Consider the following 70976-nt stretch of genomic DNA (forward strand, 5'->3'; position numbering starts at 1 on the left):
TTTAGCACTTATGACGAATTGCTGCCGTGAGCCCCACTAAAGATGACAAGGAGGGAGATGCTGAATACTAACTCTGTTCTAAAATATGAGAGATTTTGGGTGGGTGTAACACGTTTTATTGTTATGAATCTGAACACTATGTCTAGATTTATAGTGCTAGAATATGTCACATCCACTTAAAATCTCTTATATTTTAGGATGAAGAGAGTACATATAGTGGAGATCAGAATTTTTCTTGTTTATTATTGTTATAGATGCAGAGGATCACCTGAAAGAACCCTGCAGCCGAATGATGCTCAAACCTGATGATGATCTCGTATTCACATCGAGCATCGGCAACAGGGCACAACGCATATGGATTGCTAGGAGAATTCAGTTTAGCGCACTGCTGCGCCTGAATCGAACACGTTGCATATGGGATCACTCCATAAGATACTGACAGAACAATGTAAATAACATTTCGCGAAAACAATCAAGCGCGAGACTGAAGCTGGAAGGAATTCAGGGGAGGCCCTGCACAAGCAGGAGTGGAGCATGGTTTAATTCAATTCTATAAAACACGCAAACTCTACCAATCCTCGACATATACCAAGAACTTTCGCTTTATTCCTCAAACTAGTAGAAGCACAGCTCAGAATAAAGTGAAAGTTCACGGGTCACTGTTCACCGGTCACTGCTCCAAAACCAGCACCCAGTTTACACAGCTTGGCATGACTAGAAACTGAAAGGCAAAGCCCATGAAAAAACGAGGATAATTTCCTGGCATCGGAACACATCCGGCATCATTCTGTTTGTAAGTTTGTAACAGGCCTGTAGAGTACTTGTTAGCTGTTACATGTTTGGATCAACCAAAATGAAGCACCCTCTTTTGCTTCAGTTACCTTTGTACAATTAGCTACCGGCAGAAGCAAATAAGACAGCGTTACACATGATCCAAATTTCAATCAGCTTAGTTAGAAAGATCAGAGAATGCTGCACAGTTTAGACATGACGGTCGATGGCTACTAATGGTAAAAGGGTTCAACACCAAGATTGCTACATTACCCGGACTCGCTTGCTGTTTGAATTCACAGCATCTCTCACCCCTTTAACTGTCACTGCATATGGTGCTGATGCTACTGGTAGTGAAGGGGACTTGTCCAGGAATCCATACCGCTCATTGCCGTTCCAATACAGAATTAGTCGATTGGTGCATGAGTGGGACCAACTGTCACCTGCATAGCAGCATTTTCATTATTACCATTCCTTACAAACGACGGTCCAATACAAGAAATAGTCGGCAAGTAACATGCTGCACAAAAGGAACATATCAAGGTTGTACGTGCATCTTATATATTTTTGTAGTCATTTTATTTACATTCCAGCGGGGGAATCTGTTTCGATTTTGTGACAAAATAAAAATGGCATGAAATTAGTAACATAATATTAATTCACCTGCATTATCATGGTTTTCAAAGTGAACTACAACCAGAAGGACCCCACAGCTTTGCTTGCTACAAGCAATAACTGGAATTGATATCCCAGGATAATAATTCATTAACTCTAAATAACAGAGTATCCCAAAACATGCCATCTACCCCATAAATTAAACTATCTTAGGTATAGTAGCCAAAACTTAGTAAGTGTTACAAACCAAGGTATAGCAGCCAAGCATAGTTTTACTCTCTTAGTAAGTATTACAAACCACATAACAGGGTAAGCATCCATCAGAGGCATAGCTATTAAGACCGGACCGGTGATCGAACCGCTAAGTGCTCGGTTCATTGGTTTATTGGTCTAACCGGTTAGACCACCGGTTTGATCCGGGTTAAATAGATAAATGACGCATCATAAAGACCAACAAATGTCATAGACCAACGGTGGAGTATTTGGGTGTTGCACGCGTGATCACGGGTTCGATTCCCAGCCTTCACTCTTTTTACCTCAATTTTCTCTTATATTATATACTCGAGCAATGGCTGACAAGCCCACGTGGGCAATCACCGGCTTATAACCGGCCAAAATCTAGAGAACTGGCCAGTTTACCAAAAAACCGCCCGGTTTGACCGGGTATTTACCAGTCCGATTGCGCAACGGTCTTTTAATCGAACCTGACTGCTAAGAGCGCTGGTTCCGGTTTATTCCGGTCGGACCGCCGGTCTGGTCCGGTTCTAATAACTATGATCAGAGGAAGATCACACACGGACAATTTGAGGTAAACCCATTAGTTGAAAGAGTAGGCTTGGCAGAGAGGAGACAGAAATCATTAGGAGCAACTGAATGTCTGGATATATGTGAGACAGAGAGACTTGGAGATTTGTTTATTCGATGCTAAATTCTTCTTAAACTGTCCGATAGCGTTTATAGGGCAGGTCCCCACCCATAACAACCTTAAATTAGTAGACAGTTACCAAATTTCCAACACAAATTGTACAGAGCTAGGTTACAATTGATTCAAAAGTAGAAATGTATTTGATAACTCTCGATTCTATTTCAATAATAAAATAGTATATTGTATACTGTATAGGTGATATCACATAGTCATAATTTGGGCTCTGCCATGATCAATGACATAGATATTTTGCTTTCTCTTGATTAAGGTGGTGATTTCCAGTCCTTGAGAGTTGAGAGTGAACATAGTGGCTCTTTTTCACCATCTCTTAATAATATAATGAGCAAATATCATCATAGGTAGATGGTAATTGTATTTCTAATACTCACCTAAAAAGGTCTGTAATATAAATTCCTAGTACTTATCTCTAATGCAACTCGATATAATTACTCCCTAATGAAGGCCAACCTAGCCACAGCCCATCAAATCAAAGCCCACAGCAGTAAGAACATCAAGTCAGGTTCTTTAATTTTAGTCACTAGTGATTATTAGGGAACAAAGAGAAAATGTAGGCATTTGATGGTGATTGCGAACTAAAAAGAGGGGTTATAATTTATGAATAGAAACTGACCTAGAGCAAGAGTTAACTGAAATGATCCTTCTGTGAATTTAGTAGTAACTTGGTTCAACAAGACAACCTGCTCAAACAAAATAAGATGATAAGTATGTTAACCTCATTGCGCAGGGTATCTCTACCTAAGGCAAAACCGTAATTAAGTCATTCCTGATTTATAGAGGAATGAGCAAAATGGGATAAAGAAATATGAATGGGGAGGATAGTGGAAGAAAGGATAGCATAAAGTAATTGTGTGGTTAGCAAATTATGAAATGGCCATGAGGGTAACTATTGTGGTTCCGAGCAGACCATGCCCCTAGTGGTCAATAGTTTATCTTCACCCATAAAGGCATTTGTTCCTTCTAATCTTTGATCTCCACTGATAAAATCCCATTTGAATCTCAATACAATGAAGAACAAGTCTTAGCACATTCCATTAACAAAATAAAATCGTGTTTGCTGCTGCTGAACAGAACTAATTTGATTTGTCTGAAGTTGAAATGTTACGTGCTTATAAAGCTACCTCAAATCTCGCTTTAGCAACTAGAATATCACTCTGGTTGAGTCTAGTAATCAATCAAGAAAAATGAAACCTAGTGTTTTTGTAGAAGTATAATGGCTTTGTGTTACCATATGAGTATATCCAAAATTACATCAATCAAGACGGATGACATAATGACAGCACATATATTGCAGATGTTGAATGAATATGCACAGATCTCCATTTTACGAAACTAACACCAACAGTGGTAGCTCCTGCTTCACTTGATCTAATAGGGTAGGCAGCTTACCGCCAAGTTATATGCCTTTGAAAGTTTCATCAACTTCAATGATAATCCACTAAGCACTCTAGTCCTTAGTGCCATATCATCAAAATCTTGCCGAAAGTGGAAAGTAACGCTGTCAATAATAACTATTCTTACCTGTCAAGGAGGAAGAAAAAATTATTGGCTTCAATTTCATAAATTGTGGTAGATTGTAAAAGCAATGGCATGGCATGAAACTACTGTGGGACAAAATTGCGTTAATGCAAAACATATTTATTTTGAAGAAATTAAGGTACAAACTTAAGGTGGTTATAAACTAATAATTCAAGACTAAATTGTTCAAGAAAATTACATCTTTATGCTCCCCAAGAAACTTTTCCAGATAGTTTATGACTGCAATTTGTTCAGTATAGCTGCATATTCGAAAGTAGTAGATGTCAGCCAGGAAACTCTCAGGCTTCAGTTTTTCTTGTCCGGCTGGAGCCTTGTCATGGCAGTGTGGAAAGTACTCCAGTATATCACTGATGCACCCTTCAGCAATTTGGTAGACACGTTCAACCATGAAACTTCCCTCTGTATCTGTTAAAATAAGCAGATACTCTTAAGACTTTATTGCTAAGACAAAAGATGATAAGTGCCTTAGTGTGAAACTATGTACCTATATAAACAGCTTTCCCACCAAGTCCACCATACTCCACTGGAATTTGAACATTGATTGCTAGTTGAATCCTGACAAAAGTTAGGTCTTTAGTAGTGAAATCTTCATCTGAATTTGCATTTAATATTGTGTACAACATACCCCAGTTGAGTTTTACCGACTCCTGGGACACCACCTGAATCAAACTAGATGTGTTGATTAGGCCAATCACTTCAGATTAAAAAAAGATGGGCATAACAATCAATGTCTACAAGAAAATAGGGGAAAACCAAAGGCTTATCAGATATTCAGTATCCACATAGGACATGGATCGTTATAATCAATACAATTCGTCGGAGGAATGGAAAATTAATGGCTTTATCAGGAGATAGTGAATCTCATCCCTTTGTTAGTAGAGACGTTAAAAGTAACTCACCAATCTCAGTAACCTCTTTACAGTGAATCCCTCCACCAAGGATGTTGTTGAGGTCAGCAGATCCAGTATTGATGTGCCTCCGTGATTGCTCATCAGATAGCATATCCCATGCATTTTGCACACCTGTAAATATCCGCACGAGTCAAAAGCAGTACAAATTATGGTCCATTGTTATGTCAAGGATCTCCGTGACATCAAACAAATTAGGACCTCACAGAATCAAACATGGGTTATTGATGATTGGGAAACAATAAAATGTTCCCACGGAGGCAAAGTATATGTGCACACCATATCGTCCTAGGGCATCATTTTACCTTACACAATAAGAAAGCATGGCACAGGGAAACCAAAGCACAGATAAATCTACCAAGAAAATTGCATCGGAGCGGACCGAGAGTAATTGTACCTTTGAGAACACTGCTGGTGCTAGGCCCATCTGCTCCCTTGGACTTGTTGGCGCCCACGGCAACCTTGAGGATTTCTTCAGCCTCATGTACCTCAATGCTCAAATCTGCAAAAACAACATGCCAAGAACAGTGGCTCATCCTCCAATAGACACACACGCACACGAGATGACCAAGCAATGTCTTAATAAGAGACATAAATATCACAGCTACGCGGCACGAGACTAGGAGCAAAGACACTGGTACCAATTCGAGCAAAAAAAGGGGGATCATCCATCGGAGCACGAACGCACTAGCTAATCATCCCTAAACCCTAACCCCCCGCAGGTGGGGGGTGATGGGTGGGGGGGCGTACCTCGGGCGAGGCGGGGAGGGGAGGCGGCGGAGAGCGCGGCGAGGGAGGAGTAGCCGGCGGCGAGGAGGTTGGCGCGGTGGGAGGTGGCGATGGGGAGGTCGGCGATCTCCATCGCCGGGATTGGGCGCCGAACTTGGGAGGTTGAGGATGGATGCTCCGCGCGGGCGGCGACTGGCGATGGTTTTTTTTTTTGAGAGAATGGCGAATCAGGACCGTTGGATAAGGGCAGAGTGATGAGGCACGTTGGATTTGTCCAATGATGATGATGAGCAAGGCTGTGTTCTTTTTGGAGTGGTCCCTCCCCTCCATTCGGAAAATGGAGCGATAGGTTAACACGTGATTAATTAAGTATTTACTATAAAAAATTTTAAAAATAGATTAATATGATTTTTTAAAGCAACTTTTCTATATAAACTATTTGCAAAACGTGTACTGTTTAGTAGTTTGAAAAACGTGCACATGGAAAACGAGGGGTGGGTTGGAACCCATGGAAAAGAACACAGTCTAAGATGTGTTGTGAATTATAGGGTAGATAGATAGATTGGTGAATTAAAGCAAGGTTAATAATACAGCCAACATGTTGGCTATAAAGTTCTTTGTAGTCTTCTCTTAGCTTACTCATATACTCCCTCCATTCCAAATTAATCTACATATAGTTTTTTTAGGTTATTTCTAAATGATCTATATATTTGTGTTCATTTATTAAGTCTATTCGTTATCTGTGCATTGGAGTAAATGGGCGTTGATGCATGCATCAATGCACACAAGTATTTATAACTCACATGCAATATCTTTATTTACTATTAGCTAGGGAATAGTGGGGATGGTGCATGCATCGAGTTTGTTACTAGATTAAATATAGTATGAGAGAGTCATTAGTTTTTTTTGGTCTTGGTGTCCCTATGAAATATGTAGATCAATTTAGAATGGAGGGAGTAATAGTTAGCTCTTTATAATTAATATAGGGCCCATTTATCTCTCTCACAGAGTTTCTTGGTTCTTGCGTTCAAGCCGGCTATAAGTTTACACACAGCTTATCCCCCTCTCCTCTCTTTTCTCCTCTACCTCAGCATTTAGCTAGCTTATAATATACTATTATAATTGCTCTTATAAGGTAGATAAAAAGCTAGCTTGGTGTTTTGCAAAATAAATAAACAAATAAAGAGCTAGGTTGGCGTGCGAGCTAGCCGGCCGGGTCGATCAGTGACGATATCCTTTTCCTTTGGGATACACACTACATGTAGATGTCTTTGGTTGATATCTCGTTCATTTCACATTGACTTTTGGTTTTAGCTAAATGCGTTTGTCCACTGACTCAATTATTTTCATGATATATGTTGCTAAGAACAGAGTTTATAGCCACAAGAGGAACTATAACATGGCTCCTTGTCTGTGCACATCCAAGAGAATGTAGAGGCCGTTTTTTCAATCTATTATGTAAAAAAAATATGGCTCCGGGATTCCGAGGGTCTTAGCTATTACTGTTGTCGAACAGCAACCACGTCACATCGAAGAACGTGGATATTGGTTAGGTGTATTTGGACAGTAAAGTAGTATATTAACTGGTAAAAAATTTTGGATCCCCCATTATATGGCCCTAGGGGGCTATTTATAATGCTAGTATAGGCTCATACCTCTAGGGTTAGGTTGTTATATGGGAATTTACATGGTTATCTTTATTATAGGGATATTACAGTGGGTATACATTGTCTTTTGTACCCATGGACCCTAGGGCGGCCTTTCTGGGCCGGCCCATTAGGTGGCGAAGGGCCTCCACGGTCCGCCAGGCCTCCCTGGCCCTCAGCCGAAGGCATTCTCTACTTAGGGCGACGGCTTCATGCTTTGCTTGAAGGCCTTCGCCCTTGGTAAGCTTTCGGTCGATCATCGAGCTTGGTGGTGAACCCGTTGACCTTCGTCGCTAGGCTTCGCCCGCGGCCCCATGACAAACCCCTTAGTCTTCACCCTTCTGGCTTCGCCCAAGGTCTTCGCCTGATGGACTTAGACGATTCTTGATAGCCCAGGTGGTTTCAGCGGGTTGGCCGAAGGTCCTCATGACATACCTTCAACAAGCCCCTCACGGGCAAGGGTGAGTAGGGAGCTTTGGCCAAGACCATGGACCATATAAGGTATGGCATGAGGCGCCCCCTTTCGGCCAATGTTCCTGCCGAAACTTACTTTTCACCTGCAAAAATTTAGCACTTGTAATCTGCCCCTTTCGCTTTGGGCGAAATATTTTTCTCTCTTTTTTTTTGTTTTGAACAGTTTTGGGCCATGGGTATCGTGTATATTCGGCCTTGTACTGTGCGGCCCGATCCGACAGGAATTTACTGTTTCGTATACCCCTGGTGACACTTGGTGAGTTTTGATTGGTTGTTAGTCGAACCGTCGTTTTGCCGGGCTATATATTCCCCCGGGTCACTTTCACTTTTTCACCGCTCGTTAGTTTTCACTGTGACTGTTTCCTTAGATTTCCTAAGCTATTACGCCCTTGTGCTTTTCGCTCTCGTAGCAGTCTCTTTCGCCACACTGAGCTTTCGCCTCTTTCCCTTCTTCTCAGCCTCTCGCCTTTCGCCACGGCTGTCGTGGCGCCTCGCAAACCTGCTCGTGCTAGGGCAACAGGCGAAGACCCTAGGAGCATCACCGACAACTGAACTTGCTACTTGGGCAAGTCATTGGTCGAAGATGCCGACTTGGCCGGGGATGGTCCTTGCCGGGGTAACTACTGAAGGTCAAGCTTCTTGGCCCGTTGATGACGAGGTCCAGAGACCAGGCGATGGGCGTACTGTGGTCTTCGCCGCTTTCTTCGACGCGGGTCTCCGACTACTGTGCGACGACTTCTTGGCCTCTGTTTTGGAGATCTATGAGGCGAGGCTGCCGCAATTAAGTCCTTCGGCCATTGCAAAGCTTTCCGTCTTCACGTGGATGTGCCGAACAAGCGGCTTCGCCCCCTCCGCAGAGCTTTTCGCTTTGCTTTTTACTGCCAGCGCTTCGACGAAGGACGTACACACGCCTGCCGGACCAAAGAAATCGGTGTTCGGCAGCGTGAATTTCAACCTCCGACCGGAGCGTTCGGATTCTTGGCCGGTTCCTGCATCCATGCCAAAATAGGATCAGTGTTGGATGCAGAAATGGGGCTCTACATCGACAACCCTTATACCGCCAAGTACTCCGACAACGCGGGCCGGCTCCGCTTTCGCTGTCTTCCCATCTCCATCAACTCCAAGCCGAGCATGGAGATCACTGGTCTCCTGGAGTCAAGACTCATCCTCCTTCGCAACGTCGTGTGCCGTCTCAGCACTCACGACTGTTGTGAGGAGTATTGCATGCTCCAGGTTTCTCCCCTTGCTCGAGACTGGGGGATCACCTTGAAGGAAGACGAAAAGCAGCATGGTCTCCCATGACTCGTTATCCACGATGGGGCAAACTGTGAGCTTTTCGCCACTAGCTTCGACTCTCCCCCTTCGTCAAACTGCGATCTCAAGTTTTCTTCTCGGTTTTGCAGTGCTTTCGCTGGAGGAGGCGGAGGCCGGTGCCAATAAGATAATTGGGATGGACGAGATGGAGGCTTTTTTGCGGCATTGAAGAAGACGAGATCATGGTGGGTAAGCTCGGGAAAGAACTCCGCGTGCCAGACACCGAGCTCCGTGTTGCGCACACTCTAGAGGACATGTCGAGCCGGGGAACACCCTTGCCAACTCAACAACATCCACCTCTTTAGCGCTGGCGACGACCGGCTAGCTACGCTGGACATGACCGAAGAGTCGTGCCTCATGTGCGTGCTCGACCTGCAGCTGGAGAAGATGGTCCTATTTGGCAAGCTTGACCTCGCGGTGCCATCTTTTTTTGTCTAGGAACAAGTTCTTCGGCGGCAGACGGTGGAGGATTAAGGAGAGGGAGGCACGATGGATGGGGACGAAGGAGGTCATCGGCGAGGGAGGAGCCTGGGGCTGACCAACAGGGAGGCAACAGTGGAGAGACGGGGATGGGGACAGAGATGACGGAAATCATGGAGTGGCACAATTCTAATTTAGAAGATTGCAGTGGCATCTACCCAGTTTCACTAATGAGGACATATCCAGTGAAAACGAGTTAAGTGTTGGAAACTCGTGAAAATCATACCTAAAAGTTTCGTAATTCATGAGAAAAATACTAGAGATAGCTGTAGATATGAAATACATTCTCACCAAATCTCAACTCAAAATTCAACTTCGTTTAAAAGAAACAAAAAAAGATTAATTTCGGGTGAATAGTGTCATGTTATTATTTACCTGAAATTTGTCAATGAAGTTGAGTTTAAACTTGAGATTTAGTGAGAATGTATTTCATATCTACACCTATCTATAGTATTTTTTTCATGAATTTACAAAATTTTTATATATGATTTTCACGAGTTTCCAACACTTAGCTTGTTTTCACCGGATATGTCCCCTTCACTAATAGTAATAATATTTTTTCAATATGGTATATTTGCAAAGACATGGATCAAATTAACCCAATTTTCCCCCGCACTCCTTCGTCTTGGTTTTTCCCGCCCACACGCACACCTCTCGCCAGGTAAAAAAAGAGCACGAAGGACCCCTTTTGAATGGAGGATTGAGTAGATAAAAAGGGCTACTTCGAAACTCTGGATTTTATATATATATATATATATATATATATATATATATATATATATATATATATATATATATATATATATATATATATATATATATATATATATATATATATATATATATATATATATATATATATATATATATATATATATATATATATATATATATATATATATATACACGATTTTAATAGAAATTTAAATGCTAACTAGAGGATTATAAAACACAGAAAAATACAAAAATAATTCTTTGACTGGACCGCAGGAAAAACATATGCTAGATGAGATAGATAGACTCATAGGAAATTTTCTAGATCTCATATTAAAAATCCTTCAAAACTTGTATAAATTAAGGCATTTCTTAGGAATTTCATAAGATTCAATAGTTTTGAACCCTTTATTCCAAAAGGCCATATAGAAAAAAAAATCTTATAAACTTACAATTCTATAAAATTCCTATGTTTTTGGTTCAAAACAAAATGGGACCTAATTTTTGGAGGATATTGGTACTTTCTAAATACTGCATATTTTAGTTCACATGAAAGAAAACAAAATGTTAGTGTAAACATGTGTACGGCTCGATTTCATAAGAAAATAAGCTAGGGATCAAACCTCTTGAAAACTATCCTTTTATTTGGTTTTTTTGCAAACTTTCCTTTTGTTTTTGATCCTATAGTACTACTGCCTACTAGGGTTGGCGCTAAAATAGGGATGAAAACACTAACATCCCTTCAGAAATAATTCCCCGTTGGTAGAGAATTGATCATATTTATTAATTTAAATATATAATGTCAATAACGATGCTAAAAGAGATTAAAAAAATATATATGTCAAGAATCGAAAATGATATAATTTATATGTAAACGATGCTCGGTCAGTTGGAAATTCATGTGACCATTTTCATCCCTAGGCCAAAAGGCAAACAATTGTTGGCGTGCATAAGTTAACAATAATATATAGATTTTATTTGAGATCATAATACTTTCTATATAGAAGAGGATTTGAAATCAAATAAACCTCTAAAGACTTTCCGTACAAAAAATCATAAAAACCTTCTGTAGAAATATTAAATGAGTTCAATGTAAACTACAAGTCACCAAGACTTCTTAGATAAACTTCCTAGTTTTTCTCTTCCCAATAATCAATTCTAAAAACCTGATACAATAAAACCCAAAACCTCTGCTAAAAATCCTACCAGAGCTAGCTTTCTAAAAACTACTCCCTCCATTCCAAATTGATCTACATATATATTTCATAGGTACACCAAAACCAAGAAAAGCAAATAACTCTCTCATCCTATATTTATTCTAGCAACAAACTCAATGCAGGCACCATTCCTACTATTTCCTAGCCAATAGCAAATCAAGATATTGCATGTGGGTTATAAATACTTGTGTGCATAGCTGCATGCATCAACGTACATTTACTCCAATGCATAAATAACGAATAGACTTAATAAATTAACACAAATATGTATATCATTTAGGAATAATTTCAGAAAAAACTATATGTAGATCAATTTGGAACGAAGGGAGAATTACATAATGGATATATGTAGATCAATTTGGAACGAAGGGAGAATTACATAATGGATGCCTTCAGAGCACCAATAAAAGCAAAACAGCACCATGAAGTTTTGAGTTTCCCGAGTAATAAGCCTTGTAACTCCATTAGGGATATGAAATTTCTACCGAAAGTAGAACCATTTGCTGTAAATTCTTTGTTTTGGGTATTGAACTGCTAGCGCGGAATGGATTTGTGAGAATAGCAGACAAAAAAACACAACTTGCTGTGTCCATCCAGACAACCGCCTTCCGACAATGCAATAGAAGTAGCAACACCATCAGAACTCAAAATTAGACTTGATAGATTTCACTATGATAATCATGATAAACCCTCATGCATCTATAGCTCCGACTGCTCCGAGCGAATAACCCTTCGAAGGTTTTCAGTGGTTAAGGGAGTCGGTTACCTGCAAGTCAGAACTACGTTTGTAAACTCTCAGAAAGAAACATCTGTAAGGTTTCATGAACAATAATAATGTAAATAGCATGCTTGCAGTATAAATGCATGACTGTGTTTTCTTGGACAAAACATATGTGCAGATTTTGCTGGAAGTGTTGTAACACCATTTTTACATTTTTTTATAAAACGGACGGGTTCAGGGGCACAATGTGATCTCCAATTCTCCATATATTCTTTTGAACTAAATGCCAGCATGCTGCAATGGAATTCAATAACCTACACCATAATTTGTAAACTTGAACAAAATCTTAAAACTCGAATACATGATTTGCATCAGACCAACCAGCCACTTGCATATAAACATGTGTAGTGTACAATCATCTGCAGAAGATCATACGATTAACGCGCCTAATAAATCTTCCAAACAGAAAGCTAGCGTGAGCACATTTCATTGACAGCTAAAGGCAATACTAGTTTTGCCAACCACCCAGGTAACACAACAGCAGCAGAAACGCATTATTGTGAAGTTACATTTACTGCTACCACAGATCTTTGGGAGAAAAAAAAAGGCAACAGTTCTTTACACATAATGTAAAATTGTTCACGACCTATTAATTTGGAAAAGCAGATGAAGCACACAGAAATATGTATCAAGAAAGTTACAAATAAGTGGGCCAACACCAGCAAAAATGAATTTTGGAGAAGCCACATTTACTACCATTGCATATATTTGAGAAAGATAGAAAACAACGGTTCTTTTAGAATTGATCGCAAGTTATTAATATGGAAAATTGGATTAATCACACAGAAATATGTATTGAAGAGAAGTTACAAGCCAGCAGGGGGGCAAGTACTTTGGTTGGTTCTAGTTGTTGCTGGAGATAACTGAACCCAAACAAATTCTTCCATGTAGCTGACATTTTGATCACAGGACCCTTTACATGTGTAAACAATTATTGTTGCCCAATCAAGTGAGTCTGGTTCATTTTCAACATGGAAGTAATGGAGCAGTTGTGGCATTATCTGCATACAAAAGGAAATAGCGATGAAACCATGGAAGGATGTAACCAACAACACAAACTGTATGAGAGTATGCCAATCAGTGAAATCTATTTAAAACAGTCCATTCGGCTACAAGGTTGCCTTTCCTAAGACTTAATATGGTCAGTAATTAGCTGAAACACGACCACGCTAGAATGTCCACATGGTATAGAAACGATGTTGTAACTTGCTGATATAATTGCATTATGGTAGTGTTCACAATTATGTGATTAATTCATTTACTAGTGGCATGTACGATGTGCTTAAATCACAGTATATGTTAAGAGCTCCTTAGCGTTATCTTATGTAAATTGATTTCAAACATACATGCATACAGCTAAATACCTGATAACATTTGTAATTGAAACACGCATCAGTAAATAACAGAAATTTGCCAGTTTGCAATGGAGAGGCCTCTGCAAATCAGCAACTTAACAATACCAATGAGAATATGCGATAAATGGTGGGACAATGATATCATAGGTTTGCAAATTCAATATTCTCTTGGTGGCTAAAAGTAAACTGTAATCTTAACTCTATGAATTACATAGAAGATAACACTGTTCTAACCAAAAGTTGTGAATACCATTTACTCTGGTTACTATAGAGACCAGACCACACAAGACTAGGTTCGCAAGGTTTGCTGTGACCCATCAAATATGACCTAACCCTGCAGCTGGATACAGGTTGGGTGGCTAGGAGCAACAAGCTAACAGAAGTATTTCAGAGTATGCAGTTTTCATGACAGGATGGATGCAAATGCTCTTCCTAAAATGTAGGTCCATAAAAACATGCATCTACAAGTCTTTTCTGTTTTTTTAGAGAGAGAAGTCTTTTATATTTTTTCCTGTTGGTCAACTAGTAAAATCAATAGCCTAAGATATGAAACCTGTCCAACCTGAAATTCATAGCAAAGTGGACCATTACAGTATATACAAGATGGCTTAGCTGCATTGGTTAGAGACCCAGAATATACTACCCAAAGTGGTTTTGCAGTTGATTCCCTGCAGTATCTGCATAACGAAGTAATCAAAATTATGCTTAAGATAAGTTGTCTGCGAAGTACAGACATGCAAGAGAGGTGGGGAACTGAATATGATTATTTCAAGTTTACCATATGCTACTGATGGCACATTTCACTGCATAAAGACACAAACTACAACTGGAGTTACAAATGTGCTGAAGTGCAAACATGCTAGGTTCCAGGCTTCCAGCTAATTGGTTATTAAACACAGAAGTTTCCCACAGTACAATAAAACATCGCTAGTTGATTTTGTTTTCCAAGTTGATATACCTTCCCGTCAACTGACCTCCCAAACCACATTAAACGGTCCCAGTGGAACTGACAACTTAAGCCTTTAAAATTTCAAGAAACATAATGCTGAACTCAGAAACCCATATAGTATTGAAGCCCATGCAACCACAAAATTAAACAAAGCATCTATTCAACTTTAAAAGGTAAATGAAGTTCCAATAAGAGTTGTGGCAAGGCACTACCGCACTAGGACTTTGCTGTAGTTTCTTAATTCAGAATTGAAAACACTGACAAAGTAAAGACACTATTCCAAAAAGTGATAACAATTAACAACCCAAAGTAAGGCATCCAAAATCACCTCAAAACTTGATCCTGTTCTCTTGAGATGCGTTCTAGAAAAGATGCCCAGCATCTATTGTCATCATCAACCTGCAACACAAAAAAAAAAAGTAATAAATAACACTCTAGAAGTGCATTAGCAAACATATGGCAAAGCATAACAGGAAAACAAAAACCTCAAACTGATCCATCAATGATGCCGTCATGTCATCCTCTTCACTTTGGCCTTGTTCCATCAACAATTCTGATCTATTCTCACAACTAGCAAAACAAGAAACCTTTTCGGTTTCATCAACCACCATGTATTCAGGCCATATATTGCCAGCAAATACTGCAAATAGTTAGAACAACAAATTAGATGGAGAAATGTTTATTTTATGAAACATGGAGGAACAATTAAGAGATAAATGGGCAATTACCTTTTCCTGCATCTGGCATAATAGCAGAAGCATTATGTGAGCCAGATATTTGATGGCACTCATTCTTGTGCTTTGCACGCCAATGCAATTCCTGAGGAAGGATATTACCGAGTGATTAATCCAAAACAGTGATATCTGAAAACTCTAGCAGCGCAAACAAACTGATTAAACTGAAAATACAATATAATTGCCTGGTTAGTTGATACCTGATGCTTCTTTGAACAGTAACTGGATTTCCTACAACGACTACAAACTTTTTCCCCTTTCCATGTGCCACACCAACAACAAAACCAAGTTTGGGATCCTAATAGAAACATTTGAAGACAAAAAGCATAAGTTTGTGTTCATGATTTATACACAGCATGCATAATGGATTATTTAAGCAATATATCATATCAAAGCAAAGTGTTTCCTGGACGTAAAGCTGTCCATAAAATTATCAAAAGCATAGTGTTTTCAAGAGGAAATGTGAGAATAAAAAGTGCATTTTCTACACAACTTTAAAAGATTGTTTCAACAAGCTTGTGAAAGTTTCACAAAATAGACGGTGATAATTCCTGGAATTCAGCTTATGATTAACGCACAAAATTCATCTGACCTTCCTTTATCGAACAACCATTTATGCAATAACAAATACTACCTCCATACATATATGTATGACGTTGGCTAGTATAAATTTGAACTAGTTTCCTCTAAAAATTTGAACTAGCCAACGTCATATAAAAAAAACTGGAGGGAGTAATATAGAACAGTGACAAGGGGTATTCTTGTGAGCATGTCCCAAAATTGCCATACAGAGGACACCACACTGCAAGCACCAAACAAGCAGAAAGTATATCAAACAAGACTACCTTCTGCACATTGTGATCCGATGGATCCAATACAACCCTCAGGCTCTTTCAATGAATAATATGAATTAATTTGGGGAAGTTGGCACCGGAAAACTCTAACACTGCAACAGCTCACCAGAAGAGGTTAACAGAATATACCCAAAAAGAATTGGGTGAGAACACTGTGTAGAAGAACAACAAAAATATTATGCCAGCTTCACCTTCTTCTAGGATTACCTGCCCTATCCTTCCCCTGCTCATGCTGATCTAGTAGTAAGCATGCCATGGATGGGCACATGAACACAAATAATGTGCGGTGATAGGCTGTCTCCTTGCACTGAATTGGTGCATAAACCTGCATATAAATGATTGTTAACAAATTGATGGCTTATATGCATAAACCTGCATATAAACCTGCAGTTTGTCATATAAATGAAAGACAACCTGGAGAACAAAACGTAGTGGTTCGCCACAGAAGTCACAGCACCTGGACTTGCCAGATGGCAAATTAACAGGATCAAGCCAGGCCTGAAGAAAGCAATAGATTTTTCACTTAAGAAAGTTCAAAATGGCGTTCTAAGAACACATATAACGCAGACTGTACCGTTGTACGTACCGGAACACCGCCAGCTTTATTGGGGAAGTGTTGAGGGAGAAGAAGATGCCAGTCCTCTGGTCCCTCTGGCTCCTCTATGAACCCTAAGGTTACTTGAGGATCCATGTCCTCATCATCCTCGTCATCTACGTAGTCATTCTTGAATACAGCGACAAGGTTTGTTTCCTTATTGGGGTTGATCTGAAGGCTCTGAAGCTTGTCAGTGTCAGGTTCCATATTTCACAGCAATTGCCTGCAAGGAAATGGATGCAGGAGGGGATGAGTGTCACCAATCCAGCTGAATAGAAAAGGCAAAACATTTCGCTCCAACAGGTGCAAAAGGGTGCGAACACAGAGCATGAGGGTTTAGTTCAGCAACCAAAAAAAAGAAGGGAAATTAGGATATGAGCATTTCATGTTGGAGTGAGGTATAATTCTTCCTAACTATCTTTACTATTTCCTCCTTTTCACAATGTAAGTCATTCTATCTATCTAGATTCATTAACATCAATATGAATGTGGGAAATGCTAAAATGACTTACATTGTGAAACGGAGGGAGTAATTATTAAAGTGAAGTCGGAAGTTCAGATTTCAGCATTTTACATACAGCATGCATCCGTATCAATCAATCAAACAATATATCTAATGCTGGCCGTGATGGGCAGTATTGATTAGACCACGTGTCACACTGTCACCTCTCACTTTTCCGCGTTCAACTTTGACCGTCCATCTTATTTAAACATTTTTTGAAAAAATTTTAAAAATATAAGTCACAAGTAAAAACATCCTTCGGAAATAGATTAGATAATATTTGGTAGATGACAAATATTAAAAAGAAATAATATTTCATTGAAAAAAGGGAAGCTTATATGATTTTGGACTGATGAGATGGCGCTGACATCAGCGATGACATCATCGCCGGCGACGACTTCGAAGGGCGGTGCTCCGGTGAGAGGCGACAGCATCGGGAGAGAGAGAGAGAGAGAGGAGGCGACGGCGAACTCACCAATGGCGGCGGAGACGAGAAACGGCGACGGGAAACGGCCGGCGCGAGGTACTGTCCACGGTGGAACGACTTTCCGGCGACGAGCGGCGACAACGGAGGGGTGGCCGGGCTTCGTCTTGATGCTGCAATGCCGAAGGAGGAAACAGTGACGACCAGTGAAGACGACAACGGCGGCGCGACGGCGCACAGCGGCTGGAGATCAAAACACATTGGCAACCCACTGGTTCACGGCGAGGACGGCTTCCGGCGATCTTCGGCGAATGAAACGTGGAGGCCGGTCTTCCTCTCTTTGCTGCGGTCCTGTTGGTGGCGACAGCGCTGACAGAAGATGGCGGAGCCGACGGCTACAGCTGGCTGGAGCGGCGGCCGGAGGTGGAGAGAGAAGGCGGCTACGGGGAGAGGCGGCTAGGGCATGGGAGCTCGAGCTACGGGTTGGAAACGAGAGAGGAGGGCTTGGGAAGAGGGAGAGATCGGCTCGGGAACGGATGGATTCGGTGAAGGAAAATTAGGCCGAAATCCGCGGGATTGAGCTTAGATTTGATGGGCTTTATTGGGAAACGTAGAGGAGATCAAGGGAAATCCGTTCCCGGAGGCCGGATTTGGTGGGAAGGTGGCGGCGGCACAGTGCACGGGCACGGGAGCTCGGGTCCTGGCTGGAGGTTGAAGATGAACTAGAGGTGGCCAAACGGGCGGCACGGCCCGGCCCGGCACGGGCATGGTTCCGGCACGGCCCGTTTCGGCACGGCCCGTTAGGCACGGCTGATGAAACGGGCCGTGCCGTGCCGACCCACGTGCCGAGCCGCCGGCCCAAGCACGGCCCGTGGATGGCCGGGCCGTGCCCGTGCCGGCACGGCACGCCCGCGGCCCACGGGCCGTTCGGGCCACGGGCCGTGCACAGTGTTTTTTTTTTTTAAAAAAAAGGAAAGGAAATGTATAAGGAAAAAAAAATTAAAAATGGAAATAAAATGTTTAAAAAAAAGTAATGATTTACTAATGTTAAAAAATGAAAAAATGGTATTTAAAAAATGGAAATAAAAGTTTTTTAAAAAAGTAATGATTTGGTAATGTTAAAAAAAAAGAAAAAATGGTATTTTTTTGTTGTGTTGAAAAATTTAAAAATATAGATTGTGATTCATTATTTTGAAATAATTTAAAGGTAAATCCACACTTGCGAAAATATTGCAAAAGAATTTGTTAAAAATAGTAATGACCTTTATTAATGTTTATATCATTACAGGATACAATGATACATGCTGCCTCGTTAAAAACTTTGTCATGTAAAAACTCATAGGGGAAAATGAGAAAACCATGACAAAGAAAAGAGTACAGCTCAAAGGTCAGAACTTACTTCTAACAAAATTCTACTGGGGTTGGTCTGGATCCAGGTAGAGTTGCTCGAAGTGGGCGGCCAATTCTTGGTTGTCCGCAGTGTATTGGGCATGTTGTCGAGCAAGCTCCCAGTCTTTAACGCTTAGTAGCATTTCGACGTGGTCGCTGCGCAGAGTCGTCCTCCGGTCTTCGATGATTCGGCCGCATAGACTGAAGGCCGATTCGGAGGACACCGTCGACACGGGCACCGTCAACACATCCCGTGCTAGTTTTGAAAGCACAGGATATGTTATCTTGTGGTCATTCCACCACCCGAGGACGTTGAAATCTTGTGCTTCGTGGTGGATGGCGTCGCTGTCCAAATAACCGGACAACTCTTCGGCCACAACATGCGAAGAGGCGTCTCCACTTGTAGCCGACGAACTGCCACCACCTTGGATTGAACTTGAAGACGATCCACCCCAAATCCTACCCCACTGTATCTTCTTCTTACCTGTAGTGGGGATAGGAGGGGGTCTCCGCTGGCGAACTTCCTGAAACTTTACTTCATATCTTCCAAAAACCTCATATAATTTACGTCTAACCTCAGTATAAAAAGAACTATAATCTACACCTATAGTATCTCCAACAAGTGATAAAATAGCAGACAATCCCCTTAATTTACACCTAGGATCTAAAATAAAAGCAAGAGCATACAACATAGGTATATTTTTCCAATATTTCAAATATTTTTGTTTCATGTGAAAGACAGGTTCAGTTAGAACGTCATCATTTTCGTATTCTTTAAATAAAGTAGCAATTTCAAGAAGGTTGTGCAAAATTATATTAGCAGTTGGATAATAAACATGTGACAAAGTTAGAGTACAATCATAAAAAGTTTCTAGAAATTGGTAAAATTTTTGTACAATTGCCCAAACATGCTCGTTCAGTACTGAAGACCCGTCACTGTTTCTTGGGCCACCACGTGACTGAACAAAATCAGAAAGTAAACTACTATAAGGTAAAACAACTTTTAACATTAAATACGTTGCATTCCACCGATGCTCTGCATCGGTGGCAAACTTACGAGCTTCCACACCGGCCGCATTGCAAAACCTCTTCCATGCAGCAATCCGCGGGTTAGAAGCAGTTAACCACGCGATTGCTTGACGAACAGCATCGATGTGGTCACCTACCCTCTTCATGCCAGTCTTAACAATCAAATTAATTATATGACATGCACAACGCTGATGGAGTAGAAAAGATTGAGCATACACACAAAATAAAGGTTGCAATATTTCAATAGCTCTAGAATTAGCAGATGCATTATCTAGGGTGACAGCAAATATTTTATCAGCAAGATTAAATTCATTAATTACTTCCCTAATTCTTTCAGCTATGTTTTCTCCTGTATGTGAGACATCTATTAACCTAAGCCCTAAAACTCTCTTTTGTAATTGCCAATCATCATCAACAAAATGAACAACTACGCTAAGATAATCCTCTCTAGCTCTACTACTCCATATATCTGAAGTAACACAAACAGAGAAAGTACATGTACTAAACAGTTCCTTAAGTGCAGTTGCTTCCTTGTGATAAACATTCTCTAAATCTCTAGTTGATGTTTGCCTACTCACAGCTTTAAACCTAGGGTTATGAGATTGCTGAATGTAATGTTCAAAAGCAGGGGACTCCCCAAAGTTCAGGGGTAAATCTTGCCTGGCGATTAACCGGACAAGAGATTCCCGAGCAACCATGGGATCGTACTCCCAACTGCGTACCGTACCGTCTGGGTTTACCATAAGTTGCTGCTGCCGGAGTTGTATTCCTTGCTTCTTGGCACACGACTCCGCATGGCGCTTGAGGTGACCTGTACCACCAGAAGAACGAGCAGATAAAATTTGCCTACATATTCTACAACGGGCTTTCGATACCTCCCTTCCGTCGGGGCATGTTTCCTTTATCTCGTCGAAGCTTTGCCACACACCGGAGGTTCTCGATCTCTTCGAGCCGGTGTGTGTCGAAACACTTCCGCTCGCGGTTCCGGAAAATCCTTCCGAAGCTGTCTCCGCCTGAACCGGTACCTCCTCAACGACAGCCGTATGAACCGGTACCTCCTCCACAGATGGTGGAGTTGGAGCCGATCCGGAGGTACCGTCAAACCCCGACATGTAGTTGGGGTCGAAATCACCCAAGGTGAACGACGGCGACTGGTATGGAAAGTTCGGATCCATTCTGAAAATTTAAACCGACATAAACAAATTTTCGAATATTTATTGAATTCACAAACACAATACAAATAATACACAAATTTGAATATTACTTACATCTTTCCAACCGCGAGCTCTTCAAACCTCTGCGATCAAACTGTTGAACTACGAAACTAATTTTGATTTTTGACAAAATTTGAGCAAATTTTGTCAAAATAAAAAAAAATGCACACTTGAGAACAAAGAGAGCACTTAAAACACTTGAGAGCACAAGATGAGGAGTGTGGGATGAGGAGAAATGGCTGGGGTTCATGCCCTATTTATAGGGCGAAATTTGAGATTTTTTGGAATTTTTTCGAATTTTTTATGAATTTTTTAGCCTCCCAACGGTTATTTTCAAATTTGAACGGTCAAATAGCCGTTAGTGCCACGTGTCGCCTTCCCGTTGGACCGCCGCCCGCCCTGTCACGCGCCGCCGGCGCTTTCGGCCTGACGGGCCGCCCGGGCCGTGCCGTGCCGCGGGCCGTGCCGTGCCGGCCTGCTACAGGAGCCATGCCGTGCCGTGCCGGCCCGCGGGCTCGGCCAGCGGCCCAAGCACGGCACGGCTACACGGGCCGTGCCGGCACGGCCCGTTACTGTAGCAGGCCGTGCCGGGCCGTGCCTGCTACAGGAACGGCCGTGCCGCGGGCCGCCCGTTTGGCCCGGCCCATTTGGCCACCTCTAAGATGAACAGGCGCGGGTGAAGCAAACTAGACCTTTTTTTCTGGGCCAAAAAGGGCCCAAGCTGAGGAGAGGATTTTTATTACTTTTCCAATTAACCAATGAAATGAACTACTTCCAATGCTCACATAATTTCATGAAAAAAATCCTGAAAATACTTGGACACTTAAAGTATTTAACAAATTAAAATCAGATCATTTAATGATTAATTTATTATTTAAATATTATTGAAATGTTCTTTTATTATTAAAATTAGTAATTGAGCTCTGAAAAATCTGAAAAAAATTCCACAGAGTATAATTAATCATGGAGAGTTTAATAAAAATTAAATCCAACCATACTTTATATTTAGAAAATTTTATTTCCCACATTTAACTTCACTTGTAAATTAATAAATATTTAATATAAATTCTAAGAATAATTTATTAAATAATTTATAAATCCTGAAACGAAAATCATGATGTGACAATGGTTTCTGCCAGTGCTCCTAGCTCCCGCAATACCCCCGTGCCCCTGGCCATTGCACATCACTCGGTGGCTCGGTGCCATTGACGACATCGGCAAGATGGAGACAAATCGGTTTAAGAGTAGTAAAAAAAAATACTCCCTCCGTCCAATAATATAGTAACCTAGTACCGGACGAGACACTTCATAGTACAACGAATCTGGACAGTAAGCCTGTCCAGATTCGTTGTACTATGAAGTGTCATATCCGGTCCTAAGTTGCTATATTATGGGATGGAGGGAGTACTCGCTAACATATAGGTCCCATGGATGTTTCTTTAGCTCTTTCTATATAACAGCCACATATATGCTATGTTAGTACAGGTGGACCAAATCAGCGTGCCAAGCCATCGAAAACTGCCCTTAAAACCACAGAGGGAGTCATTTTGTGTTGTTTTAATAGTTAGAGGGGTCGATATACCCTAGTTTTAGGGTCGAGGGAGATGAATAAGATTGGGCCACTAGCTGAGGGACTCAGATTGGACTTTCTTTCCCCTATTTTCACAGTTGGTTTTGTGCTGGGCCCAAAATAAGGAGGGCCTCTCAGTCGCCCACAACCTCAGACCAAAAGGCTTGTGCACTCGTCTCTCATCTCGTCCTCCTCGTGCTCCTCCGCCAAAACCCCAATCCAATCGGGCTCCGACTCCGACTCCGACCACCGCGCCGGCATGGAGGCGGTCATCGCGGAGTGCCGCCCCAAGCCTCTCTTCACCACCGGGCCCTTCCTCTCCGCCGTCGGCGGCGGCGGCGGCGGCGTCGACCGCATCTCCGGGCTCCCCGACGACCTCCTCTTTGTCATCCTCTCCAAGCTCCCCGTCAGGGATGCCGTGGCGACGTCCGCCCTCTCCCCCCGCTGGAAGAGCCTCTGGTCCAGCGTCCCGCTCCGCCTCGACGACGCCGGCCTCCTCCACCGCCGCGACGGCACGCGCCTCGGCCGGGAAGGCGTCGCCGCCACCGTCTCCGCCGTCCTCGCCGCCCACCCAGGCCCCGTGCCCGCGGCCTCCGTTGGGTGCTGCCTCTCCTCCGACGACCAGGGCTACCAGCTGGGAGGCTGGCTCCGAGCCCTCGCCGCCAAGGGCGTTCGGCAACTGTGCCTGATGGGCGCGCCATGGTCGCCGCGCGCTGCTCTCCCCTCCGCTGTGTTCTCCTGCTCATCCCTGCGGCGCCTCTTCCTTGGTTCCGTGCAATGCAACTGGGACCTCATACCAGACCATGCCTGCTTCCCTGAGCTACGAGAGATCCAGATATGCAACGCCCTAATGAAGAGCCAGGATCTGTCCCTTGTTTTGGCTGTCTGCCCAGCGCTTGAGACAGTGGAGATTCTTGCGAGCCGTAACAAAATCCCCACCGTGCGAATGAGTAGCCATACTATCCGCAATACTTTGCTATGGAAGTCGGTGGCCAAGGAAGTGAACGTTTTGGACACCCCTTGCCTCAGCAGGGTTGTTTTGTGGCAGGATCTTCTGCTGCCCCACTCAAGATATAATTCTAAGGTCACAATCAGCCGTGCCACCAAAATGCGCATTTCCGGTTACCTGGACACCGGCATCAACACTTTGGTGATCAACGAAACCACAGTTAAGGTATTTGTCCCTTTGTTGGATATATATCTCTAATCATATCGAATCTGTGAAACTGTGTTAACGCGTTTTAATCGTTGAATTTGAAGGTAAACACAAATATAAGCTTCAAGACACTTATCCCCAGCGTGAAGGTTTTGGGTCTCTCTGTTCATTTCGGAGTACGAAAGGAGGCTTTGATGTCCATCAGCTTCCTTAGGTGTTTTCCAGAGGTTGAGACACTACATATAACTGTGAGATTTCTTTCCTTCTTTCATTCCCGACATATATATACATAAATGTGAGATTGCGAGATAGCTGTCTTTCTTCTTTCATTCCTGACATATGCATCATTTTACACACTCACTGCAGCCATTCTTTCATTCCCGACATATGCATCATTTTACACACTCACTGCAGCCATATGTTCCTTTGATAGCTGGAGGTGATCAATTTTTCTTCTTGTGCAGAGCAAAACGGACAAGGCTTCAGAAGCCGAACAATTCAGTTTCTGGGGAAAGGTTGATCCTGTTGAGTGTGTGACCTCTCATCTCAAGAAGTTAGTGTTCCATGGGATGCCATGGTGTCCTGGAAACCTTGAGTTTCTCAAATTCATCGTGGAAGGGGCATACTTGCTAGAGAAGGTGTTGATTGTTCTTCCTAAAGGAACTTACACTAGCATGCATAGCGTTATCACCAAACTCAAGTTAGCACCTTTGACCTCTGCAAGTTGGGCTAGTCACATCTGTAAAATGGAGGTTGTCCAATCCAGTCAAGGAACTTTGAGCTACCAAAGGGCATCTGATCATTCCGTCGATGATCCTTTAGATTATTCCCTGTAGGCTGTTCTATCTGTTTGTTGTGATTATAACATATTGTCGATATGGTTATCCTTTAGGTCCTTCATGTCTGTATGCCATTTTCATGTGTTTTGGCTTGTTATCTAGAGAAAAATGTATGGTTTGTTGGATATGCTTAGTACTATACTTGATGGGGTGCAAGTAATAGAATGCAGAGCATCCGATGTGTCAGTAGTTCCTCTCCATTACTTCTTGTGGCAAGACAGCAAGATACTCTACTCTCGATTTTGTTGCCTCTGCTTCTGTTTCTTGTGGATTAATTCATCATGCGTCATATTGGGCGGCATCGGTCTCTCATGTCTGAGAATTGTAGTAAGAGCAGGTACAATAGCAGGCTATAAGCCAGCTGCAAATATATTTTAAGGAGATAAATGAGGAGAGAGAAGAGCAGCGGGCTACAGATTTGTAGCCAGCTGTATTACAGACTCCAAGACGCAGTGTGTGTATGACAGGTGTGACCAGGTATTAATAGTGTAGTATGTAACTATTGTATGAATGAGACATTAGATTGGCTATAGATGAATTGGAGCTAGTAGTTGGCTATACTATTAAACTTGCGAGCAACAGATGTGGAGGAAGTCCCAACAAAATTTAGAGACAGCATAAAACAGCTGTAATTCCATTCGAGCCAATATATCTTTTTTCCTTCTTCTTCCAGATGTTAACTGGTTACTATAGAATTTGTTCAATTAGATGGAAAAGACAATCTGATTTAGCGAACAATAATGTTGTGGTCGTAATTAAGCACATCAGTTTTGGGCTACCAGAACTGGTGTCACTTGGTAAGGCCTTTCGAATATAAGTTATTTTTCTCTTTTTTTTTAATCAACTATTAAGTTGTTCTGGCAAAAATCTTTGTAAATTCTAAACAAGGCTTGGTTACCCAACATTTTGATATGTGCTTGGTCCATCTCCAATGCAGCTTGTACATGTTCGTGTGCGCTAACATAATTGTTAGAAACATATGTACGGTGTGATTGTGGTGTTATCTACCAAGATTTAAATAGACTTAAATGTTGGTGTCCATAAATGTTAAGGTTAGTGATTTTCGGTTAGTCCCGTCTTTTTCCAATGTGTGTTAAGACGGCGAACCTTTAAATACTTATTTAATAGAGTTCAAATTTCATCGCAGTAATAGTAATACTATCGTTTATCACAAATTATCCATACTATCTTTTGATTTGATTATAATTTCAATTTAGATGGGACCTATACCCCCACACATTTCAAGGAGACGATAAAGTACTTTTATCAAATGCTCGTGATGAAGATTAAGGACCTGTTTAGATTGGTGTCATTTTAAATCATTCTATTTTTTTAATGAATAAACATGTGGATGTAGTTTGTTATCAAACATTAGTTAGTTTGTTATCAAACATTAGTAATACATAGAGAATTTTGGCAATAACACATTTAGCCAATTCTAAAAAAAAACTTACTTTAGGCTGTGTTTAGATCCAAAGTTTGGATCCAAACTTCAGTCATTTTCCATCACATCAACCTGTCATACACACACAACTTTTTAGTCACATCATCTCCAATTTTAACCAAAATCCAAACTTTGCGCTGAACTAAACACAGCCTTAGCATTGCTAAATTTTGAAAATATTCATTTTGGCATTAATATGAAAATATTCACATACTTAATTTCGTTGTAAAGATGGATGAGGGTTAGAGCTAGAGGTTGATTAGTAAGTACTAGTAATACTCGTAGTAGTTTTGCGCTAAACCCAGTCCCTGCCCATTTCGCCCTCCCCGGCCGTCCCCGTCGATATCACCCGAGCCCTAACTCCCGACTCCTTCCTCGCCGCGCCGCCATGGCGCCCCCTCGGCCCGCTTCACCACAGAGCTTGCCGCCCGTGGCTGCCACCCGATCCCGCGGTCGCCCGTACGAGGGCTGGACTCTCAAGGAGCTGATTGGGGAGGTGCGCCGTCTACGACGAGCCGCCTCCTCGGCGCCGCCCCGGCCGGCGGGCGTCCTCGACCTCGACCAGGGGGACGCGCGCGCCTCGGACACGGTCGCCCCCTCGCCGCCCTCACCGTGTGAATCCCAGGAGCAACCCCACCATCTTGGCAAGGTTTTGAGTACTCATCCTCTCATCCACGTCCTTTTCCAAGCTCAAACCCCCCACCCTTTTTAATTTGTTCGTTCGTGCCCGCAGAGGCTGGAGGATGTGCTTATTTCCCTACGGGATGTCGCCTTCCAGTTCATCAAGATCGGTCGACAAGACGAGGCAAGCACTACAAAATTTTAACGCGTTGTCTCTCTCTCTCTCTCTCTCTCTCTCTCTCTCTTTAAAAAAAATCTATATATGCCATTCCAAACGATAGCATTTTGGGGGAAGAAAAGAACAGTGGACAGCTAATCATGTTTACAGTAGGAACAAACGACGAGACATTACAGGTTTTCAGATAGAAACAAAGATCCTGAAGTGCGTAGGATTCGTATCGTGACTAACAAGGACATAATACTATAATAGCCACTAGGCACAGAAAATGCTTCAACATGGTATGCAGTGTGCACCCTCGCTGACACCAGTATGTTGTTTGGTAGATGCTTTGCAAAATTGTATGCATCTCTTGTCAGGAATGATGCCATTGGCAGGACAATGATCTGTGAAACCACCAGAATAAAGCACATATATCTTGGCTTAGCGACACATATATAGCCATGCCCATTGTATGCATCATGAACGACTTACACATGGACTAGCTTGCTGGACGGTAGCTCTCAGCCAGACAACCACACTTTACAGATGCGCACATGCTTTTAACAAACAATTTTTCAGAGTTCAAGCTAGTTCAAACCATTAAACTTGGATGAGTCTAATATATCTTTTGGAGTTTGATACATGACATATTCTTTTTTTTATTGGTGTGACTATACACACAACAGACATTGCGAATCTAAAAGCACACCTATGGGTATTGATTTGAGTGCCTAGACACAGAGGTGCTTGAAACGCTGCCCTAAGAATGTTACTGAGAATGGCACCAACACTAACATTAGTTAGGCCATTAAGATTATCCCATGAACAAGACCTTCCTTGCTCATTGTAAAACTTCAGGTTATTTGAATGCTTATGCAGTTATGTGGTTATGTCTGATTGCAATTCTTTTCTAGGTGCGTAAAATCGTGAATGTAGCACACGATATTGTGGTTAACTTCTGCAATGCCATTAGAGCGCCCGAAGCGTTCAAATTAGTGGCTGCTGCTGAGGTATCTTTTTTTAAAATGGTCGCTCTTTTTTGAGCATTTGTTTCTATTTATTTGCTTATTTTCTTTGTCCTGTCTGTTATAATCTGTTGACAGAATGTGAAACCACATCTGTTGAAGATAGATCATGATGACAACCTTCTGTTTCTACAATTTAAGGCTGCACTGGAGGTACACGCTGTTGATGCAATATACAAGTAAAGAAGTAAATGTCACCTTTTTTCCCTGTAGAATCTAATCTGTATAATATGCAGAGGGAACAGCAGGTTCACAATGTTAACCATGAGATTGCTATATCTCTTGACAAGTACACCAATTGCCCACTGTCCGGGACGGAGATTGCAGAGTTAACTCAGCCATTGAGAAGGTACATCGTCAGCAAAATATACTTCAGTTATTAGCTCCTCTATCACAAAATAGTGCTGTTTTAGACAGAAAAAAGTCCAGAATCCAGATATCGGATTGGTTGCTAAAAATTCCAATGTGCAATATTGAGCATATAATTTCTGGTGTGAAATATTTGTAACACCTAATAAAAATATTATATTTTCAATGCAATATTTGATCGGACAAAATTTATAAAATTGGACCATGAATAAATAACATTTATTTGTGATTAGATATTTGGAGGGAGCACTCCCTAGCCTAATAACTGCAGCCTACTTCACTGATTATTTTTTTTCTTTGATTCATTATGACTTGTGGCCACATATTCGAGCGGCAGCACATCATGAACTACATGGGTTCCTCTCTCAAGGGGTGCCCGGTCATTGGTTAGTATAAGTGTTCATTTGTGAGGATAATTTTTCAAATGTGCCATCACAAGTATACAACTGGATTTGCACAATGTTACTTGAAATGCCATTGACTTCATCAGGGAATACTATTCTGAAATGGTTAATAGGAACCTTGCATGTAAAAACTTCTCCATCCATTTGTTAGCACTTAGCATAAGTCTACATTATTAGGAAGTATGATTTCACAATGTAAGTCAACAAAAGAATTCAAGAACATCATCGATTTATCATTGCAATATTTCTATATTCTATCTCTGATTTAATAATGTAAAAGAGGTTTGATATTTCTATTATACTATAATGGGGGTATATGGCCCAATGCTATTAGCTTTGTATTGGACTTTTAGGTCTTTCAATGTTGGGGGGATGGGAGCTACTGTAATATTTATCGTGAAACAAGGAGGGAGGGGGTAGTATAATGCCGCCATTATTTATATGAAAAAAAAGAAGAAGAGAGAACTTGGTATGTATACCATTCCATTGCTTTGCTTTATTTGGTATACAACAAAAACAACAGCTATGTGATGGTGGGAAGTGTCTAGCACTGTAGTGGGTCTTTTTATCTGGTTTGTTCAACAATGTGCTGCATGGTTGTGGCAAGTCCAACAAGTGGCATGTTGTGTGGGTGAGATCCATGGGTGATGGTGTGAGAGTGGTGGCAAGGTTGTTGCAAGCTATGTGCTACCTGATTCCATGGTGGTGACCTGGTGGGGCATATGACCGACATGTCCCTTATGGATAAGGTAAACAGCGGTAGTCTGACTAGTATGACTGGCAGTTCCTGTGGTTAATGGCTGAGTATCCATAGGGTATAAGACGTGTGTAATTCTTTTCAAGAAGTGACTAGCAAAGCCATTTTGGTTAATTTTGTGAGTGCAACCAGTGGTGCTGAGAGGGAGGGATAAATAACGCTGATAGTCCTTGACATATTTTTTTATTAAAAAAATATTCTAGTAAGGCCATTTTGAGAAATCTTGTGCAAAATCAGTTGCATAGTTGCATTTAGCCGATTTCTGATGTTATTTTGTAGTTAAGAAATTTAAATGATGGCATTTGAAAATCTCTCTTTTTTTAAAAAATAATGTTTTGTGTTGAGGTTGTATGAGGTTCTAAGTCTTCTTTAGGTTGTCCTGGTGCTGTGTCAAACGACCTGGTATTTGAGGATGCAGAGCTTAGGCACGACATAAAGTACTGCCACTGACAGAGAGTAAGCCAAATGGTTTCAATCCAGTTACACCAGGTGAATAGCTCGGTAACTGGATCTTATATGAAAAGAGACTATTGTTTTCTTTGTATGCAGGAATGTGCAAGAGGTTTGGTTTGGTTACAGGTCGAACAGGCTTCAATTCTGCAACGCGAGGCAAACGTCTGCTGTGTTTTGTTTCTCTGGGCACCTGTCATTTACCTTTGGCTTAAACAAGGCATTCAGCGGTTGATCGCTGTGCCATGCCCTTGTACATAGAAACAAATATTATTCTGTACATGGAATGGAAGAGTTCCAACACCTGCAAATGAATGAGCACTGTCAGCGTTGGGCAAGTGGTTCCGATTTCGGCTGGTGTGGATTTTAATCCGGGATTGAAGATGCGTGCATCGGCAGATATCATATGCCGGTCATGCTGTTGTTGCCGTAACAATTTTTTGTTTCTAATTGTTGCTACTTGCTACTCCCTCGGTTCCATAAGGTTCCATAATAAGTTCATTTTTTTATCTCCCCGTCTACCCCAAAATAAGTTCAAAGTTCATTTTTAGTAATTGATACATCTGAGTTTGTGAAATTAAGTAGGAGATAGATGTATTGTGATAAATAAAGTGAGAAATAATTGCATTGGGATTTAATAGAGTAGAAATTTTTTAATCCGTTTTATGTTATATTGGTATACGTGGAATGGATGAAAAATAAACTTATTTTGAGACGGACGATGGAGGTAATAATTCCAGCGATCGAGCTGGATGAAGCTGTCACAACTGTATCACCAAGGTTCGTTACGTTCACACAAGACAATAGGGAGAACGCCAGCCACCGGGCGCCCGATGCGGCGCGCATGCATCCGACGCTGCTGCCGTCGGGGTCCACCACGCCGCCTGCTGAGCCGCCCACGTCTCTCCCACACGCGCCCTCGTGCTACTATGTTTCCCACCACATATTCCGTTGCAACAAATCACCCACATATTTTGAAAACCCTCTACTAATCTATTTCTTTTTTTCCACTAAAAATGTTTCACATAGTGTACTCAATGTTTCACTATGTATAGATCTAATATTGCAGTGAATTGAAACATTCTTTTATAACAAATCACCCACATATTATGGAAACCATCTATTAAGGATATTCGTTTCATTTTTTTCCACAAAAAATATTTCACCTAGTGTACTTATAATGTTTTATTTTGTAGTGAATTGAAACATTCTTTTGCAACAAATCACCTACATATTATGGAAACCCTCTATTAAGGGAATTCGTTTTATTTTTTGTTCCACCAAAATATTTTACCTAGTCTACTTATAATGTTTTATTTTGTATGGATCAAATGTTGCAGTGATTTGAAACATTCCTTCGCTATTTGTTAAAACATTATTTTTAATAAGATGAAACAACGCCCGATTTAAACAATTGAAACATTTTTGATCTACTTAGTGAAACAATTCCGATATACTTGGTGGAACAATATGCAACATTTAAAAATAATTCAATAATAAGCTATTTTTTCATCGGAATATATCCATGTGTGGTCTTGTTTTTCAAAATTTAATTGCAACGAATTTAATGGTACATTCGGTTCATGATTTGGATAAATAATTTAAGAGAAAAATAGTTTAAAATAGTTTTGTATGCATGCATGCCTGATGACGTCATGCTAACGTGGGCGCCCGATTTTTCTCCCAAAAATCGGGCATCCGATTCCTAGTCGCCTCTAGACAATAGTCTAGTCGTAACACTTTCCTGTTTGCCTGAGCCTGACATGTTCAGGCCTAGTCATATAAATCCAATTGTACGATAAGAACATGAGTTATCCTACTTCTGTCTTATGATGTGTCTTAAAAGACGTTTTTTTAAATAAGATATATTTAAGTGCTATAAATTTAGATAGAAAATATGTTTATATTCGTTATACTATAATATATTCCATCCAACCAAAACCCCATATATTTTAGGATGGAGGGATTATGAAATTATGAATCATTTTTCCAATTTAGCTATTGTTTTTTGAACTGCTAATAAAAAAATTGTATATAGAAATTTGTTTTAAAAATCAAATAAATCTTTTTTAGTTGTAATAATAGATTATATTCAATTAATTAATTATTTATTATTTTTCTCGTTTTACGTGTGGCTGAAAAAGCCAAACTATTTACCTGTATCCAATGAAGTCTTTCTTTCTAGTGGTGGTGGCCTGGTGGGTTAAACTGAGTTAGTTTCAGCTTATGGGCTCAGATTTTTTTCCTCGTACTCTATATATATATATATATATACTTCACAGTGTATAAAACTTTTATATAGAAGTTTCTTTAAAAAATCAGCAAATATTTTTTACTATGGTCTTTAATAGTTAATATATATCGAATTTGTGCTAATAAAATGTCTCCTTCTACATACGGTGATAATCCTTATCTACAACATGAATCGAACGGCCGAACGGGACCTTAGTCTGACCAGAAGAATCAGTAAGAGGGTAATATATATGCAAGTTGTGGTTAGGCCGATATATGGTCGGATTATCACAAGGGATCCGATCGAATCGCACGTGACTCCGACCCCCCTCCGGCCGGCCGGCAGCATAAATAACGTACGGATCGGAGGCGACGAGTTGATCGACCGTACGTACGTACGTTACGTGCAGAGGAGAGGGATGGACCTCCTGTGCGACAACATGGTGGAGGAGATCCTCGTCCGCCTACCGGAGGAGCAGCACCTCCGCCGCGCCAGCGCCGCCTGCCGCCGCTACGGCGACATCATCCGCCGCCCCGGCTTCGCCACCCGCCACCGGGAGCTGCACTCGCCGCTCCTCTCCGGCGGCGTCGTCCTCCACGGCGTGCGGCGCCGCTGCCCCCGCGTGGACGGCACCGCAGCCCACGTCCGCGGATCCTACGCCTTCTTCCTCCCCGCCGGCGCCGGCGACGCCTCCGCGTCTTCCTCCTTGGAGTTGGACCTCGCCGGCCTCTTGCCTAGCCCCACCGACAGGGAGCTGGCCTACCTGCTCAGCACCGGCGCCGCCGATCCGGACGCCGCCCGCAGGAGCGTCTTCATCGTGCACTCGTCGTCGTCGGCCGGCCTGCTGCTGTGCTGCCGAGGCTATGTCAACCCGGTGCATTACTACGTCTGCGACCCGGTGGCTCGCCGGTGCGTGGCCCTCCCGGAGCTGCCATGGCCGCCCGCCTTCGACAAGTCCGGCATGCTCTCGGTGGCTGCCGGCGGCGGCGGCGGCTTCCAAGTGGTCCTCTTTGAAAAGAGGGGCTTCGCGCATGGTGGAGGGCACCTAGACCTCGAGGTTTTCTCCTCGGACTCCGGCGAGTGGGCGGCGATGCGCATCCCTCGCCCGCAGGACCTCGCCGGGTTCCGGTGCTTCGCGCCGCCGCACCTCCGGCACGACGGCGCCGCGGCGTACTGGCTCGGGTTCGAGCCCAGGGACCGGGCCGTGGTGTACGGCGCCGCGGACCACTCCATCCGCCTCATCCCGGTGCCACGCCGCGTCCACGACCCCAGCGCGCTCAACCGGTTCGTCGGGGAGCGGCGCGGCGGCGCGCTCCTCCGGTACGCGCACTTCGACGCGGCAGAGTTCGAGGTGTGGGACACGGACGACGCCACGCCGACGCGGTGGGCGCTGGTGCACCGGGCGGCGCTCAAGGACGTGGTGGCCCGCAGCCCCCGGGCGGTGGCCGCCAAATTCGTGCACGGTCGCATCGTCCGGCACATCCACCACCACGACGCGAACTGGAACTGGTGCTCCTCCTTCAAGCTCATCGGCTTCGACCCGGTCCACGACGACGACGTCTTCTTGTTCGGGGCGACCAATGGTAGTGGATGCGTCGCCGCCTACTCCCTCACGCTCGGCAAGCTGAGCCTCCGCTGCAAGATTGACACTGCCGACGGCTCGTCCTCCTTGTGCGGCTGTGACATGTTCCCGTACGTACGCGCGTCCACCACCTCGCCCCGTGCGGACATACCAGGCATGGTGTATACCAATGCCTAGAGTGGAATATATATCATGCATGTTTGTACACCAGCGTGTAGGTTCATAAACTTGACATAATGAACTTCTCTTTAAACTTATTATGCGCATGTTTATTTTACTAAACCTTTTATACCACCAAATTCGTTGGGTACAAATATAGATGGCCATAGGCCCAACGGCCTGGCCCACGGCACAACATTTTGACCCGGCCCAAGCACAGCACGGCCCGTGCCTGCCCCCCCCCCCAACCGGCACGACCGGGCCGGCAGACTAGGCCCGATACACAAAGAATAGGGAGTAAAAGTAGACATGTTATATGCCATGGTCCAAAGAATAGGGACGTCAAATAGACTTATTTTAGTTATATATACATATATATATATACATATATATATATATATATACATATATACATATATACATATATACATATACATATACATATATACACACACATATACATAACATATACATATATATACATATATATGTATATATACATATATATATACATATATACATATATATGTATATATACATATATATACATATATATACGTATATATACATATATATACGTATATATACATATATATACATACGTATATACGTATACATACGTATATATACATATATATACATACGTATATATACATATATATACATACGTATATATACATATATATACATATATATATATATATACATATATATACATATATATATATATATATTGGATCATCCAATAGAATCCAGTTTACCGGATTGAAAAAACAAAATAATTAATACTTGATGTAACAATCGATGCATGCATGCAGCTACTAATTTAAAAATTACTGTTGCATGCAAATTAGTTAGGTATGCAGTGTGCTTTTTTTTCTTCATAATATTCGGTATGTAGCTGATCCAACGTTGAAAGAACATATGTCTTTTTTGCAGGATCCAGTATATACTGTTTTTTTTGTATGACTTAGTATGTACTAGTACGTAGTACATTTTTGGTTGCTGGACTATGTGCTTTTTTGTTGTAATATCCAGTACGTATGTACTTGATTTCTTTATGTATGGTATATACTTTTATAAGTTAGTAACAGTATGCATCTTTTTAAATTAGTAGAGCAGTATATACCTTTTTTATGTTAATAGCGGTATGTACTTTTTTAAATTAGTAGAACAGTATATACCTTTTTTAAGTTAGTAGCAGTATATACCTTTTTATATTATTAAAACAGTATATACCTATTTTAAGTTAGTAGCGGTATGTACCTTTTTATATTATTAGAAAGGTATATACCTTTTATATTTTTTAAGTTAGTAGCGGTATATATCTTTTTAAATTATTAGAACACTATATATTTTTTAAGTCAAGAGCAGAGTATATACTTCTTTTAAAGTTAGTATCAGTATATACTGTTCTTTTTCTTTTCTTAAGGTAGTGGCAGTATATACTTAATTATAAGTTAGTAGGCAGGATATGCATTTTTAAGTACATGCTATTTTAAAATTAGGAGTAGTAAGTATATATATATATATATATATATATATATATATATATATATATATATATATATATATATATATATATATATATATATATATATATATATATTAACAAGAGATGCAAAAGTATCGGTACATTCTCTAAGATGCAGAAGACAGCATGTATTGAGATGGGAATATGAAGAATAGAAAATGTTTGAATGTGCCATTCTAATCTAGATATAAACGAAACCATATGCTGACTATAAACCAGAGCATACAATCCAGGCAGTATATCCCATTCACTTCATGTATACCGATTCTGTCTAAACAGAATATCCAATACGAGAAGCACAAAGCTCTGTTTTCTTTTCGGAGCAATATACTCGACTTTCATAATACTTCAAAACAAAATAATGCCACTAAATCACAGTTTCCAAACAAAGGCTTTTTCCCATGGCGCAGACCCTCTACGTAGCTTGTTGCAGGGTTGAGGTAAGCATTTGAGTCATTGGAGTTAACATGTTCTGACGGCGGTTGGCAACCATCTGCATGCAACAAAGGGCACCCACAATGGTTATCTATAGGCTCTCTACAAGAGATACATGTCAGCATATTTTCCTACTTGGAAGAGATTAAATGAAGAGAGAGAGAGTAAAGCTATCTACTAACCTGGAGATAGTCTATAGAGAAAAACGAGGCAATGCATTAGAGAGCTATAGATATCCATGTAGACATACCATTGAAGTGGTTTACTATTAATCTAGTCTATTGCTGAGATGTAAATGTTTTATAGATAGCACCTTACTTTACCATTGCGGGTGCTCTGAGAGGCTTAATCAATGAACTAACAGAAGAATAAAATGGAATTGCCATAGAAAGAATGCATAAAAAAAAATCCCTACCGTTTTGTGCAGCATCGGGCTAGCTGCCACATCAATCTTGCCTCATCAATGCCGTGGATGAAGGATTGATTAACGTTGTGACCTATGAATCACCGCATCGACCTGCTGATGAGAGGTCGCTGCCTACGACGCCATCATGGTAAAGCCCAAAGCTTGCTTGCCAATGACGCCGCTGGGGGGACGATCGTGTCGTCGGTTAGATGGACGATGGGTTGCCCCGTGAGTATGCCGCCGCGCCGCCGCCGCCGATTTCGTTCGTATCAAGCAAAGCCTCGTTTGATCTGCATGTGGGATTTGGATTAGGACGGGATAACTTGTTCAAGCAATTAATCTGATTAGAATCACAAGCGGATTAATAATTGATCTACAAGAGAGGACTTACCAGCATCGTTTTAGCCGCCCATCGGTGCAACGGATGTACATGATGCTGCCTCTATCTCCCTGTTGGACGCTGAATCGGACCAACCGTCGAGCCAGTGCGCTGCGCGCCGCCTAGGAACGACGATCTGGAGTCGATCTTGCCGCCGCCTAGAAATGTCAAATGGCAGGGCAGTAGAGTGCTGCCGCTGGATTTATGTGAGTTGTTAGTTCCAGATCCGAGTTGTATGGGATAATTAAGGATCATGTGAATTCATTTTTCACGTAAAATTGAAACGGGTTCGTTCGATGGGATCCGATAGTAAAATCGTGCAGGCTCATTGAGATGCTTTGGATCGACGGTGGATATAGCAGGAGTACGTACTCCCAGGAGTATATAATCATTTTCGTATATATATATATATATATATATATATATATATGTATATATATATATGTATATATATATATATATGTATATATATATATATGTATATATATATAGGACACTCATATGGGGCACCATGGTGCCCGGGCACCATGGTATCTAATGCACAAAATCACTCAAATTTTTCAAATTTTTCAAATTGTGAGTATATACCTAGTTATAATAATTTGATTCATACCTATACTTATCAACAAAACAACTCAAATTTAACTTTATTTCACAATCCATGATTACATACCTAACTAATTATATGTATGGATGCTATATACCTAGAATCAAAATCTAACAAAAACAAGTTCAAATTCAGTTCAAACTTGCTTTAAACTAGTTAGTAAAGTAGTTAATGTTAATACCTAAGTAATTGAAAAAGTTTCATACTCATTTGAATTGGGTATATACTCAATTTCAACAATGGTGCCCGGGCACCATGGAGCACCAAACAAATTTACTATATATATATATATATATGTATATATATATATATGTATATATATATATGTATATATATATATGTATATATATATATATATGTATATGTATATATATATATGTATATATGTCAGCCCAAAGAGGAGGGAAAATAGACTTATTTTAAAAAAAGGCACGATGGGCTACCCGTGCCTTCGGGCTGGCACGGCACGGCAAGTCCTGACTGCTGGTTGGCCGTGCCTAGGCCGGAGGTGCAGCCCATGGGCCGGCATGGCACGGCCCGGTGTGTTGGTCGGCCCGACAGATTTTGGTCCGAGCACGGCTGTGCCTGGGCCGTGCCGGGCCAGGCCGCCTGTTTGGCCATCTATAGCTACAAATATAATGTGGCAAGTTGTGGAAAAAAAATTGTGAGCCAGAAAAGTGTGGCATGTTACTAAGTGTGACAATGAACTAAGCACTAGGCTAACTTGGTCAAAGTGCCTAACCACGAGTTTGGCAAATTGTGGTATTCAACTAAAGAACCCTTATATGTACCATGATAGCGAAGTTAGTATAGCTCAATTGGTTAAATTCCCCGTGCTGGAATGTACCCATTTGAGTTTTTTTTTTTTTACAAACTGCATCAGACAATGCAAAATAATGCAAGTTAAATTCTAATATAGTAGGAAAAATATCAAGAGCTGTAGTCAAAACCGCTCGGTCGCTCCGCCCCAGGGGCGACGCGGGCGGCGAAACCCGCCGCCGCCCCACCCTTCCCCTCCTCCCCCCGCCTAGCCGCTGCCCGAGCAGCCGCCGGCAAAGCCGGGCAGCTGCAAAGACGGCAGCGGCGGGGCTCCCCATCTCCCTCACTTGGTCAACGCGGTTGGGGCGACGACGAGACCGGAGGCGGGAGCACGGCACCGGCTACGATGTTCGGATCTAGAGCCGGTGAGCTCGGATCCGGCCCTCGCTTGGCGGCAGCGAACCTACGAGGGGCTGGCGGGATGGTGGCGGCGTTGGCGTGAGCTACGCGACGACGTGGCCGGGCGGCGGCGACGGCGCGTGCTACACGACACCAGGCCGGGCGGTGGCGACGGCGACGAGCCCAGGCCAGCGCGTGGTGAGCTCGGATCCGGCCCTCCCTTGGCCGGATCTGGTACTTCCACCGGCAGCGGCGAGCCGACGAGGGACTGGCGAGACGGCGGTGGGCGGCGGCCCTCGATCCCGCAGCAACGTCGAGGCCGGGCGGCGGCGACGATGGGCTTCTCCGGCGCGGGCTCGTCGGCGACGACGGCTGCTCTGGCGCCGGCTGCCACGGACCCGGCCGGGGGCTGCCGACCTGCTGCGGTTTGCCGACGATGGGGACGACGCCTCCATCTCCCTCCTTCCTTTTCCTCCAGATCCGGCTCTCCTCTTCTTCAGTTGTTCTTCTTCCAGTGCTCTCCGGCGGTGCGGCGCCCGCTCCCCTCATCTTAGGTACTCCTCCCTTCTTAGGCTAGGCTGCTTCCAGTCATTGCCGGGGAGCTCCTTGGTGTGGTAGGGGTGGCGTGCGGAGTTGGATTCCGGCGTTCTATCTCGTTGTTCGTCGGCCGCGCCGTAGGTTTGCTGCAGTTGGGTTCCTGTGTGTGAGGTGGTCTCTGGTCGAGCTGCATTGTGATTGACTGTTGAGGCAGAGTCGGAGCTGCTTGTCTTGCAAGCTCGGCAACGATGACCCTCAACAGACGTCCAGGCAACGCGACGAGGGTTTGGAGGTGGAGCATTTTTGAGAGAGTCTCGGGTGAAAACCTTGCCTAGTGCTTTCCTAGGCTGATGATATCGATGCCTGTGGGTGCCGTTTCCTCCTTGGAGGTATCGTCATGATGGCTCTCTCTCCCTTCAGGTGAAAACCGGGTTCCATTTGGGGACGAGCGTTGACAACATTCTTAATGTTGTTTTCCTTGTTGAAGGCTTCGCTCAGAAGGTTTCTGCTCCACTAGAGGATGTTGGGTGGTTATGGAGACCTTGTTGAAGCTGCTTGCCTTTGGCAAGCTCGGCAACGACGACTTGTATGAGGTCTCAATAGTTGCTTTCTTTTCCTTTTCTGTATAGGTTTTTGCCGGTTTCCTGTTCAATTAACCGTGATTGTTCGGTTTTTGGACCCGGTTTCCCTTATTAACTGGGCCATTTCTCTTCTTCTATAAATTCTGACAGGAGAAACTCCTATCATCGGTTCCTCGAAAAAAAATATAGTAGGAAAAAAACACCAAGACTGCAGACCTAAGAGGCTATCTATAGTCAAGAAGGAAAGACGTCGTGCCATAAGCCAACAACACAAGCCACTGAGGAAGGAGCCTAGCACCAGGTCGGCCACGGCTAAGCACGGCCTATTGTCTCTGGGCCTAAACCTTCGCCTGGAGCCCGACTGCCTGCCATCTTATCTGTGGTGGCCTCATCATCCATCAACTCAGCTACCACCAAACACCATCACCTACACATGGTCGCCACATGGCCCACAAACCAACACCCCTCTGCTGGCCAACCCCTGCTCGACGATGGGCTTCAAGGAGTCTCCACTCCTGCTGTTACCCTCCGTCGGCAACCCTCATTGGCCCTCAGACCACCACATTCATCCTCACCATGGAGCTCCTCGACTAGATCGAGAAACGGATTGGACATACGACGGTAGGAGCTCCAAGGAGAAAGTGGGGACCCAACCCTAAGGAAGATGATCCTTCGTCGATGTCTGTTCCACTATGCTGACCACCTCTGTATCCAGGCGTAGATCGCCCTAAATAGCACCAGGCAAGGCCAACCATCTGATCACCAGCTTCCCACTTATCATATAGAGCTCCCCGTGACCTGATATGGACTGACTAGGTATAGGAGGGGAGGAGCTACAAGGTGAAAGAAGCTTGACTAGACATGGAGCTCTGACAAATGACGGGGTTGGCAAGTGGGACAATGCGGTGAAAAGCATCAACATTGTGGCCAGTAGGTGAAGGAAGACACTTGTGGTGATGGAGAACTCTATAGATGGCCATATGGCCCGCGGCTCGGCACAAGGAACGCCATTTTGGCCCAGCCCAAGCACGGCACGGCCCGACTGGGGTCGTTCCCATGCCGGGCCATGCCTGGGCTGCAACCTTGGCACGATGGGCTGGCCCGGCACGACACGATCGAAGAAAAATAGTATAGGGATGCAAAATAGACTTAAATAACCATATAAAGCAAGGCCAAGAAGCACGATGGGCTGTCGTGCCTGGGCCGTGTGTGCAGCCCGTGGGCTGGCACGACATGTAGGTCGGGCCGTGCCGACCCGACTAACCTCAGCCGAGGCAGGGCCGGGCCTGGGCCATGCCGTGTCGGATGGCCCATTTGGCTATCTATAGAGAACTCTACTGCCTGCCGGGAGCGTCCCTAGGGAGGACCACCGTGGAGAGCTAGAGGCAAGGAGTACAGTGGCAAGGTGTAATAGAGGGAGGAGGAAGAAAAGGAGGAGGGTGAGGGGTATGTTGCGCACTACAATTTTTTTTTGTTGTAATGGATCTTTTTTTTTATGCTGCACATGATGTTATTTTGAATGTTTTAATGAGTATTTTATTATGTTTCACTAGTTCATTCATAAATGTTGCACCTGGCGTCATTGGGATGTTTCTATAGGTATTATGTAATGTTTCAACAATTACAACTTGATGTTGCATGTGTGATAAAAAATGTTTAGATTAGGATTGAAGGGTGGTTCATTTTCTCTATTATTTTTTGTCAGAATATAATCCCGTAAGATTTTGTTATAAAGTTTTAATTACAACGAATACAATGGTAAATTTATCATAAATTGAATAATTACGTTAGGAGGAAGAATTATTTAAAGTTTGCTGATGAGTTGGTTTTATATGTAAGGAGAACTGGAGAAGCCCATAAAAAGAGAAAAGAGAGAACAACCTAGTTAACTGAGGAGCCAAGTGAGCATGAGCCAAGCTCATGAGCCCAAGCTTTTTCCATTCTTAAGAGCAACCTACGATAATACGTAGGAGCGAGGGGAGAGCACTGGGTGCCCGACATGCTAGAACTTGCAAAAGTCTATTTTTTTTGATGAGTTAGTGATAACTGCATCACTTAAAAAAGTTTCCTTCCTTGCTCATAAAACATCACTAGATAATTACTCCTCCCTCCAGTTTCATATTTCTTAATGTTTTCGGCAATGGTACAGTCTCCAAAATATATTTTTTGACTATATATTTTTTTTCTTATAATATATACCATAAATAAATACATTTTACTTTTATATCTACTGGAAAAAAAAGCCCGTGCGTTGCAACGGGTAAAGACTATTTTAATAGTATTATTGTTAGATATATCTTTTGTCTAAAAAGTATATGGGTTTTTTAATTATGAGATGATATCCAATTCGAAACCCTTGTATTTTTAAAAGCAAACGAATTTTAAAACCAACTTCAATACACACGACATACCAAAACTATCGGCGGAAACAACTTCAATTTTTAATAATAAATCACTTACTCCTAAATAGCCGAACGAAATCATATGTTGAAAAAATGATGTTAAAAAAATCATATGTAGATAAATCTTTCACAAAATAAACAGACATGCGTGAAAGCTGCCCATACAAAATTTTGTATGTTTTGCATTTGCATGTGTGCAAAATTATTGAAATAAACACAAACAAAACTGAAATAAATAGTATGTCACATATGCTTAGAAGATGGGCAATATTTTTCACTGAGACAACCCAAAATAGGGATGGGCAATATTTTGGACCCTTTTTCAATTTTAGGCCCATATGTGCACAAACATATTGGATGTGGAGATAAAAAGGAAAACATGAATATCGTCACAACGCTAAAAACATATATGAATAAGGATAGGATGGTTTGTTAAAATGAAGGGACAATGGACGAAAATACGATGAGTATAAAATCATCTTCAATTATTATAATAGCTAAAAATTACGATGGAAATGTTTTGTTCTTTTTGGAAGGCAATTTTTTTTGCCTTTCTTATTATTTTTCTTTTTTTTTCGCCTTTTTTATCTTTATGGCTAGAATTTTTTTCACGGCCTTTTTTCGGTCTTTATTTTTTCGGACTTCCTTTTTTGTTTTTTCGCTTATTTTACGTATTTTGGGATTTTTTTTCTTTTTTACTTTTTTAATCGTTGCGTACAAATCGGATCTTTTTTATGAGAAAATCCATGAAATGCCATCGACAAAGGCAACTTCCCAAAAATACCATTGCACAAGCCTCTTTCTCCCAAAAATGCCGTCACCGTAAAACTGCTATTAGCATCTTTCCGTTAAGTTGCATGAAAAGACAATCTTACCCTTAGACAACCATTTACTCACATAACATCATTTTTCATTGTTTGGTCACAATAAATTATATTTCTGTTAGCTTATAAATTCACCAACATCATTATTTTGCTATCAATCAAGTTATTCCATAATTAAATTCATTGAAATCAAATCAAACAAAGTCTCCAAATGAAATCAAACAAACGGGGAAAAAATCAACATCAGAGTTGCAACACCTGCTAGGACCTCTCTTCGCCGGCGTCTATGGCCCCCGCGCCACATCCTGCGACAGCCGCGCCGCCGTGGACATCCTTGCCAAGCCCTGCCGTGCCACCACCGCCGTGGACCACCTCGCCGTGCCCTGCCACACCGCCGCCGCCGTGGACCTCCTCACCGCGTCCTGTCGCGTCGCTGCCGTGGTCCTCGTCACCACGTCTTGCCGCACCGCCACCACCCTAGTCCTCCTCGCCGCGTCCTGCCGTGTCGCCGCCGTGGTCCTCCTCGCCGCACCCTTGCCGCGCCACCCCCGTGGACCGCCGCCACCCTGGTCATCCTCGCCGCGTCCTGTCGCGTCGCCGCCATGGTCCTTCTCGCTGCGCCCTTGCCGCGCAGCCACAGCTGGGGATCGCCGCCCGAGCCACAGCCACCACCGGGGACCGCCGCCGACACACAGCCACCGCCGAGGACCGCCGCTGCCGTGGACCTCCTCGCCATGTCCTGCCGCTCCGTCGCCGTCCTGGTCCTCCTTGCCGCGTCCTGCCACGTCGTCGCCGTGGTCCTCCTCGCTGCGCCACCCCCGTGGACCGCCGTCGCGCTGATCCACCTCGTCGCGTCCTTGCCGCGCCGCCGCAGCAGGGGACCACCGCAGAGCCACAGCCACCGCCGGGGACCACCGCCAAGCCGCCGTCGTCGAGACGCCGCTGGGGAGAGCGCTGGATCGGGATCGGGATCGGTAGCGGTAGGGTTAGGGTTGGAAATTTCAATTTTTTCTTTGACAGTGAAAACTGGGTATATTTTGCACTGAGGACAAAATGATAATTATTAAAAAAAATAACGGTTGTAACGATGTGGAGTTGACGGTGATGGCATTTTTGGGAGAAAGAGGCTTGTGCAATGGCATTTTTGGGAAGTTTCCTTTGTCGATGGTATTTCTGGGATTAGGGTGCATGTCGATGGCATTTCATGGATTTTCTCTCTTTTTATTTTTATTACGAACGACTTTTTTTTCGCCGTGTTAGGGGAATCGGACTTTTCTTTTTGGGACCTTTTTCGCTCTTTTTTCTTTTTTTTTTCCGGACGGTTTTTTCACCCCTTTTTAAGCTGATTTTTTTCACCCTTTTTTAAATTACGGGCGACAGACACGTTATCATTGCGCCGAAGGGCGCACGCATCTCGGATAGGGCGTGCGGCAAGGGACGGGCCCAATCGCTGATACGGAAACATATTGAATTAGAACCGATTCAGATAAGGAAAAAAACCAAAATACAGATAAAATCAAAATTCTGATACGGAAACATATTCAATTAAAACCGATTTAAACACGAATGACGACGTACCAAATTTTCAGGCAAAAACACCTTGAATTTTTATAATAGTAGAGATATATATTGTTCTAGTGCCTCTATAAACTTAATATATATTTTTAAAGTTATTGATAATTAAATTATAAAATTTTAACCTCAATACTATCCAAAACATGAAAGAACTATGAAATCGAAGGGAGCAAGTGTATATCTATATTCTATAGGCTTAGTTAATGTAACCCAGTACTCGCAAAAAAATTAACCTACTTAATATGTATTGAGTCCACGATGCAATTAATTTTATTGCTTTTTCATAACAGCGCCGATCCATGTTGGTGTTGCTCTATCTATCAGAACTAAAGCCTGATCTGCCAGCAACTTGTTTAAAGAAAGTTACAAGAGAAAAACAAAGAAAAAGGCTAATTAAATTCTATCGGGGCAGATAAAAATTTCGATCTTGTACTGCATCGGACATGTGTGCCAGCGGTGTTCGTCGTCTTCCACGATCACTTGTCTAGTTGCCTGCATGCACACAAAATAAAGTCGCATTCAAATTAAAATTAAAAACGTACTATATATATAACTCCGTTTAAATCCGAGAGCACACTATAAGCTGCTGGGCATTAAGAATTTAAATGTCCTAAAATATAAACATTTTTTTTAGTCTGACACGGTCTCCGATATGCTACTTACGACCAACAATATCTATATCTATAAAAGTATAAGATGTTTTAAATAAAAAAAGTTGCATAATATAATAGTTTGTTTAATAATAAATATAGTAACATCAATTTTACATAATTGATTTTTATTTATTTTATTACTATTAATAGTCAAAATTAAATGTTAATCTGCCACTATACTTAAAAATGTTTATATTTTAGAATGAAGGAAGTATATATAAAAATGTTTATATTTTAGAATGGAGGGAGTATATATAGAGGAGTAAATTCAGCTATACCTCTCCCGGCCATGATCCGATCAACGTCAGCTTTGGCAACGTCGAACCTGTACTCCACAGCCGCCGTCAGCTTGGCCGCGGCCGCCTGCACGTCGGCGCTGTCGACGGTGGCCGCCGACTCGGTGATGCGCCGGACGATCGTATCCTTGGTCGACTCCATGGACTGCACCAACGTCGCCGACTCAAGACGATCGCCCGTCGGCTGCTGCCCGTAGCCGGACATTATCTTCTTCTTCTTCGATTTGGTATATAAAGCTAGCTAGCTAGGAGCTAATTAGGAGTTGAAACTGAGATCACTGTCTACGCATCATATATATCAGAATGCAAATCGATCGATTATATATAGCACATGGAGAGATAGAGGTGCAGATCGATCGAGCAGGTAAGTGCACACACGCTGATGCTGCTGTGCTTAGGTTTTCCATCTCGCCGCCGGTGAATTCAGCATGGGGCGTCTGGGCAGATACGTGGCGCCGTATGCATGAGTGAAATCTGCATGCTCTGGCTAGGCTCTAGCTGTGTAGTGATTTCTAAGACGGATGGGAGCACTACACTGTATTGTTGTTTTCAGTCTCCTTAATTTTCTTTTGGTTCACTTTCATATATAGTTGAAGAGTATATCACTCTTCCATTTAATTAAGGAGAATTCAATCCCGATGATTTTACATGGGCCAATATTTTAATTCAATCTCCTAACTTATACATGTGAATGGGCCAGGATTAAGGCCCCCATCGAAAGAGGGTCTCAGGATGGCAAATAAGATTTCGTTTTTTTTAAGAGAAGGGTATTTTTTTACCTGGCCTTTACATGCATCCAATCGGATATATGCAGCCTTTTTAAATTATGAACTTAATCCCTCAAGCCTAATCTGAAATTCGCTCCTATATATGGAGATTTGAAATTATGACCTTTAGGTGCTACTTAGGTCACTGCAACCACTAGAATACATGCCTTTTTTAGGACGACTATAAGAATACTAGCTCAGTTTTTAGATGGCCTACATATTTTTATCAAGTGGAATTCTACTAATTTTTTGTTAGGGTAACTACAGTTAGGATAGGGGTGCTATTTAACTGTGGGGGCTTAATTCCCTACAGTGGTCTTGGTAAAAAGGGATAGGAGTGCTAGAGTGTGCTACACTGCTACCTATCCACAATACAGATGCTTTGGTGCTTAACAAAAAGAAACTTAATGGTTGTCTAGGGCAACACTATCATAGGCTTGCACCAGAGTGAGGCTATTATTCTTGTTCCTTGTCATGGACATTGGACAATTAATCTGCGGTCCGGAGCCTCCTCAACCTTTTACCAAACTGAAGGAGAGTGTTGGTGCCTTTTTGGGTTAACACGGACTTATCTAAAGATTTACGGTGTTAACAGAGTCACCAACCACCTTGATCTAGAAAACTCCCAATCAAGATGGGTTTAGGAAAGAGCAAAACCAGCCAGTGGAGCCGATTTAATTTAGAGATCAAATCAGCCTCTAGGCTGATTTAGATAGATATGGTAGTAAACACCCGTCTCGTGGGTGAATCGGAAGGTTTACGGGACAGACCTACAAAGGGTATCGGGCTCTCGCAGCGTAGGCGAACAATTTATGACGTAAATCGATAAAGATGGACGAAACTAGGGTAAAGTAGAAAACATTACTGAAAAGTAAAAGGAACGATTTGATAAATTGTGTAGGGGATTATGGTCGGTGTTAGAATATAATTGGCCATAACCCTTATGAAGGGGTTGGTGTTACCTCCATAGGGTTTTTTCCACGTTCTATTAAGTGAGATCAATTAGGACTCAAAGAAACCTTGGACGGAAGCTACGAAACACGAGAATTGCCTTAGCTAGACTCAGACTCGGGGCTTTCGGTCTGACTGGCCACCTACAGTCAGACTACAGTTCACCCTCCGATCTGATGACGGTCAGCTCATCCTCCTCGGGAAAGCTCCGGTCTATTCCAACTCTGGCCCAAACTTGCTATAAATTTGTCCTAGTACTAAATTTTGTTGTTAACACATGTCTGACCCCTGTCATTTTAGCAAACTTGTGAGCTGAAAAGCATAGAACACGTGGTCTCAGGGTGATGATTTCTATCGGCCATATGTGCTTTCAAATGCCTAGTAATTAAATCATTCTCTTTATAGCGTCCCAACAAATCAACAATCTTCTAAGAACAATTCACACATTTCGGTATAGACATTTCCAACTAGATGATTACCCATCAAGCCTTTTGCATCTAGACCATAATGGTAAAATCATCTATTCATGTCAATTTTTAATCTTGAAACGATTCTACCCCAGTTCTGTTATTATGGGCTTTGTCTATAACTTCATATCATCCGTTAAACCTCTTTCTAATCTTCAAAAATTTCTTGGTCACTTTATCACTATTAGTGTCCCATAACAATTGACCGATAAATCACCTCACCAAACATAGGAGAATCAACCGGCTAAATGATTTATCTCGCAAACCAATTGATAAATTTCACAATGCCTTATAAACACTTCATCCATAGCAATTTTAGATTGAGCGGCATCCAAACATATACTTTGAAAGCACTATTATATGATTCGGCAATGTAACTCTTTATTAAACAAGGTGTATTGGATGCTTACGCCAAACTCTCCAATATATCTTCTTCAATCAACTATCTTGCTTATATCTTTGAAAAGTTCCACTAGTGGAATCCTCCTATTGGTACCTTGAATTCATAATAGATCAACCGAATTTCATAGGTTCAATTCGGTTATATAATCAAATTTGAGCTCATGCCCCTGGCTACATACCACGGCTGCAATCCCTAGTTGGACTGATGTTAGAGCTATGGTCATTGGTCATACTGGCCAAGAAACCGCGGTTAGATTGGCATTGAAGCATCGACCAGACCAGCCATGAGGTTGTGGTTAGATCGACCTGATATGCAATTATCTCACACAATTTCTATGCAATATACCAAAATTCTGATTTTTCAAAAGACATCTAAGCTAAAATTCGGTAATAAATTTTTCAAAAATTGTTGGTTAGAACTTAGAAACTAAAGAAAAAATTCAGTACGACATGAATACCATCCTTTTACCCTACCACCTTAACTAAGTGTGGCATATTGTCAGAGTTACGGATAAGGTATACCCTCTATCCTTGGATGTATACTGTATACTGATACGGTATACCCGCGCGTATACGGACAGTTTCCGTATACATTAAGGAAATCTATCACGTAATAGGGATGGTATCTACATATGGAAGGAGTTCTACTCGGAAAAGATTGGGTCTTAGCCATATCGTGAGGGGTCCAATGTCTTCGAGTCCTACTTGGAGATCAACTGACCCGCGGTATATAAGGGACCCCCTGGGCAGGACCTAAGGCATTGAATCTTACTGCCAACACAACCACCACAGCCTACGGAGCGCGCAGGAGCCAAGTCGTCGGGAGACCTAGTCGAACCAACTCGACTACGATCTCGTCGGCATCATTGAGTTCTGCTATTCCCTTTGTAATCTATGGTTTCCATCATATAATCCCATACCAACTGGATTAGGGCTATTACCTATCAAGGGGTCTGAACCAGTAAAATCCTTGTCTTTTATCTGCCTGATGTCATATTATGTATATCCTCGTATCAACGGACCCCAATACCCTCTATATCCGGTCTGCGGGTATCCCCCGTCGACAGTGGCGCGCCAGGTAGGGGAACTTGGTGCTCAAGGTTCTACTACTATGACTTCAAGCCTTCCCGACTACAACGTCAACACCGGCATCAACCAAGGAGCTTCAACTTCGACGACGCTGGTGTGGACTCAAGTTGGTGAAATCGTCTTCCCGGTCTACACCACAATGCCGATCTCGACTGGCCCAGCAATTATCGGGAGCGAGAACGGTGTGGTTACGACCCCGGTCGACAACCCCATGTCGAAAGATCCTCCCGCGGAAGCGGAGAACAGAACATCGACAATACCCGAGCCTGAGAAGGATCCTAATGCGGCCAGATCTTGTCCTCCCCACAAGAAATGCGAGCTGACGAGGACAGCTTCCTGGGCGACAAGAGCTTGGTGTCCCGTCCATAGGACTAGCAAGCACACCTTGCAAGCTTGTTTCGTTTTCCTCAATGTACGAGCTGAAATCCGTGCCTGCGAAGAGTGCGGAATTCAGCGTACTTCCCCAACTCGTGACATCTATTGTCCTATCCACCAGGCAAAGACTCACGACCTCTCAAGCTGCAAGGTCCTTCTCAACGCCATGAAGATATCACCCCATAAGGTCCAGCAGTTTCAAATCTCTTCTCGAGATGCTGACAAGGAACAAGGTGCGGCGACTACATCAGATTGATTCGTTAGGGTAATCGATATTGATCCCCACAAGCCATCTATCCTACATCTGCTCAAAGACCAGGCCTCATCATCGACAAGTACACCGCGCGACGTGTATGCTATCGATGGAACCGGCACATCTGGAGGCGGCCACACGGGAACGGCGGATCAATTGGTTACACCGACGCTGGCCCAACATATCAAAACTCTCAATGCGATATTGAACAAAAGCCCTTTTGATCCCGTCCTGTACGCTGATCTCGATCACTGGGCAGAATGACTACGGGAATCAGTGGCTAATCTCAATAACGCGTTCGCAGAGGCCGCCGCCAGGGCACCACTAGAACAACCGCGGATCGATGGCGCTAATAGGGAACAACGAGATGGAGACCTGCCCGAGGACAGTGATCCAACTCAGCGGTCGCCACCTCGTCAACCTACTCCTCCACCCCGCGGCACTAGTGATCTCCGCGAGCACCTAAATGGCCGCCGAGAAGCACGACTCGCTCGAGATAATGAAAACCGTTGCCGACATCGTGCCTCTTCACGACATTGCAAGAACGAAGAACAAGGAGGACGTCCGAGCCAGAACCGAGACCGTGATGATTGCCACAACCGCCGCGAACATGCTAATCGTGAACAGCGGATGCCGAGTGATACCAGTCGAGGTCGACGCCGTGACGACAGTGACAACAGAGATCGACACCGGGACAACAACGATGGACGACGACGAGGTTCACGAGAACCCGAGCATCGTCCTTGAAGCCGTGCCTCGGAACCAAGTGACCCATCGTCGTCATCATCATCTTCATCATCGGACAGACATCCACGATGAGCGCGTGATCGCCAACAACCTACTACCCCTGGCGGTGGGTGCAGGGCTTTCACTCGTACCCTGCGAGATGTTCGATGGCTTGAGAAGTTCCGACCGGGAGCAATAGAGAAATACGATGGAAGCACCGACCCTGAAGAATTTCTCCAGGTCTACTCCACGGTCCTCTAGGCTGCTGGAGCAGACGACAACGCACTGGCAAACTATTTGTCGGCTGCGTTGAAGGGATCTGCACGTTCATGGCTGGTTCACCTCCCGCCCTACTCAATTTCTTCATGAACAGATTTGTGGCAACAGTTCATCGCCAACTTCCAAGGAACATACAAGCGCCACGTGATCGAGGACGACTTGCACGCGTTGACGCAGAAACCGGGCGAATCATTGAGGGAATATATTCGGCGCTTTAATGAGTGTAGAAATACGATCCCCGAGATCACCGATGCTTCTGTAATCCGTGCCTTCAAGTCCGGTGTCCGAGATCGCTACACAACCCAGGAGTTAGCGACAAGACGGATCACAACTACTCGCAAGGTGTTCGAAATTGTCGACTGATGCGCTCACGCGAACGACGCCCTGAGACGCAAGGAAGGCAAGTCGAAGATAGGAGAGGAGTGGAAACCAGCCAAGGACGCACCTGAGTCAAGCAAGAAAAAGAGCCGCAGGAGTGGGAAACGGAAAGCTCAAGCGGAGGTCCTCGCAACAGAACATGTTGACCCGCCCAAGAACCCAGACCCACAAGGCGACGATACGAATAAAATATGGTGCCTTATACACAAGACGGACAAGCACTCTCTGGAGACTTGTTTCATCTTCGAAAAGGCACTCACAAAGAAACTAGCGTTGGAGAGGGGCAAGCGAGTACATGTAGTCGAGAAGGCCGCAGAAGCGACTACTTAGGTCTCAGATTCAGCTTACCCGGACTCCGACCTCCATGTTTCGCACATCTTCGTAGGTTCCACGGCGTACTCCTCAAAGAGAGAGTACAAGAAAGTGGAGCACGAAGTTTGTTCGACATCACAGGGGGCTGCATCCAAGATGAATTGGTCAGAGCAGAAGATCGAGTTCTCAGAAGTCGACCACCCAAAGACTACCGTCACACCAGGGCGATATCCGATCGTGGTCGAGCCCACTATTCGGAATATCAACGTAGCACGGGTTCTCATCGACGGCGGCAACTCCATCAACTTACTCTTCGCCAGCACCTTGGACGCGATGGGGATTCCACGAAGCGAGTTGATGCCCACTGATCAACCCTTCCATGGAATTACTCCTGAGTCATCGTCCAAGCCATTGGGCAAGATCACGCTACTCATGACTTTCGGCCAAGCAAACAACTTCCGAACGGAGCAAATCACCTTTGATGTCGCTGAGTTCGACACGGCATATAACACCATCATCAGGAGGACTGCTCTCGCGAAGTTCATGGCCGCATCTCACTACGCGTATCAAGTGCTTAAGATGCCTGGACCGAAGAGAACAATCACTATTCAGGGAAACGCGAAGCTGGCGGTGCAGTGCAACAAGCGAAGCCTCGACATGGTCGAGCACACTCCCAACCCACCCGCCGCAGCTGAGCCGCCCAGGAAAGTGAACAAAACCAACAAGACGCCGAAGTCAGACGGCGCAATCAAGATTGTTCCGCTCTCCAGTGCCAACCCCGATAAGACCATCAAGATCGGGGCTTCACTGGACGAAAAATAGGAACTCGTGCTCATCATCTTCCTCCGCGATAATGCAGACGTGTTCGCTTGGCAGCCGTCTGACATGCCGGGGGTCCCCAGGGAGGTGATTGAGCACAAACTCATGGTGCGACCCGATGCCAAGCCAGTAAACCAAAAACTGCAGAGATTTGCACCGGATCGAAAACAAGCCATACGGGAAGAGCTCGATGAGCTTCTCAAAGCTGGCTTCATCAGAGAGGTTCTACATCGAGAGTGGCTAGCCAACCTAGTCATGGTGCGCAAGGCCAACGGGAAGTAGAGGATGTGTGTCGACTTCACTGATCTCAACAAGGCGTGTCCCAAGGGTCACTTCCCTCTTCCTCGAATAGACCAATTAGTGGACTCAACGGCCGGTTGTGAGTTGTTAAGTTTTCTTGATGCCTACTCCGGCTACCACCAGATCAGCATGGCAAAAGAGGACGAGGAGAAAACATCATTCATCATGCCATTCGGTGTATTCTGCTACGTCAAGATGCCGTTTGGACTGATAACCGTAGGAAATACTTTCCAGCGCACGGTTCAAGGGGCACTCAACGACCAACTTGGGCAAAATGTCGAGGCTTACGTCGATGACATCGTTGTCAAAACGAAGACAAGCGACTCATTGATCGACGACCTCCGGGAAACGTTCGACAACCTCCGACGATACCGCCTCATGCTCAACCCAGAGAAGTGCACGTTCGGAGTACCGTCGGGCAAGCTCCTCGGATTCCTCGTCTCCGGAAGAGGGATCGAAGCAAAATCCCGAGAAGATCAAGGCGATCGAGAACATGAAGTAGCCGACAAGACTAAAGGAGGTCCAGAAGTTAACTGGATGCATGGCAGCACTGAGCAGATTCGTCGCTAAGATGGGAGAGCGATGACAACTCTTCTTCGCCCTCCTGAAGAAACAAGACAAATATGTGTGGACACAGGAAGCCAAAGACGCATTTATCGCGCTCAAACGCTACCTGTCAAATCCCCCTATACTTGTTGCTCCCCAACCTAATGAAGAATTGTTCCTTTATATCGTTGCCACGCCATATTCTGTGAGTACTGTCATTGTTGTCGAGAGAGAGAAGGTGCAAAGACCGGTTTACTACATCAGCAAAGCTCTCCACGACGCAAAGACAAGATACCAACAGATCTAAAAGCTGCTTTACGCAGTAGTTATGACATCAAGAAAGCTACGCCACTACTTTCAAGCCCACAGAGTCACAGTTGTTTCCTCCTTCCCCCTTGGAGAAGTCGTGAGAAACAAAGACGTTGTCGGCCGCATTGCGAAATGGGTAGTCGAGCTAAGCCAGTTTGATGTCCACTTTGTGCCACGAATAGCTATCAATTCCCAGGTTCTCGCTGATTTTATAGCTGACTGGACTATGTCTGAGAACAGGCCAAACAGTCAAACAGACAGCGAAACGTGGACAATGGCGTTCGACGGCGCACCCAATAGCCAAGGAGCAAGGGCATGGTTCATCTTGACATCACCTTCGGGAGATCAGTTCAGCAAGCACGCAATTCACCTCAACTTCAGGGCAACCAACAACACAGCCGAGTACGAAGGACTACTCGCCAGCATAAGAGCAGCTGCCACACTCGGAGTCAAGCGACTAATTGTGAAGGGGGATTCAGAACTAGTCACGAACCAGGTGCACAAAGACTACAAGTGCTCCAGCCCCGAGTTATCCAAGTACCTCGCAGAAGTCAGGAAGCTGGAGAAGAGGTTTGATGGGATCGAGGTCCGACACGTATACCGTAAGGACAATATCGAACCAGACGACCTCGCACGGCGTGTGTCCCGACGAGAGCCACTCGAACCTGGCACTTTTCTAGACGTCCTGACAAAGCCATCGGTGAAGAAGGTACACGACGAAGGTAGCACGGTAGTCCCCGACATTAGCTAGGGGGCTACAGAGGCGGTACACGTCGTTGCCGATATCGAGACTACAGACGACTGGTGAACCCCGCTGATCAAGTTCCTGAGTAGCGACGAGTTGCCCGAGGATGATGCAGAAGCTGAGAAGATTACTCGACAAGCCAAGATCTATTGTATGATCGATAATGATCTGTACAAAAAAAGAGCCAAATTGAGTACTTCTCAAATGCATCTCGTCCGATGACGGCAAACATCTCCTCCTGGACATACACGAAGGGATCTGCAGGTCACACGCCAGCGGACGGACGTTGGTGGGAAAAGCTTTCCGACAAGGGTTTTTCTGGCCGAACGCCCTCAAAGACGCCTGCGACATGGTGCAGCGGTGTGAAGCCTGTCAATTTTACAGCAAACACACAAAATTGCCAGCGCAAGCGCTCCAGACCATCCCTCTTACTTGGCCATTCACGTGCTGGGGGCTCGATATACTCGGACCATTCCCACGAGGACAGGGCGGCTACAGGTTCCTGTTCGTGGCCATCGACAAATTCACCAAGTGGATTGAAGCGACGCCCACGGGGGAAATCAAGGCCGATAAAGCTATCAAGTTCATCAAAGGAATATTCTGCAGATATGGATTGTCTCACCGCATCATAACAGACAACGGCTCCCAGTTCATCAGTGCCGACTTCTAGGATTACAGCATTGGATTGGGAGTCAAGATTTGCTTCGCCTCGGTTTCTCACCCTCAGAGCAATGGACAAGTCGAAAGGGCAAACGGCATAGTGCTACAAGGGATCAAGACCCGCGTCTATGACAGACTCATGTCACACGACAAGAAGTGGGTCGAAGAACTTCCCTCTGTCCTATGGGCCGTGTGTACCACACCGATAACATCCAATAAGGAGACACCTTTCTTCCTCGTGTATGGCTCGGAGGCTATGCTCCCCACAGAGCTACGACATCAGAGCACATGAGTACAGAAGTACTCCAACGAGGAGCAGGAGGAGCGGTGAAGCGATGATGTGAATCTACTCGAGGAACATCGAGAAAGAGTTGCCGTCAGAGCAGCCAGCTACCAGCAGGCCCTTTGCCAATATCACGAGAAGCGCACCAGAGCACGTACACTTTCGATCGGCGATTACGTCCTCCGACGGGTTCAAAGCCAAACAGGGCGCAACAAGCTCTCACCCAAATGGGAAGGACCATACACGATCACGCAAGTCTTGCGGCCGGGCGCATTCAAGATTGCAGACGGCGATGGCCGCAAGTTAGCAAATTCTTGGAACATTGATCAATTACGTAAATTTTATGTATAAATCAATAGTATCCATATTTGTAAGATATCTTACGATTTCAATAAAGTTGATTTCAGGTAAAGAATATTGCCAAAGTGTTCCTTTCCAACGATCCCTTACCACGACGACACCTAGAGTTGAAACCTATCCTTTTGTCCCTTTACGCCGTCCTGGCAAGGCCTCTGAGGAACCTAAGGGAACTTCGGCTGGGGACGCCCAGAGCGGATAAGGCCTTGTCAGGTTATGCAGAGACAAACGACCATGTAAGATCTGGTCATGTAAGAGTTCTCAGTTCTCACCGTGCGTATTAACCAAGCCGTGTAATCGGAAATTGAGTTTTCCAACTTCACGGCTGGGGGCTAAGGTCAGCGCTTTTTCAACCAAGGTAGGTCAAGGGTCCAAGAGTCTTATCCTCCCAAAACAATTCTCTGACGACAAGGCTGGGGTCTAGGGAGAGTGTATGGCTCAAGTGACTGATCGAGGTCGCAAAGTGAGAAAACACTCGTACACAACATACCCAGAGAAATAAAAACTACCAATATGGCCAACGCCAATCCATGGAGTAGAAGACCTTCTCGGCAAGTGGCGCCATCGACTGCGCAAGACTGTCGATTTCCCAGGCGTCCTCCGAGAACGAGAGAACCCTTCACGAAAGAACTCGAGGTGCAGCTGCGGGCTGTGATCTCGGATGCAGGCTAGCACGTGTCCTCCGCGCGTAGCGGCTCGCTCGACGGCACTCCTGCTTCAGGGCCTCGTCGATGCGCTTGCCAATCCCATCGAGTTCGGCACAGGCCCCCTTCATCCACGAGATGTAACCAGCAGCGGACTCCTCGGGATCTTCACGGGGAACTCGGAGCTCCCTACAAACTCACGCCATGGCTGTGCAGCAACTCTTGAGGTATGAGTTGAACCACACCTCGTGAACTCGGAGAGCTTCTATGCCCTGGTCCTTCTTCGCTTCCACAACGGCTCTTTCGAGTTCAGCCACCTCGAATTTCGTCTTCCAATACTGCATTCGACGATCTCGGTCAGCCAACGCGTTCTCGAAATCTACCCAACACGGAAAGGACTAAGTCAAGCTACTCCTCTCTTTCGAGAACACAGCTAATTAAGTCAATCCAAATACGAGGAGCGAAAGAAATCAAGACACAAACCTAAAGAAGTCATCGCCATGTTCGCCCCCGTGGACGGAACCTGATCGACTTCGACCTCCGGCACGTGCGGCTCAGGCGTGAGCGCCGGAACAACTACCGGCGTATCGGGCTGCCCGCACTGCTGGACATCCTCGACATCAACATATCTACAATAAAGAAGGTACTCGGAATCACACGCTGAGGAAACAAGGGAAACGGTTGTTTAAATAAAAACAGTGTCGACCCACAGAAAGTTTTACAGCATGAAGATTAAGGAGTACAAGGGAAAGTAAAAACCCTACTCTTCAAAAAGGGGAGGACATACTCCCCCAAGTCGCCGACTTCCTCCATCGTACCCTTGCGCGCGTTATCGGTGGCTCCCCGATCCAACGCCTCTTTGAGGTTCAAGTCGGGATGCGCCAGCCTTATGCACGCAAGGACTTGGCACGCCCCGGTGTATATACCGTTGGACGTCTCCTCGCTGATCCTAGCCGCGTGGCGGGAGGGGATCGCCTCCATCACCTTAGCCAACTTGGTGAGCGATGACGTCAATGACCACTCGTCAGGGTGCGCCGGGATTGAAATCACGACGCCACATTCCCTGGCAAGTTGGTGCAGGCCAGTGAATGATGTCCGCAGCGATCCCCGGATGTCTGTCAGATGGTCCTTGAGCTCCGACATCTGGTGCTCGAGCCTGCGCCACTGCGTCTCGTTGCTAGCTACCAGCTCCTTCATCTTTTGGAGGTCCTCGCGGGCCTCCGCCAATCACGCGCCAGCTGATCGGCGCGCTGGTTTGCCGACGACGCCGCCGCCCGGGCTTCTTCGATCTCGCGGCCCACGCCGCGGGCGCCCGCTTGGAGGATGCGCTCCATCTCAGCCTGGAGCTCTCCCCAAGTGAGGGCATCGGCGGACAGAGGCTGGGCGGTCACGAGGCTGGCGATAGGACTATGTGGTGCCGCCTCCTGGTCCTTGGTAGCGACCACGGCTCCCGTCGAGGTCGCCACAGGGGACACACTGGAAGCAGCATCAGCCCCATTGTGCGCATCTTTCGCCCGCGCCATCCTGCGAAGATTTTTCTCTTCTCTGTGAGGATAGGTGATCAAGACTTTGAGAACGAAAAAACCTCAAAGACATTTACTTACTTCTCACCGATCGTCACCAACCTCTGCCTTCGCGGAGGCGGTGGAGACGCACCCGAGTCCTAAGTTGGATGATATGATGTGAGGTTAAGTCGTTCTGATTATGTACTCTAGGACGAAAGAGAAGCTTACCGCCGGGTCCGTCGCCTTCCGGTGGGTCCCGAGCACACAGGAGAACTCTCTTCCCCTCTTCGGAACATTGCTGCCACTCGTGGTGGCAGCAGCAGCGTCTAATGCTTCCTTGGCGGCGCCCTCCTTCAGCGACGTCACAGCCTGGTGATCCACGAGTGGTCCGATGACGTCCGTCAGAGGGAGAGCCTGCACAACATGAAGTCACGACGCGATCTCGAGAAGAAAGATGAAAAGGAATCATCGAGTACACTCACGTTAATCGCGGCAGCGCGTTCGGCTGAGCCCTTGTCGCAGAGTGGGACAGGGATGTTACCCACCTCCGAGGGTCCACTGATCATTATCTGGATGACGCGGCGCTGCACAGTGTCACTGTCCAGACCTGTAAATCGAGAATGAGAACTCGATAAGTCAGGAGAAACAGATGCACTTAAAACAAAATTGGAAATGCGAGGATAAATACCCCGAGAAGAGACCCGGGTCACGTCATTTGGCCCTGAGTAATCGAAGGCCGGATGGGTGCAGGCCTGTAGCGGCTAAATCCACCGACCTATGAAGTCGGTAGCGACTTCATATCCCGACAACCCCCGTTCTCGGAGGTCATCGATGATGTCGATAAAGGATTGGAGGGAGGGAGCCAGGGCGGGTTTAGCAGTCCACTCTGGGATCTTTTCTGACTGGTCCTCAGGAATAACAAGGACGGGGTCCGAGTTCTCTATCTGGAGATAGAACCATCTCGTCCGCCACTTGCTGCGAGAAGAAGGGCACTGGAAGGGGATGTAACGCGACTTTAGGCCATCCCGAAGTCGGAATCCGACGCATCCAGATACCCTGTTGGATTCCATCCAACGCAGCTCGTAATAAAAATGGAAGAGGTCAAGAAAAGGCTCTACCCCAATGTAGGCCTCGCAAAGATGAGAAAAGATGCTCAGAAAGGCGATGGAGTTGGGGTTCAAGTGGAGTAAAGAAAGGCCGTAGAAATTCAAGACAAGAAGAAGAAACTCGGAAGGTGGAGGCAGAAAACCGCAAGAAACATAATCTTCAACTACAACCATGCGGCCCAAGGTGGGTTCAGGTTCTATACCTCCAGCCTCCCTCTGCATGGTCCCGTGACCGGGGAGGGCACCATCGTCCTGTAGCTTCTTCATGGACGCGGTGTTTGAGGAAGACTTCTCGAGGTCCATCGTCGCCGGAGGATCGCCGGAGAATAGGACTAAGGAAGTGAGTTATGGTTTTTGCGGTGAGCGGAGAAGACGAAGAGCGCTAGAAGGCAGGAGAGTTTTCTGGCAAGCGGACTTCAAGTGAATCCCCAAAATTCCCTTAAATAAGCGCACTACCGACGGTGCGTATTCCAAGGAAAGGAGAGAGATTGCCGCCGGAAAATTCTGGGTCTGTTGCGCATGGTAGTTTCTCAGACTTCAATTTAAATTCACTCATGACCGTTGAACTTCATGCGGTGTTGTCGATGGCTCTTTGTCTTTATGATTTTTACACCGGGATCGACCAGATGAGAACGGCAACAATTCCGAAATCAGAAGTCGCGATCGATAACATGAGTTCATTTAAGTAGAAGTCGGGGGCTACTGTCAGGGTTACGGATAAGGTATACCCTCTATCCTTGGATGTATACCGTATACTAATACGGTATACCTGCGCGTATATGGACAGTTTCCGTATACATTAAGGAAATCTATCACGTGATAGGGGTGGTATCTACAGATGGAAGGAGTTCTACTCGGACAAGATTGGGTTTTAGCCATATCGTGAGGGGTCCGATGTCTTCGAGTCCTACTTGGAGATCAACTGACCCGTGGTATATAAGGGACCCCCTGGGCAGGACCTAAGGCATTGAATCTTACTGCCAACACAACCACCACAGCCTGCGGAGCGCGCAGGAGCCAAGTCGCCGGGAGACCTAGTCGAACCAACTCGACTACGATCTTGTCGGTATCATCGAGTTCTGCTATTCCCTTTGTAATCTGTGGTTTCCATCATATAATCCCATACCAACTGGATTAGGGCTATTACCCATCAATGGGCCTGAACCAGTATAATTCTTGTCTTTTATCTGCCTGATGTCGTCTTACATAGATCCTCGTATCAACGGACCCCAATACCCTATATATCCGGTCTGCGGGTATCCCCCGTCGACACATATATCATTGCACTTCCCATTTGTACTTTAAGATGTTGATTGCTCTCTCTCCTTGTATGTAGGCCCCACTGGATCCTTCTTGCGATCCATTTAAACGATGGATTCCAAGATAGTTGTCTTCGATGGACTGAGGACCCCGCAAGCCAAGTTCCAATACATCATTGACACTCTCAATAAGGCACTTGTGAGGTATAAGAATAAGTGTATTTGACACGCTCCGTGTGCAAATACATTCCAGGTTTGGGCCCACCCTTATTGCTTACGCCAGGATCCGGGCACGAGTACATGTGGATTCTACCTAATGAAATTTATGTAGATTTTCATGGATGACAACAACTGGAACATTATGGATGCCGATGTTCGCCATCCTCTTAAGACGTAAATCCAAATTTCTAAACACACAATACGTTTTCACATCTTCAATCCTTCCATTTGCAAAAATTAAAGCTCCCAACAAGTAAATTGCTACCACATGCTTGCTTTGGCCTTGCTGAACAACTATGTGGATTCATCTCCAATCATATCATCTCGTCAGACGGCTTATACAACATTTCAAAAGCTCCTATTGGGCTCGTGGGTTTCATTGAGGCTGGTTGCCATAGTGACATTTTAGATAGCCGTTCAACAACCAAGGATACGCAGACTTATAATTAGTGGGCATAATGTACCCTTTAAAACCTGCAGTTTGTTAACAAGCTAGTAAACTGTTCTTCCTTTTTTCTAGGGTGAACTGAGGCTTACCTGTATTTTTGTTTTCACCATAAGTAGATTACAAGTAAACTGTTCTTCCTTTTTTTCTAGGGTGAACGAGGATTTGAGCAACTGAGGCTTACTGAAGTTTGAGCAGAGTGAACTGAGAAACACCATGCTGGTAAGAACCATTTTTTCTTCTAATGGAATCATGCGGAGATGGAATTGATGTACGATAACTTGAATGTGGAGATGAATTGCATTTATGTGTGTATGTTTGGAAATTTTTGGATGTGGGATGACGTGAATTTGTGAATTGATGTTTGGAGATGAATTACATATATTGTGAATGGATAATCTGTGAACTAGCTTTTTTTTCTACAAGATTATAGGTGCCGGCTATAAACTTAGAACCGACATGTATTATACTAATCCTACATAGGTGCCGGTTGGTGTTAATAACGGTACATATAGGCTTGCGAGGGCATCCATTATTTGCTGGTTCTTTAAAAGAACCAGTACCTATAATACCTCTTAGGTGTCAGCTCATACTAATTGGTGCCGGTGTCGAAACCGACATTAATAGGCCCTTCCGAACCAACAGCTATGGTAATTCACCGTTCCGTTTCACGGACCAAAGGAATGTTTCCTAACCCCCTCAAAAGAAACGGGGCCTAGTACAGGCTGCAAAACGCATCATCCGGTTCTAGAATCTGCAGTATTAGCTAGTAGTATCTCCATTCTATAATATAAATATTTTTAGAGTTGGACACAGTTACTAAAAAAATGGTAAAAGTGAATGATGGATAGTTGTGATTGGTTGAATAGTGGAGGTAGGTGAAAAAAGTGAATGGTGGAGGATTGTAATTGGTTGGGAAAAGAATGTTGGCGAAGAAGTTGTTATATTTTAGGACAAATCTTTAGGACTAAAAATTGTTATATTTTGGAAAGGATGGAGTACAAACTTATGATGCTGATTGTCTACCTGCAACGCAATCATAAAAAGGAAGAAAAAGCTTTTTTTACAGTATGGACTGTACTACTCTATAAAAAATAAACTCTAGCTACTAATCTAGACATATATCTAGATTCGTACTACTCTGTTCCAAAAAATATAAACCCTAGCTACGAATCTAGATACGTATATATCTAGGTTCATAGCTAGGATTAGGTTTTTTTTTTTACGGAGGAGTAGCTATGATTAGACTTTTTTTTGCGATAGAGGGGTATGGTAGTTGACGTGTGATGTGCTTTTACACTGAGGTCTGGTTTAGTTCCCAACTTTTTCTTCGAACTTTCAACTTTTCCATCACATCAAAACTTTCCTAGACACACAAACTTCCAACTTTCAACTTTTCCGTTACATCGTTCCAATTTCAATCAAAATTCTAATTTTGACGTGTACTAAACACACCCTGAGTGCGTCCAATTGTACTAATAAAAAAAAATCAGCTGATCAATCTGCCTCACTCTACAAGGCTCTACAAGGTAGGCTGTACGATGTTTCTGTTGAACAACATTGCCACTTCGTACTGCATCTCCTGTAACCTGACAGGGCTCATACCTGCACCCCTAACCTAACATGATTGTACTTTGTACCTTTGCCATTGATCATGAGAGAGTGGACACCCCCTAAGACATCCCTCGTTATTTGAAAGTTATTTAAATACATAAAATTTTCTTTCCCTCGTAAAAAGGAAAAAACAATTATAAAAGAATTTAAAAACATTTGAGAAGGTAGATTAATATGTGATATATCATGATCAATCCTCAAACATACAAGTTAAAATTTAACTTCTATAAAGTATAAAAAGGAACAAATTAAATTATAACTAATATTCACCATCAAATTTATTTTAAAAAATTGCAGAAGTTAAATTTGCTATTGTATGTTGGTGGGGTATTAATATGTCTTGTTGATTTTTGAAATAAAACTATAACTATTTTATAACTATTTAAGTGCCATACAAATAACGAGAAGTATCCTTAAGAGTGTAGAATCGTTTTCATGATCATTGCATATCACTATAGACGTAACAAGTGTAACCTATTAGGGTTTCCCTTACTGTCAGTGTTGGGGTTACCGTACCTGGCGACAAGCACAGTTACCATGCGGTAACCATGACAAACCATACAAAATTTATCAAAAATTTAAATTATTTTTAAAATTTATTTGGATTTAATAGGGTTACCACAGTTTTATCTTTAACTTATCCCAGCAGTAAGAATGATTGCTGCTATAACCGTGCCGGTTTTTTAAACCCTGTAACCTACTAGTGACGATAGATTTGCATGTTCCTAATGTCGACAGTTTCAGATTTTACCTCGGTTTTCGTTAGCACGTTTTTCAAACTATTAAACGGTGAGTCCAGTGTGAAAACATTCTATATAAAAGTTGTTTTAAAATACCAAAAATATTCATGTGTTAAGTTTATAATAATTAAAACTTAATTAATCATGTGCCAATGATTTTTTTTCATTTTACGTGCGTCAACTTGATCATCTTCGTCTTCATCCGTTTCATCAATCAGATTCGCAGGTTACAAGAAACGGTCCACATCTTGCTGGGTTCAGGAACCTCATCATGATATTCCCTCCATCCCATTTTAAGGCTGTGTTTGGAGGGAACCCCTCCTCCCGGCACGCAAAACGAAGTTTATTTTATTGCATAATTAATTAAGTATTTTTTAAAACAACTTTTATATAGAAATTTTTCGTATAAATCACACCGTTTAGCAGTTTGAAAAGCGTGCGCGCGGAAAACGAGAGAGGTGGGTTGAGAAAATGGAGGAAAGAACACAGCCTAAGTGTAGCTATGGTTTTCCGCACATAAGTTTGACCATCCATCTTATTTAAATTTTTTTTAAAAAAAAAGTTAAAAACATAAGTCAAGAGTAAAGTACTATTCATGTTTTATCATCTGACAACAACAAAGATACTAATTATAAAAAATTTTCAAATAAGACATACGGTCAAAGTTAGGCGCGAAAAGTTATGGTTGCATTTAAAATGGGACGGATGGAGTAGTAAAAATTGAGCGCTATTTGAATTTTGAAAAGCAAAAGTTTCACCCCAAGCTGTTTGATTTACGTACTATTGCAAACTAGGAAACCCGTACTCTAAATTGGCCCTACTTTTGTCGCTAAATTAGGCTGTGTTTAGTTCACGATAAAATTAGAAGTTTGGTTGAATTGGAACGATGTGATGGAAAAGTTAAAAGTTTATGTGTGTAGAAAAATTTTGATGTGATGGAAAAGTTGGAAGTTTGAAGAAATATTTTTGAAACTAAACACGGCGTTAATGTATGGCCACTAGTGCAAAAACCCCTGTAGGCAATAGATACCGGTTTTCCAGCCGGCACCAATGACTAGGTCATAGAACCGACACTTTGTGCTCTCTCGGATTTACAAAAAAATGAAGCCGTGTGCTCTCTCGGATTTAAAAAAAAAAAAGAAGCCGGCTCCAAGCATGGAGCCGAGCCGATGCGCATTAATAATCCCCATTCAAGCATGCTTTCACAGATCACAAATCAAGCAGATGAACATTAATAATCCCAATTCAAGCCATCTCTAATCCAATCCATCACCAATCACAGATATGAACAACAGTAATTTCCATCACAAATTATCAACAAACAACAATAGATCCCAGGCCAGCCATCACAGATGAAGAACACAAGCAAGATGCACAAACTCACTCGTCAATCCACGAAGGTCACCGTCGGGGTCCATCTCCACGCGAGGTCACCGCCGAGGTCCCTATCTGCACGAGGTCGCCGCCAACCGCCAGGTCCCTCTCCGCGCGAGGTCGCCGCGGGCCGTGGGCCGCTGGGTCCCTCTTCATGCCGAGGTCGCCGCACCCATCCATCTCCGTGCTGAAGTCCCGCGGGAGGCTGGCTGTCGCTGCTCACCGGCTGGGGGAGGGTCGCGGAGGGGGAGGGGGAGGAGAGGGTGGCGGATCGGAGGAGGAGGAGAGGGGGAAGGGGGCTAGACCGCCAGAGGGGAGGGGAGGGGGAGGGCAGGGCACGGCGGAGCAGGGGGCCAGAGGGGAGGGAGCGGCGGAAGAGGCGAAGAGCCCAAGGGGGCGAGGGAGAGGGCGCGGTGGAGTAGGAAAACGCGGATAAGGATAGAGAAAATTCGACCCATAGCACAAGAAAAAAAGCGGTACCAAAAAATAGCACAAAAAGTTTTCACTTTCGATCTATAGCATAGGCCACCGTTTTTTTTCACCCCGAAGCACTTCCGTCGTATTTTGAAGTGACGGCGTTAGGTCGGAGTGGAGAAAATTTTCGTCGGACTCATTTGCCCTTCGTTCCCCACATGTTTGGCTGCGTGTTCGGTGACGCCTGCGCCGGCGGCGGCAGAGGTGGCGGAGGAGCGGAGGCCGCCGCTTAGGAGGGGCGAAACTCGTCCGTCGGGTCAACGTCGTCGTCGTCGGACATCGCTGAGTTGGACAGCGTGTCGCCGGACGCTGCGTATGGGTGCCTGGGTCGCCGGCGTCCTCGCCATCACGTCCCATGCGGAAGAGCGGGTCGACGGGATCCATCACGCGGTGGCACCGCAACAGTGAGCTCGTCATCGGCCGCAGCCACAGCGACGGCAAGGAGAAGTTTCGCTTCCTCTCTGCGCCGTCGTCCCGGGCCAGGGAGCTCCCCGAACCGAAGCCCACAACGAAGGGCGTCGCCGCCACCAAATCGCGTTCTTCGTCGACGGCGGCGAAGAGGCCGCTTGACGACGAGGACGACGATGATAGCGTGGACGGCCCTAGCGTCGACGTGGATGGATGTGGGCTGCTGTACGCTGACTGTGCCGGCGAGCACCGCACGTGGTGGCCGTACTCGGCGTCGCAGCCCACACCTCCGTCGTCCTATCCCTACTGCTGCTCGCCGTCGAGGTCGCTCCCCGCCGTTGATGGCCTCTTCGCCGCACCTCCATTGCCCTCTTGCTCGGGGAAGAAGGGCAAATGAGTCATTTTTTATGTCAACTCACATGTTTGGATGGCAAATGTGACGGGAGTGCTATAAATCACAAGAAAATTGGTGTCCTGTGCTTCTGGTCGAAATAGAAAATTTGTTGTGCTATTTTTTGGTACCGGATTTTTTCCTATGCTATGGATCGAATTTTCTCATAAGGATAAGGATTGAGGCATTGAGCGACACGTTCGTGGATAGGAGGATAGCGACGCCAGGTCGATCGGCTCGGCTTGCGGCTCGATTTGGTACATTATAGGTGCTGGTTCTTAAAAAAACCGATACCTATAGTATTTGTACCGGTTTTAACTAATGAACCGGCACCTATACTTCGTAAAGATGTCGGTTCATTATTTTTACATCATCCGGACATAGGAAAAGGCCTATAGGTGTCGGTTTTAAATGAACTGCCACCTATACGGCCAGCACGTACGAAGGTTTTTTAGTAGTGGGCAAAACTCTAGATGCCTCTGAGATGTACGTAGTACACTCTTCTATCCTCTATGACGGAGATGATATTCTTTTCATGCACTTCATCGGATTATTACGGTGCATTATTTGTTCCAGTATCAAAAAATACGTTTACAAAATTATTAGACCACTTATTCTAAGTTATTTGTAGTTTACTTTTAAAAATATTTAATTTATTGACATAATTAAATATGTAGTAATTAGTAGAATAATCTCCTTCCAATATTTGAGCAGTGTCGCTTCATTAAAAATCATGTGTTTTCTCTGACGAATAGGTTCTCACAGTCACATCGGACTGCCGGAGTAAGAATGTACTAGGATCTCAAAGGTTTCGTCTCCCGTAATACTCCTACTACTAGTGCATGAACCCTATCCTCTTATCACAATTCTAAATGATGAGACTTTCTTAATGATTTTGTGCATATAACAGGAGTAGGTTGATATCTGAGTCACCTTTTGCATATCCTATTCGATTTCTACAGACGCATCATATCTTGCAGGAATCCTAATTGGCGCGTGCGCGCCGCGCTGGCCCACACGGCCCAATAGGCGGCAAGACACGGTTAGTTTTTTTTCCGAATTTTTCCATATATATATGTAAACTTTCAACTCCGACTTGAAAGCTTTCAACTTCGACTGAAAACTTTCAATTCATATTTGAAAACTTTCAACTCAAATTTAAAAATTTTCAACTCGAGATTCAAAAACTTTTAACTCAGATTCGAAAACTTTCAACTTGAGATTTGAAAACTTTCAACTCGAGATTTGAAAACTTTCAAGTACATATTTGAAAATTTTTAAGTTAAGATTTGAAAAAAATATGAAAACTTTCGACTCAGATTTAAAAACTTTTAACTCGAGATTTGAAAACCTTCGACTCCGATTCGAAAACTTTCGACTCGAGATTCGAAAACTTTCAACTCGAGATTTGAATACTTTCAAATTTATTTGAATACTTTCAAATCATATTTAAAAATTTTCAAGTTAAGATTTAAAAACTTTCAACTCAAAACATTTTTTTTTAAAATAAGTGTGCTAAAAATTAAAAAAAGTAATCAAAAAAAATAAAAAAAAACCGAAAAAAATCGCAAAAGAAAAATAAAAAACAAATCGCGAAAAAAAAATGGGATGATGGGCCTTGGGCCCGGAGCAACCCCCTATATCTTGTGTGGTTAATGAAGAAAGTAGGAGCAATTCTAGTCTTTTAGGTATCTTCCTTAGGAGCTTCAAATTTTTAATCATGATCCATCTTATACTTAGTCCATATGCTTAAGGAGTTTCTTTAGTTTTGCACCAATGCTTTTGTAGAAAGTTTTGCAACGCAAGCAGGATGACTTCAGTCGTTGTCAGAAACTCAGATCTATCACAAATCGATGTGAGTTTCATAAATGAATGACGCGCAAGTGGTGACATTCATGATTCATTATTTTCTTTTTAAAAAAAAACTAGTGGTGACATTCATTAATTGGGATTGTTTATCTCTCTTGTGGAGTCGTACGTATTCACAAAAGATCTGGATTAAGATCTTATTAGTACTACTACTGTGTAACTGTAAACTCATCAGCTTTTCCACCTACCAAAAACAGTAGACAATGCCGACTGATTGTTTTTCTAAGGAGAAACTATACAAATCCTCCAAGAAAAAGAAAATGTTAAACACTCACTCGATCCCTAGAATATATAGAGCATGGATTCCTTCATTTGCTTTCTTACCTGCAGTAGACTTATGGTGTTGATAAAGGCCATCTCTCCCCGGTTACACAAAGAACGACAGTACGCCAGGGAATTTTGTTTACCAATCCAGGGTGAAAATTAAGCTATGACCTCTGTAGGAAAGATCCTATTCTTAGCGTTTTAGGGGTGACATGGCACAACCCCCTAGCCAACTTCTAATAAATGATGCAGGTTAATTATTGAGTTCCAATGATCTAGGATGTTGGATATGTGAAGGAAATAAAGTATACGCAAAAAAGAACTTTTAATAACTGATCTATTCCCTTCGGGTTGATAATACTTGTCGTTTTAGACAATGGCACGGTCTAAAAAAACAACTTTGACCATTATTTTTTATTATAATATGTATAAAAGTGTTAATAAATATATGATTTTATTAAAATACTTTTTAAGACTAATCTAAGTCGTCATATTTGAAACATAAATATTTTAAAAATAATTTATAATTAAATATTCTAAATTTTGACCTCACCCTTGTCTAAAACGATAAGTATTATCAGTTCGGAGGGAGTATGAGTTACAATATAGGGGTGACCCGACCATGTGCTTTTTTTTCTTTTTTCTTTTTTTTTTTTTGCTCTTTTTGGTGAGCGACAATCATTGCGGTCGCATAAGTTGTGGCGGTGAGCTCTCTTCAATGATGGAAGGATGCTTGGAATTTTCTTGGCGTTGATCTCTGGGGTGAAGGCCCTAATATATAGGTTATTTGGATTCAACAACACCGATATTTGTTTGTTGACTTCATGTTGAAGGTATCATCTTATACCGATGAAAATTTAGCACTGATATTTTAGATCGGCTCAGATGATATCAATGGACAAACTATGATTACTTCTTGTATGCGTTGTTTTGGAGTATAGCCTACAACTCTAGTCTTCCGATCCCTTCATTATTGTAATATAGCAAAATGTCACGAGACAGTATGATATGTTCATGTTGCCTAAGTTTTTTGTTTTTTTAAAGAAAAACTTTCTTTTGCTTTTTCTTTGTTTGGTTGTGTGCATCCTCGATGCAGAGGCAGGATGTTTTCGTTGAATAATGAAATATTCCATTACGTAAAAAATAAAATTTGATGCATGATAGAAAAAAAGAAATGTTTGATTTAAAATAAAGCTAAGAATAAAACGTTATTTAAAACAAATCGAGTATTTTAATTCCAAAATATGAGAGAAAATCGGCGAGTGGCATAGAAGATGTCATAAACAGTGGTAATCAACGTAAATAAAACATTAAAAAAATCGCTTGGATGTATACTTCTCATTTGAAAATTTCTTTTAATTAACATCTTGCATAGTAAACACGGAAAACAGAACGATTTATTAGCACGTGATTAATTAAGTATTTGCTATTTTTAAAAAAAAATGGATTATTTTGATTTTTTTAAGCAACTTTCGTATAGAAACTTTTTTTAAAAAAAACACACCATTTAGCAGTTTGAAAAGCGTACGCGCGGAAAACGAGGGAGATGGGTTAGGAAAAAGGGGTTGCAAACACACCCAAATTTGTGGTGAAAAGGAACGAACAGAAAGGGAGATGGGGAACCGCAGTCGAGTAGCACTCGTAGAAATACGGGAAAAAAGGTTTGATGGATAAGGGCAGTCCCAACCCTCTATCTAGGATGGTGTCTATGACATTAACTATATTGCCATGTAGGACTTTTATCTTATGTGGCACTATATTAATTAAGAGAGAGAGTGAAGAGAGGAAGAAACTGGGTCTCATGCAAGACACAGCTTCAACACGAGAACTTATGCACTAGACACTATCAAGTTTTGCATTGGGAGATAATAGTGTCTTGATAATAGATGAAGAATAAATATGATTGGTAGAGAAGAGAGATGATGTACTATCTCCGTCTCAAAATAAGTGCAGCCATGAGTTTCCGCGCCCAACTTTGATAGTCCGTCTTATTTGAAATTTTTTTATAATTAGCATTTCTATTGTTATAAGATGATAAAACATGAATAGTACTTTACTCGTGACTTATGTTTTTAATTTTTTTAAAAAAATTTTCAAATAAGACGAATGGTCAAAGTTGAACGCGGAAAACCATGGCTGCACTTATTTAGGGACGGATGGAGTATTTATGTAACATTCTGAAAATGTGTCATTTTCTAATCTTGCATCATGCTGATTCTTATGTTCTTAATAACCTTCTAAACCTAGGAAAATATAATTAGAGGGACCTCCTAAAACTAACTCGCATAAAACCTCTCTGGTATTTAATCCCTTTTGTGTTTTTCATTTAAAAACATATTTGGTATTTCTTGTTGAAATTCTATTTTCAAATATTAAACCTTCTTTCGACTAAAACTCTTTTATTCAAATTTAGTTTAAAAACCATTTTTATTATTATGAATTATGGTCCAAGAAATCCTCCAATTTTTGTCCTTGAACCTAGACCAAAGTAATTCCAATCTCATTGGAATTAATTGTTAGCCCATCCTTTGATCTTAAACCCATCCTTTGATTCTCGATCCAAATATCCAAATTCCTCCTTTTGATCTAGCCACCAATTTAATTTATGTGGCTTGATTTCCTCTTCGGCACAAGAATTGTATTATTGCAATATTGTGAATAATTGCTCTTGTGCTAAGAAAATTCCAATTTATATTCTTCACTCAACTTCCCCTTTTAGCCACAAATATACATAACACCAATTTTAGAGTTCAAATCCTATTTATTGCCTTCAACTAATTCCCTTCTATATTCCCAAAAATATTTTGAGGAATATTATTAATTTCCATTCCTATTTGAGTGCTTCCAAATAAATTCCCTCAAACTCCACCTCTAAATATTGCACTCAAATAAATTAGGAAATCTCTTTTGTGAATTCTTTCCAAATTCAAATTCTTTGCAAAACCTAGTTATCCAAATCAAGTATTCAAATTAGGCTTCTTTCTTTTTGTCATCGGGCCGAAACTCCATTCTTTCTTCCTTTTTGGCCCAATCCCTTTTCTTTTATCTTCTATTTTCCTCCTCCTTCTTGAGCTGCCGGCCCAGCTAAGCCGAGCCGGCCCAAACCAGCCCACACCCCAACCGAGCCGCCCCCTCCTCCTGTGCACGGCTCACGCCGCCGCCAACTCCTCTTCCTTCGCCGCTAAGGAAACGAAGCCGGCCGCCGTAGTTCGAATCTTCACGCCATCGTCGCCCGTGCACTTCTCGATCTCCTCCACAACCGCCTTTCACCACCGCCTCTCTCCCCTATAAATAGCCGGCCATCCCTCCCCTTC

The 70976-nt window shown here is 43.4% G+C and overlaps 6 protein-coding genes and 1 long non-coding RNA gene across 10 annotated transcripts; 3 read left to right on the forward strand and 4 right to left on the reverse strand.

Moving 5' to 3' along the window:
* Positions 1-738: 738 nt before the first annotated feature.
* Positions 739-5686, reverse strand: LOC4323853 (DNA repair protein RAD51 homolog 3). 2 transcript variants are annotated; one of them, XM_015770924.3, is made up of 9 exons: positions 5527-5686; positions 5174-5278; positions 4768-4890; positions 4494-4527; positions 4353-4423; positions 4047-4273; positions 3719-3850; positions 2943-3009; positions 739-1214 (listed from the first exon to the last, which is right to left on the reverse strand). In XM_015770924.3, exons 1-9 carry the CDS (start codon positions 5636-5638, stop codon positions 1036-1038), a joined length of 1050 nt encoding a protein of 349 aa, XP_015626410.1. In that variant the 5' UTR covers positions 5639-5686; the 3' UTR covers positions 739-1035. The 2 variants fall into 2 exon arrangements, with proteins under 2 accessions (XP_015626410.1, XP_015626418.1); XM_015770932.2 differs by having other exon boundaries at positions 4494-4537.
* Positions 5687-12891: 7205 nt separating this feature from the next.
* Positions 12892-16696, reverse strand: LOC4323854 (uncharacterized). Its single transcript, XM_066306898.1, has 9 exons — positions 16610-16696; positions 16438-16521; positions 16015-16348; positions 15370-15467; positions 15164-15254; positions 14921-15075; positions 14764-14834; positions 14049-14163; positions 12892-13132 (listed from the first exon to the last, which is right to left on the reverse strand). The coding sequence occupies exons 5-9, from the start codon at positions 15180-15182 to the stop codon at positions 12938-12940; spliced, it is 555 nt and encodes a 184-aa protein (XP_066162995.1). The 5' UTR covers positions 15183-15254; positions 15370-15467; positions 16015-16348; positions 16438-16521; positions 16610-16696; the 3' UTR covers positions 12892-12937.
* Positions 16697-22932: 6236 nt separating this feature from the next.
* Positions 22933-24991, forward strand: LOC9266343 (FBD-associated F-box protein At5g60610). Its single transcript, XM_015775844.3, has 3 exons — positions 22933-23920; positions 24007-24150; positions 24367-24991. Exons 1-3 carry the CDS (start codon positions 23006-23008, stop codon positions 24736-24738), a joined length of 1431 nt encoding a protein of 476 aa, XP_015631330.1. The 5' UTR covers positions 22933-23005; the 3' UTR covers positions 24739-24991.
* Positions 24992-26488: 1497 nt separating this feature from the next.
* Positions 26489-30480, forward strand: LOC9269129 (uncharacterized). Of its 3 annotated transcripts, XR_001541271.3 has the most exons (8): positions 26489-26834; positions 26919-26990; positions 27881-27976; positions 28070-28144; positions 28228-28340; positions 28698-28746; positions 29895-29977; positions 30071-30309. XR_001541271.3 is itself a non-coding variant. In XM_015760870.3 (7 exons), the coding sequence occupies exons 1-6, from the start codon at positions 26574-26576 to the stop codon at positions 29929-29931; spliced, it is 654 nt and encodes a 217-aa protein (XP_015616356.1). In that variant the 5' UTR covers positions 26489-26573; the 3' UTR covers positions 29932-29977; positions 30071-30480. The 3 variants fall into 3 exon arrangements, 1 of the variants encoding a protein (XP_015616356.1); XR_001541231.3 differs by having other exon boundaries at positions 28228-28746; XM_015760870.3 differs by lacking the exon at positions 28698-28746 and having other exon boundaries at positions 30071-30480.
* A 1945-nt stretch (positions 30481-32425) lies between these two features.
* Positions 32426-34037, forward strand: LOC9270822 (uncharacterized). The gene has a single exon (XM_015792599.2). The coding sequence runs from the start codon at positions 32455-32457 to the stop codon at positions 33961-33963; it is 1509 nt and encodes a 502-aa protein (XP_015648085.2). The 5' UTR covers positions 32426-32454; the 3' UTR covers positions 33964-34037.
* A 1587-nt stretch (positions 34038-35624) lies between these two features.
* On the reverse strand, positions 35625-36903 carry LOC112939649 (uncharacterized). Its single transcript, XR_003243463.2, has 3 exons — positions 36712-36903; positions 36330-36610; positions 35625-35972 (listed from the first exon to the last, which is right to left on the reverse strand). It is a non-coding gene; the product is annotated as an uncharacterized lncRNA (long non-coding RNA).
* Positions 36904-44630: 7727 nt separating this feature from the next.
* On the reverse strand, positions 44631-45627 carry LOC4323858 (uncharacterized). The gene is made up of 2 exons (XM_015791563.3): positions 45315-45627; positions 44631-44875 (listed from the first exon to the last, which is right to left on the reverse strand). Exons 1-2 carry the CDS (start codon positions 45535-45537, stop codon positions 44868-44870), a joined length of 231 nt encoding a protein of 76 aa, XP_015647049.1. The 5' UTR covers positions 45538-45627; the 3' UTR covers positions 44631-44867.
* Positions 45628-70976: the final 25349 nt, after the last annotated feature.

This window comes from Oryza sativa, chromosome 1, assembly GCF_034140825.1.
Source record: "Oryza sativa Japonica Group chromosome 1, ASM3414082v1".
NCBI lineage: Eukaryota > Viridiplantae > Streptophyta > Magnoliopsida > Poales > Poaceae > Oryza > Oryza sativa.

Coding starts and splice junctions, on each gene's coding strand:
- LOC4323858 (XM_015791563.3), bottom strand. CDS start 45,537: ATGTCCGGCTACGGGCAGCAGCCGACGGGCGATCGTCTTGAGTCGGCG.
- LOC9270822 (XM_015792599.2), top strand. CDS start 32,455: ATGCAAGTTGTGGTTAGGCCGATATATGGTCGGATTATCACAAGGGAT.
- LOC4323854 (XM_066306898.1), bottom strand. Junction 14,164..14,763: donor GAACAGGATCAAGTTTTGAG/GTGATTTTGGAT, acceptor TTCGTTATGCAG/ATACTGCAGGGAATCAACTG. Junction 13,133..14,048: donor CACTTTGCTATGAATTTCAG/GTTGGACAGGTT, acceptor TTTTGTATGCAG/ATAATGCCACAACTGCTCCA.
- LOC4323853 (XM_015770924.3), bottom strand. CDS start 5,638: ATGGAGATCGCCGACCTCCCCATCGCCACCTCCCACCGCGCCAACCTC. Junction 4,528..4,767: donor TAAAGAGGTTACTGAGATTG/GTGAGTTACTTT, acceptor AGTTTGATTCAG/GTGGTGTCCCAGGAGTCGGT. Junction 4,424..4,493: donor GTCGGTAAAACTCAACTGGG/GTATGTTGTACA, acceptor AACTTTTGTCAG/GATTCAACTAGCAATCAATG.
- LOC9269129 (XM_015760870.3), top strand. CDS start 26,574: ATGGCGCCCCCTCGGCCCGCTTCACCACAGAGCTTGCCGCCCGTGGCT. Junction 26,835..26,918: donor AACCCCACCATCTTGGCAAG/GTTTTGAGTACT, acceptor TCGTGCCCGCAG/AGGCTGGAGGATGTGCTTAT. Junction 26,991..27,880: donor AGATCGGTCGACAAGACGAG/GCAAGCACTACA, acceptor ATTCTTTTCTAG/GTGCGTAAAATCGTGAATGT.
- LOC9266343 (XM_015775844.3), top strand. CDS start 23,006: ATGGAGGCGGTCATCGCGGAGTGCCGCCCCAAGCCTCTCTTCACCACC. Junction 23,921..24,006: donor TCAACGAAACCACAGTTAAG/GTATTTGTCCCT, acceptor TTGAATTTGAAG/GTAAACACAAATATAAGCTT. Junction 24,151..24,366: donor TTGAGACACTACATATAACT/GTGAGATTTCTT, acceptor CTTCTTGTGCAG/AGCAAAACGGACAAGGCTTC.